Here is a 72,089-nt window from a genome sequence, read left to right as displayed (position 1 = left end):
CCTATTAGTGCTGTGTTACTTCCGTGTTGCTGCGGTATTACTGCTGCGTCACAGGCAGTGTTTGGAAAGAAATGTTAAGGTATGTTATTAAAACTTTAAAAAAGCTTTCTGTGTCCAGTATTTCTTTGTTGATAACTCAGGTGCACACTTCCGTGTTGCTGCGATACTGCTGCTGCGTCACAGGCAATGTTTAGAAAGACATGTTAAAGCATGTTATTGAAACTTCAAAAAGGATTTCTGTGTACTGTCTTTCTTTGTAAAAAACTCGTGTGCACGTGCGGCTTATGTAAGAAAAAAAATAAATTTTCCCCGAATTTTAGCTGGTGCGGCTTATTCACCGGTGCAGCTTATACACCGGAAATTACGGTATTCAATATCGGCTTGGCAAATCGGGCTTCATCTCCCCGACGCGGAGTTTATTTCTTTGTATGAAAAAATAGTTTTTGCTGGCACACTTTTGAAAAGCAAATCAAAAAGTTCACAAGTGCCTGCTTTTTTCTTCACTCACTTTTGTTGAACTTTTGCCGGGCTTCTCAAAATGCTTTGGACGTCACAGCAGTTTCCATAGCGTAGTAGTCATCGTGTTCTTCTCAGCTGGAAACACCCCCTCTTTGAGACTGAGTGGAAACAACATTTTCTAAATATATTTGTCAGTGCTGTCTGCTTTGCAAAGTGTGCCAGGGACACTTCGGCAAACAGGAGCCAGAAGGTCTCTGAGTCAGCAACAGCCAGGTGTGCGACACTCCGCTACAATGGTCACCTGACCACATGTCGGACGAACCAGCCTCTAATCTGTGTTTGCATTTTTTTTTTTCCTTCAACTGTCAAGCCAACTCTTTACTTCTTGGCTTGGCTAGCTGATTGCAGACCCACTCCAGAGCTGCCTCCAGTTAATCCAACCAAGAAGACATTCAGTGAGTGCATCTTATCAGAGCCTCATGCAGCGCTTTAGCACAATCCTAGCTGCTACCTGGAGCTTTTGCAAAAATGCATGAAAATGGAAAAATATGTTTTTTTTTTTGTTTTTTGTGTTTTTTAAATATGGTTTTTAGATGGTAATCATGACACAAACATTCTTATTCTGTAGAAAATGTATGTAGTTGTGAATATATTAAAAATACTGAATATCAGAATGGCGCAAAATTGCGTCATACCAAGCGACACAGCACAGGCGAGTTGTAAACAAACAGGTGTTTGAGTGACGGGCCATGGATTCTAAAGGCAAAAAGAGAAAGATTGCTGATAAGAACAGAGGGTTTAAGAAAGAATGGACTCAACCATTTGCTTTCATTGCCAATGCTGAAGGATTGCCTGAATATTTGATTTGCAATGAGAAGTTGTCAAATATGACAAAAAGAGCAATTTGGAGTGACATTTTCAGCTAAAGCATGCTAAATTTGCTTCTGATCACCCAGTTGGAACTGAGAGGAAAGGTGCAATTTGAGGAACGAAAAAACTGTTTCAAGAAAAGGATTGCATCTCCAAACTCTACTACTGCTGCAAGTTTTGTTGCAGCCCGGTAGATAATAAAGCGCGGAATGTCATGCGGTCACGTTTATTTTCCGGATTTCTGTCTTGTCGGTGTCGTAACTTCACTTCCTGTTTTATTTTGTCATCCCTTCAGTTTCAGTTCGTGGTCCCTTCCTCTGTTTCTGTTGTCTTGTATTCCCTGATCCCAATTGTGTGCACCTGTGTGGTTGACGCTAATTGTCAGCACCTGTTTCCCAGCCCTTTTGTGTGTATTTAGTCCGTGTCTTCCCCTTGTCTTGTGCCAGTGTGTCTTGCCTCGTCCCGACCACCAGCGATTCCTTGCCGTCCTAAGTCCTAGTAAGATTCCTCTTTTCTGTCTCGCCACAGAGCGACGCTTTTTGTTAGTGCCTTGTTCTCCCTAGCTCTTTTTGTCTCGCCCGAGTGCGACGCCTACACTGCCATCATCCAGTCTGTCCTCTGCACCTCCATCACTGTCTGGTTTGGATCGGCCTACAAACAAGACAAGCACAGACTGCAACGGACAATAAGGACTGCAGAAAAGATAATTGGAATCAACCTCCCATCTATCCGAGACTTGTACCTGTCCAGGACCAGGAAACGTGCAAGTAACATCTCAACAGACCCTTCGCACCCAGGTTGCAGCCTGTTTGAACTACTCCCCTCCGGATGCCGTTATAGAGCTCTGTACACTAAAACCAGCAGACACAGAGACAGCTTCTTCCCCCAGGCTGTCGCTCTGATGAACTCACACCACTCTTAGAGTCTCAGAGTCATTACTGTGCAATAACATCCCGCTTTCCACACCTTTTTGTCTACACTGTTTGTACTATGTGTCCTCTCTGCATCCATTGCAGCCTGGTCATCCTAGAAGAGGGACCCTCCCATCTGTGGTCTCTTCTCAAGGTTTCTCATTTCCCCTAGCTGGAGTTTTGAGTTTTTCCTTGCCCTCTTGGGAGTTTAAGATCAGTTTAGGATCAGGGGATGTTTGAGAATATCTTTCATTTTTCACATGTCCTGAGTGTTGTTGTTAGTCACCTAAATGTTGAACAGAGGCTGTGATTTACCGAAGTCAAATTCCTTGTTTGGCACGCTCAAACATGGCGAATAAAAAACTCTTGAATCTTGAATCTTGAAGAAGAAATTGATACCACTAAAAGGCCAAACACGGGGGGAGGACATCTGCGAGGCTGTGCTGCAGTGTTTAAATGACAGCGATACACACTGGCCATCTGATTTCAGACCCTACAGACGGCACACCAAGTTTGAGAGGGTCGCAAAAGTTTGTGACCTTACGACAGAAAGCATTGGATCGAAATTTGTTTGCATTCCATTGCATAGGGCACCAAGAGGCGCTGTGTGCGTAAACATTCCCACCAGATTGTATGGAGGTAATGAACCTTGTCATCCAAATTGTGAAGAAAACAATCGCAAAAGCATTAAACCACCACCAGTTCCGTGAATTGCTAGATGAAGTTGAGAGCGAATATGCCGATCTCCTGCTGCTCAACAAAGTCTGCTGGGTATCCAGAGGCAACGTCTTGCGTCGCTTTGTTGCTTTGTATTTGTAGCCTACTTAATTATTTTAATAGTAGGCATACAGGTCATGTATTGACAGTCTATATTGCCTTATAAAAAGTTTTTAGATTTTTGCCGCTCTAGACAGGTATGTTTTTTTGGGGGGGGGTGGGTCAACATGGCTTTTTGAACATTTTGGGTTGCCGACCACTGGCCTAACACGTGAACGATCCCCAGTTTGAGACTGGGTGGAAAAAGCTTCTTCTACTATTTCTTGTCATTGTTGGTTCCTATGCAAAGTCCATGACACATTAAAACGATTTTGTGCTGCAATTATGTTGTGGTACCTGATTTGAGACTGGGTGAAAATTGGCTTCTTTCACTAATTCAGATGGAATCATGCTGAGTCTGATACATTCCATTTGGTAGTTCTTAGCCATGTCTAAATTCAAAGTCAAAAGTCAAAGTCTGCTTTATTGTCAATTTCTTCATATGTCAAGACACACAAAGAGATCGAAATTACGTTCCCACTATCCCACGGTGACAAGACATAGTACACAATATACATACAAGTAAACAATGAATAAATAAGAGTGATGATGTCATGCTGTCATGTGTCGTCCTGGTCACTTCCTGTTTTATTGTGTAATTTTCCTCTCGTTCCAGTCGGTGTGTCCTTCCCCTGTGCGTCCGGTCACGTGACTCCCTGATTCCAAGTGTGTGCACCTGCGCCAATGACCAACTGTCTTCACTTGTGTTCCCCTCCTGTGTCCATATAACCCGCGCCTTTCCCTGTGTCCAGTGCCAGTGCGTCTTGCCTTGCTCAGAACACTAGTGATCACGAAACCCTCGAGTTCCACGTAGAAGCCTTCTTTGAACGACTTTGATCACCTATGTTAACTTGGTTACATAGTTATCTTCGTTATAGTCTTTCCCTCGGTTCGAGGCGCTTTGATTTCCCCTTTTTCTCTCTCGGTTCGAGGCGCCTTAGTTTCCCCCTTTTTTCCCTCATATTGAGGCGCTTTTTGTTACTACTGCCATTGGAGAAAATAAACACATCTTTGGACTTTGGAAACTCTGCATTCGAGTCCTCTCCCTGCTCCGCGCCTGACAGATAAATAAATGATAAATAAGCAAATAATATAATAAATACGAGGAGCAAAAATGGAGCAAGTGTGCATACAGCAGACAGTCAGAATATAGCGCAAAAATACAGGACGCTACGCAGAAGGGGGGAGAGAGTTCAGGATCCTAACGGCCTGAAGTATGAAGCTGTTGGTGAGTCTGGTGGTGCGGGAGCGCAGGCTCCTGTACCTCTTCCCAGAGGGCAGAAGATCAAACAATGAGTGAACGGGGTGACTCACACCACTCACAATCGTGGTTGCCTTGCGGGTGAGATGGGAGGTGTAAATGTCCTTCAGGGAGGGGAATGAAGCACCATTAATCTTACCAGCCGTGTTCACTATGTGCTGCACGGCCTTCATGTTGTATTCAGTGTAGCTACCACCCGAAACATCACGTGTCACACAAATGCAGCCTGTAAATGATGCGCATGTGACATTGGCCTGTCGAAAATGGCAGAGAACGGGAGACAGCTGTGTTTCAAAGTAGGCCTCATTCGATAGTTGAATCCGAGACCTCTCCTACCCTAAGCGAGAATCATGCCCCTCGACCAACGAGCCCTGTATCAAATTAGCTGACGCCGTTACATTCCGATTGGTAGCGAATATGACATTGACCTGAGGACTGCATTTCGGTGATTAACGAATTTTGATAAATATCATGGCGTGGGTTTTCTCCGGGCACTCCGGTTTCCTCCCACATTCCAAAAACATGCTTGGTAGGCCGATTGAAGACTCCAAATTGTCCCTAGGTGTGAGTGTGAGTGCGATTGGTTGTCTGTCTCTGTGTGCCCTGCGATTGGCTGGCAACCAGTTCAGGGTGTCCCCCGCCTACTGCCTGATGACGGCTGGGATAGGCTCCAGCACGCCCGCGACCCCCGTGGGGACTAAGCGGTTCAGAAAATGGATGGATGGATCATGGCCAGTTTGCGCGTATTCTTTCAGGGTCATAATTGTATGTCTACCGCTGCCTCGTGGCAGCCAGGCCTAAAAAAAGATGAAATAAAGTGGATATTAAAACATAGGTGGACGTAATGTCTGGAAGCTTGTGTTTAACAGAAGACTGTTTGGCAACAATGAACAATGGACAAATTCAGCAAGGTAATTTAATTAGGCCGTGACCCAGATTTGTTCCGGGGATGCTGCGGCCACAACGCTACACGATCATGCAATAGCATACAATGAGTTTAGGGTCTTTTTTTAGGATCTGCAGCCAGGACACCCAGGCATAAAATGAAAGAATGTTGATGTTAAAATGTTGGTGGAACTATCAGACTTCCAAAGACTTGAGATGAGACAACATTGGAAAAACTTGACAGTGTCCTTAAGTCACTTCAATGCATAAGTTTCAAGTGCACATAGCTAATGTTGACCAAAATGTGCCATATAAGGTAGCGAGGAATTGAAACTAGAATCTTCTGTTCCGTAGTCAGATGCATTATCCATTGTGTCCATTGCCCAGGAATAGGTTGTACCTTCCAAGCTTGTGTGTAATACTTTTGCAAACATGATTCAACCGGAGTTGCTGGGGCCGCAACGCAGAGTACTTATCACTATACGATCATGGCTTATATGCGGAAGCATAAAATGAGTTCAAAACCTTTAGGATCTTCAACCAGGACACCTAGGCAGACCATGAAAGAATGTTGATGTCAAAATGTTGGTGGAATTATCCAACTGCGCAGATCCGATAATCCCAAAGATTTGGGGTGAGACAACATTGAAAAAACGTTTTTCTTTGTTGACAGTGTCACTTCTTTTGTGGCTTACCTCTTCATCATTTCACATCTAAAGTATCGTATCATATTACCTTGCGGGTTATACCACACCGTACATACCATATCATGTCGCCCATACAACTCATGCATGAGATGCAGTGGCTGAGATATTCAGGCGATGTGTTGCTACCCGATTGTGGTCTCCACTCATCATTTCATATCACATCCTCGCCGGATTTTCAATATCTTCACATCGAAAGTATCTTGGCACAACGTACATAATGTGATGTGTCAACACAAATTGTCCAAGAAGAGGCGGCCGAGAGTTTAAGGTGATGGATTGATAATCCGCTGTGCTCTGCACGCATGGATTCCCATCCTCGTCGAAGGGTGGTTTTGAATCTGGAATCTGGCTTGTATTTGACTCTACATAATAATATTTATATGCTCTTTGGCGGCTTGGTGGTACACTGGTTAGCACGTCCACTTCACAGTTAGGAAAGTGCGGGTTCGATTCCACCAACAGCTGTTGCATGTTGTTGATGATGTCTGTTGCTGGGTCAGGAAAACTAAGATGTGGAGTAACGGTTTGTTCTTTATTGGCAAGATCTTGGGATTGTTTAATGGCGGTCAATGCACACGGCACTTCAGCAGATGTAACAACATCCCCCATCTCCAGGTCAAGCTATTATACTGTCCGGAAAAGGCGGGAAAGCGTCACCTGACTATTTTGTATCTATGTTTATGAGAGTCACTGTCCTGTGTGTGTGTGTGTGTGTGTGTGTGTGTGTGTGTGCGTGCGTGCGTGCGTGTGTGTGTGTGTGTGCGCGCGCGCGCGTGCGTGCGTGCGTGCGTGCGTGCGCGCGCGTGCGTGCACGCGTGTGTGTAAGTGTGAGTACGTGTGTGTGTGTCTATTCCATGGTGTAATGGTTAGCACTCTGGACTCTGAATCCAGTGATCCGAGTTTTAAGTTTCAGTGGTACCTCAAATAATTGGTCAAATAGTATTTGATAAAGTAATCACATGTTCTCCGAGTTACAATGTCAACTGGTGGAACTTACTTTAGATCTTGGATGGTTCGAAAGCTAATGCTCTTCTAGATTACCGTATAATGTTGGCATGGTGTGATTGTGAGCACTCTGAATCTAGCAATACAAGCTCAGGTCTTGGTGGAACTTACAATTTGTAGTCATTTGTCTGGAACAAAAATTTGGAAATTCCAATCCAGTACATTGTGTACAGCACTATGAGTGTGTAATCACTGCTTCCACTAATTTTGTCAGTTTAGTAAAATGAGCGCCTTAGAGAGTGCATTGTGCTTAGAAAAATGATGCCCCTCCTTCTGTCACTGCCAGGGTTCCATAGTGTAATGGTAAGTACTCTGGACACTGAATCCAGCATTCTGAGTTCAAGTCTTGGTGGGACCTCAAATATATTGTCATATAGCTGGGTAGAAATTGTGAAATGGTTGCTTGTGTGCTGCCCCATGAAAGCCTATGCTTCTATACACCTGAGGGTTCCTTGAACACTCAACTCTGAAACCAGTGATCCCAGCTCAAGTCTCGGTTGGACCTCAACCCTTTGGTCATATACGGTCATATGCAAAAGTTTCATTCGTATGCAAAATCAATTTCAAGATTTTCCTTTATAAATCATTGGCTGTTCAGATCAGCAATATCAGTTAAATATATCATATAACGGACAGAGACAAAGATATTTGAAAAGTGAAATGAAGTTCATGGGAGTTACAGATTTGTCAAGAAGAATGGTCCAATATACCTTCAACCAGAATCCACACTCACATTAGAAGCAGCTATAGAAGCTTTAGGAAGTATCTAGAGCAGTGGTTCTTAACCTTGTTGGCGGTACCAAACCCCAGCAGTTTCATATGCGCATTCACCAAACCCCTCTTTAGTGATTTTTTTTTTTTTTTTTCAAGACAGAGATGTTTTTACTGGTGCACAAAATGAGCCGTGCATAAACATCACCTTGTTCAAAGAATAAAACAAACACAATGCATGAATTCACAACAAATGACATACCAGCAAATCAGTGTGACTTCTGCTTTTGCCTTTGCGAGACCAGTTCAGATATGTGGATATATAAATCAAGTGTGTTCGGACCTCTGCAGTGGAGGCTCTGTCGAACCCCTGAAAACCACTCACCGAACCCCCAGGGTTTGACCGAACCCAGGTTAAGAACCACTGGTCTAGAGGCTGTTATTTCTGCAAAAGGAGGATCTACTAAATTTATGTACCTGCCTACCTTTGTTGAAATAATGATTGCACACTGTCTGCAAATCCAATAAACTTCTTTTCACTTCTCAAATATCACTGTCGCCATCCACCGTGTATGGATTCGGGCTAGCCCCCAAGATTAAATTGGGCTAGTTGATCAACAGCAATGTTTTAAAGAAGGGTTCGTCTGGGAGTTGAACCCAGGACCTCCCACACCCAAAGCGAGAATCATACCCTTAGACCAACGAACAAGAATGAGGGCTTGCGGACCATGTTACATTCCGTGTAACGTTGGCCTGTCAAACGCTCCACATAATGATAGACAACAGTGTTTGCAAGAGGAGCTTGTCCGGGAGCTAAACCCAGGCAATCATGCACCCAAAGCAAGAATCATGCAAGAATCATTCCCCTGTACCAATGAGCCCCATAGTCGACCAGCTGACCCCGTTACATTCCGATTGGTAGCCCATGTGACATGGACCTGAAGACTGAATGTCAGTGATTAATGGAATAAATGGAATCTGGTTGGCCTAATGCTCCTAATTCCCTAACTTCAAGCCCTAACGCTAACTCTAAAACCCTAATAATAACCAAACCCTAATAATTAACCCCTAACCTGCTAACTCGCTAACGGTAACCCCCTCACATTTAACCCTAACCTTCAATGCTCCCCCTAAAGGTAGTGCCCTCTAAACTTGAAGGCAGGCATATATGAACCAGACCAGCAGATTGTCCCATTTCAGTACTGTTTTAGAAACCTTTACAGATGGTTAAAATCCACATAATAGGTATATGCGCATGTGTTCCGTGAGCGTTCTCCTTTCTGTCCCCTCCCTTTCCTTTCTTCCGCCAAGCAGTGCATCTTGCCCCAACACAGGGCATGTTCCTCGTTAGTATCGTGAATAGTATCTCTGCTTGTTGCGTGAAAGACCGGGGTTCGCTTTTCAACCCAAGTGCGTTAACCTATGTTTGCAGCAGAGTTATTATATAGCTGCATTGGTTGTGCGTGCGTCTGAACTTGAGTGACCTTTAAGTTTTTCAAATTGAACTGAAACGTTCATCTGTAGCCACCTTCTACTAAATCAGTGGTCCCCAACCTCTTTTGTGCCACGGACCGGTTACGTGTCAGAAATATTTTCGTGGACTGGCCTTTATATAAATAAATAACACATTTATACACCGTATGTTTCGGACTATAAGTCGAGGTTTTTTTTCATACTTTGGGTGGGGGGGCGACTTTTACTCAGGAGCGACTTATATGTGAATTTTTTCACAAATTTTTACTTTATCATTAACACTTTACTTATTTACTAGTATAGTTGATCACTTCACATGTTATTTTCACTTTTTAACCGCATGAGGGGGCACTATGGCTGTGGAATAATTGGAGCCTCACTGACAATGAGTTCCATTTACTGACTTCCGAAGTCGGGAGATTTAGTGATTTGGAGTTATACAGATTATTCGATAAACTTGTTATTTATTTTATAGTTATTTGATATGTAGTTTATTTAGAGTAGCAACGTGTATGTTGTTAGACTTCAGTAGTTTCCGATTTTTTAGGGAGGCCGTGAAGGCAGCAGGGCGTGGGGGGGGCGGAAAGAGCGATCCTGGGCGCTTGCGTGTGTTGGCTCACATGTTGCGCTCTTGATTTGTGAAATAAAGAGCCGGCCTGTTACCAAACCCACGTCTTGCCTGGTACTTCTGTAACGCTACGATATAGTTATATATGTAGATCTGTGGAATAATTGGAGCCGCCAACTGAAAATGAGGCTGACATCAGCGCCGCACGTAGGTCCGGAATCGACAGCTGTTTATTTTGGGGGTTTTTTTACACATAGGATGAATATTCCGGTGGATTTAATGATTTGGAGTGACACGGATGGTTTGTTAAAATTGATGTTTATATTACATTTATTTGATATATCTAGTCTGACGTCCGTGGCACACGTATTCTTTCCGGCGTCAATTTTTTTTCTTTTTTTTTTTCTCAAGTGACACGGAAGACGAAGATTCTGATGGATTTATTGATTTGGAGTGACATGCATGGTTCGATAAAATAGTTGTTTATATTTTTGTTATTTCATACATAGTTTATATATTGTTATATGGGCCTGTAGCAAAATTTGAACTGCAACGCGCCGCTGACATCGGACTTGTTGACTTGACTTAAATCACTGACATTCAGTCTTCAGGTCCATGTCACATGGGCTACCAATCGGAATATAATGGGGTCAGCTGGTCTAGTATGGGGCTCATTGGTGCAGGGGAATGATTCTTGCCTAGGGTTCTTTGATTACCCGGGTAAAACTCCCGGACGGACTCTTCTTTGAAACACTGTTGTCTATCGTTGTATGGAGTGTTTGACAGGCCAATGTTACACAGAATGTAACATGGTCTGCAAGCTTTCTTTGAGGCTCGTTGGTCTAGGGCATGGGTGTCAAACTCATTTTTGTCGCGGGCCACATTGTAGTCAAAGTTTCCCTCGACGGGCCATTATGACTGTCAACCCAAATAAATAAACGCCTCATATTATATACAGTATAAGCTACAAAACAAACTGACAAATAATTGCTTTTTCAAATCAGACTCGTGGAAACTTTTCACATATTTCAAAAATAATTTTAAGAAGATTCTTAAAAGTTCCGACAATTTGCAATGTTAGTATGACATAGATTTAATGCACAATTTGTCGTTGCGGGCCACAGAAAATGATACGGTGGGCCATAACTGGCCCCCGGGCCTCGAGTTTGACACCAGTGGTCTAGGGGTATGAATCTTGCTTTGGGTGTGAGAGGTCTGGGGTTTAACTCCCAGATGATCCCTTCGTTAAAACATTGCTGTTGATCAACTAGCCCCATTTCATCTGAGGTGCATGTCACATGGGCTGTCAATTGAAACGAAACGGGTTGTGTTCATTTACCTTGGGTCTCTTGAATCTGTTGTTTCGATTCTCATCACTTGAATCTGCTGTTAGGGTTTTCCAGGTTATCTTTATCATAGGATTATGTTGGAATGTAGACTGTAATGATTAAATCAATCCTGTCTGGCCCTCACAATGTAATAATTAAATCAATCACGTCTGGCCCTCACAATGCAGAGTCTGTTTCCCACAATAGTGTAAAACACCCCCTGCTCTGATCTTCAGGGGTTCACCAAACCTGTCCACTCCCACCCCCACTCTGTTCCTCCTAATAAATATGCCCTTGCAGGGAGGAGACTTTTAGACTTCATTCCTGTAGCGAGTGAACTCTCCACCTGCAGGTGTCTAAAAGAACTTGCCTGTCTCCTTGTGGTTCTTGCAAAATAAGTTGGAGTAAGCAAATCTCTAACATTTTGGTGCCGAAACCCGGGACCCTCATACCCATCATCTGGCTGACGGAGGACGACGCGCTGTACACCGTCGACGGGCCAGCGTCCACTAGCCGGACCTGGTAAAGAAAGACCTGGGAAGCAAATTTTTCGCTGGGCCAGCATCTTAGGTCTGCCTTCGTCTGACAGAGGTGGATTGACGGGACCCGGCAGTGCAACGAACCAGGGGACAAGTAAGTTAAAGGCTTGAAATTGTGTTGTGTTGTTAAACGCGTAACACATAGAGGTGCACGGGAGATAGCTTGGGTTCAAGTCCCAGTGGAAGAAACAGGCTAAGAAAGGCAGAGCTTCTTTTTCGTTCATCGAAGAAGTGTGTAGACTCTTCTTTGTCTGTTTTTCCGAGCTGAGGGATCTGGCTTGGGTTAAAGTCCCAGTGGAAGGAACGTGCTAAGAAACACGGAGCTTCTTTTTTGTTAATCAAAGAAGGGCGTAGATTTTTCTTTGTATGTTTTTCCAAGCCAAAGAATAGCTTGGGTTCAAGTCCCAGTGGAAGAAACGGGCTAAGAAAAACAGAGCTTCTTTTTCTTAATTGAAGAAGGGCGTAGATTTTTTCTTTTGTCCGTTTTTCCAAAGCTGTTTGGGAGGGTTTTACACCCATCCCTGGATAGGCCTAAAAAAGCGCTGGAGTTTGTGTGATTGAGTGTGTGACTGGTAGGATAAATTGACTAAGAAGCAGTTCTAGCGTTGATCCATGGCAATAAAACAGGCTAGTAATTTGTTGAAAGGTCAATTTAAACCTGCATTGAGGATCCTCAAAGAAAAAAAAATTGAAAAAAAAAAAAATTGTAAAACCTTAAGCTACTAAAATTAAGATGGGAAATAAAAACGGTAAATCTCTACCTCTTGACGGAGATGAGAAGTACATGGCGAGTAGATTTCTTAATTGCATGCAATATATGCCGAAGTGGAAGAAAAAGTATGGAGTAGAAGGGAAGTTGAGAGTTGAAGTGTGGAAGATAGTAGTTGATGTTTTAGAAGAGAGTGTGGATAAAAAGAAAAATGGACTGAAAAAGAAAACAAAAGAAAGATAATTGGATTGTGCTAAAGTGTGGTTGAAAGCTTCACAAGAGAGAAAAGAACAAATCCAAAAGACAAAAGATAGAAAGATGAAAGGTGATGAGGCTGAGACTATGTTTGTCAGGCCGGAAGACAATGAGGCCGGAGTGCGCAGGCGCACTGCCGCGGCCACGGCTCCCGCCGACGCTGAAGGCGCAGCTCGAGCAGAGGAGCAAGAGGGGCCTTCCGCTCGTACACAAAACTTGTATCCAAGCTTAACAAACCTGCAGCCCCCCCCATATAACAACAAAAGAAGTCAGGGTCACATTACTAGAAGTCCTGTACAAACAAGAAGTTTGACCACTGCTGCTAGATTTTCTCAAAATTTGGACAAGGTTGATGTGTGCCCAATGATACAGGTGCCAAACCCTAATGTAGGGGAAGGCCAACTCCCACATACATATGTTTTCCGGCCATGGACTTTGGAAGAGGCAAGAAAAGCTGTTGAAGGGGTTACCCCTGTTGCTGAAGACCCAGCTATATGGGCAGAGGACATGGCTGGAATTATACATTCCTATAGACTGAATGGACATGAGGCAGGAGAAGCTGCAATGTCCTCCTTGGGAAAAGACTGGGCAAAGGTTAGGGGAAATTATACAGGTAGAAATAATCAAGGGCCTTTTCCCTATCCCGTTGAGGGAAATCAATTGGGAGGGGAGTATGCAGCACAATGGAATGGTCTTGTGCAAAGAGTGCGAACTATATTTCAAAGACGAGCGAATTATGGTCATTTGGCAGGAATAAAACAGAAGCTTGGCGAAGATACTGATGATTTTCGTTTGAGATTTGAAAAAGAATTCAGGGTGCATAGTGGCATCCCATTCAATGATACAGCTGAGAGTGCTTATCAACAACAGCTTAAAAATGCGCTCCTCACTAATTTCCGCCCTGAAATAGGCAACTGGGTGAGGAAACATTTGGTGGAAGTGGATGTTGCAAGTGTGACAACAACTATGCAATGGGCCAGACATGCTGAAAAAGTGATCAAAAAAGGCAAAAGTTCTGATGTATTTCATCTAGATAATGATGATGATGAACTAGATGAAGATACAACAGTCTTCTTCCAAGGGTCCCAGGAGGTTAGAGGGAGAGGTAGAGGCCAACAAGGTCGCAGGCCGCCATATAATTCAAAACCCCCACGAGATTCTGACAACTGTTGGAACTGTGGGAGACGAGGACACTTCGCACGAGAGTGTCGTTTTGCAAAACAATATCAATCAAAGGGTAGAGGAAATAGCAGAGGAGAAGCCAAATTTTTAGCATGACAAGCTTCCTCCTCTTTGACCGCTTATGCTCATACAGAGAAAGAAAGAATAGATGCCCATATGACAGCAAAACATGTCATTGTCAGATTATTAGAATTTTTTTTAGATTTTTAGAAGTCCTGTCCATCCAAGAAGTATGACAATGCTGTTTGTATGCCCAAATTACAAATGACTAGAGCTCAAATTGTGTTACACTGAAGTTAAAATATGCAAATCAAGTGGTAAAGAAATGCAACTTGCTTCTAGAAGATAAATAAATAAAATTAGAATGTGCTGTCCTCGTGTGCATGGGAGGGACCAGCTCATGATCGACCACAGGAAATGGCCAGCCTGTGACGAATCATTGTTGCTGGGAACTACCTTTTGCATGCGAGAGCTGTGCATGTGTGTGCGTATATGTTAAAATGATGAACATTGGCTAAAGTTTTAGTATAAAAAAAAAATTGCTAGACTGTGGTCTATCCAATTTGCACCGCAGAACAGAAATGATTTTGAAAGATAAAAATGAGAGGAAAAAGAAATCTGTTTGCAAGCAGAAACTAATCCACACTAGTCGAGCCCACATGAGAAATTCGAAAAAAAAAAAAAATGACAGAACATGCTTTCAGGAATTGGAAGAAGCTAAATTGTGAATTTAAGATTTTGCAATGCTACATTTAATAGGAATAATTGATTGGTTGTGTTATAAGATTATACAAAATTCTAAATGCAAGCTAAATCTGAGAGATTGGGTTCTTCAAATTTAAAAACAAAGAAAAAATTCAGATTAATTTGCCAGTTGGTTGTTATAGTTAAGTTTTTTTGAATTGGTGGATTGTTCTACCAGGAAACCTGAGTTGAAAATGATATATGAATGTTGTGTGGTGAGCTTGGATGAATTGGGACCAATGTAATAGAAAGACTCCTTTTTGGAGACTGCGTGTGAGATGCAAATGAACATTGATGAATGATAGCCTGAATGAAAAGAAATTACAGGTTGAATGTTAGAAAGAAACACGTAGCTTTTGGATTGATAATTAACTAGAAAAAAACTGGAGAACCAGTAACACATGTAGAAGATGTGTGAACTGAGAAATTGAGAAGCGTTTTGGAAAGAAAGTCAAATTAAATGATGATGGAATCGTATGTAGTAAAGAACGCATTCTCCCAAAAAGTTTGTCAAGGTGTGAGGCATGGGCGTTGCCAAGCCTCAAAAGGGGGGGGAGCGAGTAGGACAGATAGTGGAAGATAGTAATAAGACAACACTTTATGATGAATTTTCGAATACATTTGGTGTTATATTGTGGTAATTTTTTTGTTCTGGTGTAGATAGTTTAGCAACACGAGAGATTTAGAGGTTCAAAAGAAAGACAGTTAAAAGAAAACATTTTTGATTTGGACAATTGCAGGCTAACAGGAACATGAGAAAGATAAGAACTACGAGGTGGGATCCAATTTCATTGGGGAGATTGAGAATTCACAGCACCATACTCTAAGTCACATTTTTGAGCAAGCATGACAATAACATGTGAGAGGTCAAGACATACAGATCAGGGCTTGATGTGGAAAGCAGACCTCGATGAGTTGATTTTCAATAATGATACAGAAGACAACATACTGTCTGATTAAATTGGAACTATAGATAAAATGTAGCTCAAAAAAATAGGATGAGTTGCAGGATTTACGATATAAAAACGAGACCTCTGTTATTAGAAGAATTTGAAGTTTGGTAAACAAACATTACCAGCAAATTGATGGAAGCAGCTACATTTGGAGATAGTCTTACAAGTGTTCAAACCAGCCTGTCATTCTCAGTGTCAGGGCCCCTGAAACCCAATCCGAGTCTTCGCCTGCAGCCGTGAACAACTACAAAATGGTGCCTGGCTCTGAAGCACCTTTGACCTTTGGCGAAGGACAAGAAAAGACTGCTGTTGTGCTTGGAGGAGGACAAGTACACTCTGGAGGAAATACAACATCCTCGGGGACGAGAAAAGACAGTGAAAAGCGGAGGAACTCACAATGATGAAAATTGACTCATTTGAACAATGGACTCATTCAAGAGTGATGGATGGGGTCGCTCTGAAGCAACAACAAAAGAACACCAACTTGATAGGGTGAAGTGCGGCAAAAAGATATGGACTTGGAGTGTCCGACAACCAAATCGCACTCCTTGCTACGGCGTTCCCAAATTTGGTGGAGCTTGGTTCAAAGTGGAAGGGAGGTTCATTGTGCACTGAGTTTGACAGAACTGAGGAGATTTGATAAATAAATAAATAAATAGAAATTTGAAAAATACGTAGGGCTACAGATTATAATCAGAGATTGAACGGATTTGGATAAAACAAATAGGCTAAAACGGTAGGAAACAAGAGCAAGATCTTATATTTTGGCTCATCAAGCTTAAGACGTAGAGGTCGAGTTATATAAATTTTAGAACAGGACATTTGGCAGTCAGGAGGAAGCTAGGTTGCTCAATGTACCTACTCAATACAATAGTAAGGGTTTTTATACCACAGTGGAGGTTGGATGGTCAGAAAGTTAGGTACGTTCAATTTTTGACATTCACACAGTCATGCATAGGAGTCACAAGGCGACAGTTAACAAGACAATGACTGCAATAGGGGCCACCTACGACTGCACCGACATGAAAAAGTAGAAGTGAGAGAGCAGAGTATGGGATTATATGCTAAAACGTCTGCTATACAGTTACCAACAGGAGATTCTATCAAGAGAAGCTACATGAGAGATGGATTAGAATCTCTTTGTCTGCGTGGGTGCGTGTGTGTGTGTGTGTGTGTGTGTGTGTGTGTGTGTGTGTGTGTGTGTGTGTGTGTGTGTGTGTGTGTGTGTGTGTTCACACCCTGTGTGGGTGCGAGCGTGTGAGGACAAAGAAGGCATGGATAAGACAATCTCTTTTAAACCAGGAGGCAATAAATGGGAACGCCCCTGTCATAAATAGTTTTTGGTTAAAGGGAATCATTAGGAAGTGTTCAAACTCTTCCCGCAAACATTCCTATTTGCCAGTTAAATGGGCACTACAATTGACTACGAGAGTTGCAAACAACAGATGAAGAGCAGTCCTTGGCAGATTATATGATCAGGACGCTCAAACTGTGTCAAAGACAAATTTACTGCCGCTTGATCTTTCCTCCTCACAGGTCGACAACCCCATAAATCCAGTAGACTGGGTCTACATCGAGGTCATCAAAGGAAGGAACTGGGCCAGCCACGACGGGAGGGACCATTCCAAGTCTTGCTGACTACACATGTTGCACCCAAGGTTGCAGGACCCACAAATGCATTAACGACGACTGCTCTCCAGGAGGAAACTGGATGGGAGCTTTGGACATCACCGCTGTGTGCCAGGATGAGAGAGCTGTTTTCAAGGTGTAAGGGCTCTACTACCAACATGGCTGCACCATCGGACGGGACCTACTTCAGCCAGAAGTTCAGAGGCACTGCCCCACCTGCATCCTATGAGTGCACGTGCCTGTTCAGTACGGATCATGGTTTTGTGGTCACAGGAGTTGTCCGATGCTGCCTGCCAACTGGACAAGAGTGTGTGCGCCAGTGTGTGTGACAGACCTCACCTACAGACTAGAACATCATCAGCTGACGAAAACACGAGCACATATACAACTTCTTAGACGTGACAGACGTGATAATGATAATGAGACGTGGATTGCGTAGATGCTGTTCTGTTGAGCATGTTTTACAGAAACTTGATGATTTGACCATCGAAAATGCTTCGCAAGTGATGGATACAATGATGTACTGTTTCTGTGTTTTTGTTTTTTATTGATAGCATTCTGGTCGTCTTAGGCAAAGGGACCGTGTAAGAATTTTCCTGCTAATAACATCTGGCCAGCAGGTTTTTCGCTTACACAATAAGTTTGATCTGGGGTATTAAGGTAATGCCTCATCTTCACTGGAAAGTGTTGCTATCATTGTTTGTTGTTTTTATTTTTCCTATTCTTCTTTCTTCATTATACATATATATGTGTTTTTTTCTTACTTGTCTTTGTTGTTTGGGGTAGCATAATCATATGATAAAACAGGAGGGAGATGTTAGGGTTTTCCAGGTTATCTTTATCATAGGATTATGTTGGAATGTAGACTGTAATGATTAAATCAATCCTGTCTGGCCCTCACAATGTAATAATTAAATCAATCACGTCTGGCCCTCACAATGCAGAGTCTGTTTCCCACAATAGTGTAAAACACCCCCTGCTCTGATCTTATCAGAGGCCGGGGGTTCACCAAACCTGTCCACTCCCACCCCCACTCTGTTCCTCCTAATAAATATGCCCTTGCAGGGAGGAGACTTTTAGACTTCATTCCTGTAGCGAGTGAACTCTCCACCTGCAGGTGTCTAAAAGAACTTGCCTGTCTCCTTGTGGTTCTTGCAAAATAAGTTGGAGTAAGCAAATCTCTAACATCTGCCGTCATGTGTCATCCATTGCGCCACTCACCCTACAAGACTGTATCGACTGTAAACTTGTGTGGAAAACTGTCATTGTCCAAAGGAAGGCTGTTTAGCAACAGTGACCAGCAGACAAATTCAACAAGGTCATTTGATTATACCATAACCCGGATTCGAATCGAACATTAACCACTACACGATCATGGCCTGTACGCAGTAGCGTTAATAAGATGCACATGTTGGCCATGATCGTATAGTGGTTAGTACTCTGCGTTGTGGCCGCAGCAACCCCGGTTCGAATCCGAGTCATGGCACACTCCAATTACTGTGTGGAATTTGTCCCTTTCTTACTATTGCTAAACAGCCATCTTTTGGACAATGACGATTTTCCACACGTTTGCGGTCGATAGCCTTAACTTGTAGGGCGAGTGGCGCAATGGATAAAGCATCATGGCGTATTCAAATAATGTCACCCATTTTTTATTTTTATTTTCATTTTTTGCAAAAGCTTACAAGCCACATATTCCCGTGGGGCTCGTGGAGCAATGGATAACGAACGCATCTGTCTACAGATCAGAAGATTCCAGGACTCCTGGCCAGCTCACATGCCATTTTGTGGTCAACATTAGCTATGTGTAATTTCTGTGAACTATTGGGTTGAAGTAACTCACAGACACTGTCAACCAATAGTCTTTCCAATTTTGTCTCATCTCGAGACTTAGGGATCTTCGGATCTGCGTAGTTATTGGATAGTTCCACCAACATTTTAACATCAACAATCTTTCATGGTCTGCTTGAGTGTCGTGGCTGAAGATCCTAGAGAAAAGACCCTAAACATGCAACTGCATGTTGGCCATAATATAGCATTGAGGCGGCTGCAACCCCAGTTTGAATCTGGTTAATAGCCGAATGAACTTGTTGCAGTTATTTTTTATTCACCCTCAACAGTCTTACGTTGGACCATGACAAATTTACATACACGCAAGCTTACAGAAAATGACAACTTCCCGTGGGGCTAGTGGCTCGTTCCTTGCTCTGAACGGACAGCCAAAACGATTCCTAACACTTACTAATTAAGTCCTAACCAATTCCTGTGTGTGTATGGGGGAGGGGGGGGGGGGGGGGGGGGCAAAGGAACCAATCAGATGGCCCGAATCCATGCATGGCCGATGACGGCAGTGATCAACACAGTGATATTTGAGAATTGAAATGAAGTTTATAGGATTTGCAGACAGTGTACAATCATTATTTAAACAAAAGTAGGCAGGCGCATACATTTGGAAACCCCAACAGAAAAATGACATCAATATTTAGTAGTTCCTCCTTTTGCAGAAATAACAGCCTCTGAACCAGTGGTTCTTAACCTGGATTCGGTCAAACTCTAGGGGTTCGGTGAGTCGGTCTCAGGGGTTTAGCAGAGCCTCCCTCCACTGCGGAGGTCCGAACACACCTGATTTATAAATTCGTGATAACGCATATCTGAACTGGTCTCGCAAAGGCAACAGCAGAAGTACTACTGATTTGCTGGTATATCATTTGTCGTGAATTCATGCATTGTGTTGGTTTTATTCTTTCAACAAGGTGGTGTCCATGCACTTCTGCATAAGTTCCGCTCTAGTCTTCTGGCCCAACTCTTTCGTACATATGATGACCATGGAAAGTTCTTTGCGAATGATCAATCTTTGCCTTTCATGTTCATCGGGACTACCCTTTTAATAGGTACCTACACTGTGTATTTGGATAGAGACTGCTGAAAGGGGACACATATATGCCTCGTGAACTACATGCATTACTGCGGGTGAAGAAGAGTGAACAAATAAGTCAGCAGACAAGCTTGCCGATTTATTAGTGCCCAGAAGAGCAGCACTCTGTTCCGTACTGTAACCTGCTAGGTTTGTTCCCGGTTCTTTATCTTTAATGCTCGATATGCTAACAGCAATTACCAAGAGGCAGCCTTCACAGTTTAACTCTTTAATGTATGCCAGAATGATCGATGCACAGCTGTGGAGCCCTTTCTGCCAGATGCGAAAGAAGGTCCCTCTCTCAGCGCCAAGGTTCCTGCTCTTATACTACTCTGGGCCGCCTTCCTGCAAGGAGGCGACTCTGCCTAATCTGTATGATAACGTGTGACCTTGTCGTCTTAACTGAGAGCGAATTCTACATATGTGCAAAGGGTGTCATAGAGAAGAGAAAGCTAATAAAGCAAGAGAAGGGTTGCAGCGATATAACGGCATAGCTCAAGCTACCCAGCTAAACACATGTGCCAAAGAGGCCTATTCTAACAAACCGTTGGTGAGAATGGCTAGAGATAGACTCTTATTGTTCCTCCCCACGGAAATCTTTAGTAAAAGGCGAACGATTTATTCGATCTGAAGAGAAAAAAGAATGAGCTGATAATCTGGGTGAAAACGGGCCACCCCACTGCTGGTCTCACCAAATTCACAGGCGGTCTCACACTCAAATTGCAGCAACCATTCCTTCTAATATAAACAATAGACGTTCATAGATTTACTATACTTAGAAGGCCTCAACCTAAATAGAAGGTTTAAACGAACGAGTATTTTGTGTTCATTAATGTCTTTTTTACTTAAAACATTGTTGGCGCACAGGATTGTAGGTACCTGATCGAACACATTCTTTCAAACAGCGATTGGGCGTCTATTTTGAGTATTGAAGGTAAAAACAGTTGTATGTCTTGGTACGTGTACTTTTGATATCAGAGAATGGGAAATGATCCCATATCTGTGTTTTATTTGAAAACATGTGATTTCATAACGACACAAATCGGGAAAGAAAATACGATCGTAATTTCTCAAATGATTTCTCAAATTTCAGAAGTGCTCTATATCTCTCGTGTCGCAAATAATTGAGGCTTTTGTCGTTGCAGTGGAGGTGAATTTGGAGTGTAATTCACCTCCACTGCGACGGTGGCGTTCGAGATTTGACATTTGAATATAAATCTGTCCGTTACATTCCGATTGGTAGCGAATATGACATGGACCTGAGGACTGCATTTTAGTGATGAACGAATTCTGATTAATATCATAGCCGGTTTGGGCGTGCCCTTTCAGGGTCATATTTTGTTTCTACCGCTGCCTCGTGGCAGCCAGGCCTAAAAAAAGATGGGAACACCTGAGGGAGGGAGTTTCACCAAGATGAATTTGGAAGAACTTTATGAAATAAAGTTGATGTTAAAACATAGGTGGACGTAATGTCTGGAAGCCTGCGTTCAACAGAAGGCTGTTTGGCAACAGTGAACAACGGACAAATTCAGCAAGGTAATTTACTGACGCCATGACCCAGATTCGTTCCGGTGATGCTACGGCCACAACACTATACGATCATGACCAATATGCAATCGCATACAATAAGTTTAGGGTCTTTTCTTTAGGATCTTCAGCCAAGACACCCATGAAAGAATGTTGATGTTAAAATGTCGGTGGAACTATCCAACTGTGCAGATCCGATGATCCCAAAGATTTGGGGTGAGACAACATTGAAAAAACGTTTTGCTTTGTTTACAGTGTCACTTATTTTGTGGCTTACCTTTTCTTCGTTACACATCTAAAGTATCGTATCATTTTACCTTGCGGCTTATACTACACCGTACATACCATATCACGTCGCCTATTCAACTCATGCATGAGATGCGATCGCTGAAATATTTAGGCGATGGGTTGCTACTCCATTGTGCTCTCCACTCATCATTTCATATCACATCCTCGTCGGTTTCACATTCACATCCAAAGTATCTTGGCACAACATACGTAACATGACTTATCAACACAAGACGAGGTGGCCGAGAGGTTAAGGCGATGGATTGCTAATTCGTTGTGCTCTGCACGCATGGGTTCAAATCCCATCCTTGTCGAAGGCTTGCTTTGAGAGAATATTTGCCACAAACTAAACAGGAAAGAGGGTTCTTACCTGTGTATGTGTTTTGAACTGTCGCTTCTCTGAGAATCTTTGACCACAAACTGAGCAGGCAAAAGGTTTTTCTCACCAGTGTGGGTTCTTGTGTGTCTTTTGAAGTTTCCCATCTCTGACAATCTTTGGCCACAAACTGAGTAAGAAAAAGGCTTTTCACCTGTGTGTGTTCTTACATGTGTTTCTAAATTTACCTTCTGAGAGAATCTTTGGCCACAAACTGAGCAGGAAAAAGGGTTCTTACCAGTGTGGGTTGTTGTGTGTCTTTTCAAGCTTCCTTTCTCTGAGAATCTTTGGCCACAAGCTGAGCAGGAAACATTTTTTTCACCTGTGTGTGTTCTTCCATGTGTTTTTAAGTTTACCTTCTGGGAGAATCTTTGAAATTCTGCTGGAATGTAATGGGGTCAGCTGGTCTACTATGGGGCTCATTGGTGCAGGGGAATGATTCTCGCCTAGGGTTCTTTGATTGCCCGGGTTAAACTCCCGGACGAGCTCTTCTTTGAAACACTGTTGTCTATCGTTGTGTGGAGTCAAAGTCAAAGTCAAAGTCAGCTTTATTGTCAATTTCTCCACATGCCAAAGACACACAAAGAAACCGAAATTTCGTTCCCCCCTATCCCACGGTGACAAGACATGGCTCACAACAGACAAACAAGTAAACAAGTATAACAAAAGCGTGCTGAATAAATAATGAATAAATAACACAACAATAATAAATAAATAAATAAATAAATAAATAAATAAATAAATAAATAAATAAATAAATAAATAAGAGGAGCAGAAAAAAAAGGAGCAAGTGCGCGTACAGCAGACATTCCCGAAAATAGCGCAACAGTGCCGCACGCTACGCAGAAGGGGGTAGCGAGTTCAGGGCCCTAACAGCCTGGAGAAAGAAGCTGTTGGCGAGTCTGGTGGTGCGGGAGCGCAGGCTCCTGTACCTCTTCCCAGAGGGCAGAAGGTCAAACAAAGAGTGAGCCGGGTGACTCACATCTCTGGCAATCGAGGTTGCCTTGCGGGCGAGATGGGAGGTGTAAATGTCCTTCAGGGAGGGGAGCGAAGCACCAATAGTCTTACCAGCCGTATTCACTATGCGCTGCAGGGCCTTCAAGTTCTGTTCAGTGCAGTTACCACCCCAGACAGCGATGCAACTGGTGAGGACGCTCTCAATGGTGCCATGGTAGAATGTAGACAGGACTGCCTGAGGAGCACATGCACGCCTGAGCTTCCGCAGGAAGTACAGGCGGCGCTGAGCTTTCTTTGCCAGTGACGAGGTGTTTGCGGACCAGGAGAGGTCCTCACTGATGTGCACCCCCAGGAACTTGGTGCAGCTCACCCTCTCCACCACAGCACCGTCGATGATCAGCGGCAGGTGTGTTGTGTGACCCTTCCGGAAGTCAACAATGATTTCCTTGGTCTTATTGACGTTCAGCAGGAGGTTGTTGTCCCTGCACCACGTGGTCAGAAGGTCAACTTCCGACCTGTACCGAGTCTCGTCGCCTTTCGTGATGAGACCCACCAGAGTCGTGTCGTCAGCAAACTTCACTATGTGGTTGTCGCTGTAGGTCGCAGTGCAGTCATGCGTCAGCAGGGTGAAGAGCAATGGACTGAGCACGCAGCCCTGGGGGGCCCCCGTGCTCAGCGTGATGCTGGCGGAGATTTTGTCGCCAACACGCACCACCTGAGGCCTCTGACAGAGGAAGTCCAGTATCCAGTTGCAGAGGGAGGTACTGAGGCCCAGCTCATCGAGTTTGCAGATGAGTCGCTGCGGCACAATGGTGTTGAAGGCAGAGCTGAAGTCCACAAACAGCAACCTCACATATGAGTCCTTTCTCATATGACAGGCCAATGTTACACAGAATGTACCATGGTCTGCAAGCTTTCTTTGAGGCTCGTTGGTCTAGGGCAGGGGTGTCAAACTCATTTTTGTCGCGGGCCACATTGTAGTCAAAGTTTCCCTCGATGGGCCATTATGACTGTCAACCCAAATAAATAAACGCCTCATATTATATACAGTATAAGCTACAAAACAAACTGACAAATAATTGCTTTTTCAAATCAGACTCGTGGAAACTTTTCACATATTTCAAAAATAATTTTAAGAAGATTCTTAAAAGTTCCGACAATTTGCAATGTTAGTATGACATAGATTTAATGCACAATTTGTCGTTGCGGGCCACAGAAAATGATACGGTGGGCCATAACTGGCCCCGGGCCTCGAGTTTGACACCAGTGGTCTAGGGGTATGAATCTTGCTTTGGGTGTGAGAGGTCTGGGGTTTAACTCCCAGATGATCCCTTTGTTAAAACATTGCTGTTGATCAACTAGCCCCATTTCATCTGAGGTGCATGTCACATGGGCTGTCAATTGAAACGAAACGGGTTGTGTTCATTTACCTTGGGTCTCTTGAATCTGTTGTTTCGATTCTCATCACTTGAATCTGCCGTCATGTGTCATCCTTTGCGCCACTCACCCTACAAGACTGTATCGACTGTAAACTTGTGTGGAAAACTGTCATTGTCCAAAGGAAGGCTGCTTAGCAACAGTGACCAGCAGACAAATTCATCAAAGTAATTTGATTATACCATAACCCGGATTCGAATGGAACACAACCATTAACCACTACACGATCATGGCCTGTATGCAGTAGCGTTAAATAAGTTGCGCATATTGGCCATGATCATATAGTGGTTAGTACTCGGTGTTGTGGCTGCAGCAACCCTGGTTCGAATCAGGGTCATGGCATACTCAAATAACTATGTGGAATTTGTCCCTTGCTCACTATTGCTGAACAGCCATCTTTTGGACAATGACGATTTTCCTCACGTTTGCGGTCGATAGCCTTAACTTGTAGGGCGAATGGCGCAATGGATAAAGCATGGCATATTCAAATAATGTCACCCATTTTTTTTTTGTTTTTCATTTTTGCAAAAGTGTTACACACAAGTTTATAAGCCACATATTCCTGTGGGGCTCGTGGAGCAATGGATAACGCATCTGTCTACAAATCAAAAGATTCCAGGACTCCTGGCCAGCTCACATACCATTTTGTGGTCAACATTAGCTATGTGTAATTTATGTGAACTTTTGGGTTGAAGTAACTCACAGACACCATCAAAAAATAGTCTTTCCAATTTTGTCTGATCTCAAGTCTTAGGAATCATCGGATCTGCGTAGTTATTGGATAGTTCAACCAACATTTTAACATCGACATTCTTTCATGGTCTGCCTGGGTGTCGTGGCTGAAGTTCCTAGAGAAAAGACCCTAAACATGCAACTGCATATTGGCCATAATATAGCAATGAGGCGGCTGCAACCCCAGTTTGAATCTGGTTAATAGCAGAATAAACTTGTTGCAGTTATTTTTTATTCACCCTAAACAGTCTTACGTTGGACCATGACAAATTTACATACACACAAGCTTACAAAAAATGACAACTTCCCGTGGGGCTAGTGGCTTGTTTCTTGCTCTGAACAGACAGGCAAAACGATTCCTAGCATTTACTAATCAAGTCCTAACCAATTCCTGTGTGTATGGGGGGGCAAAGGAACCAATCAGATGGCCCGAATCCATGCATGGCGGATGATGGCAGTGATCAACACAGATATTTGAGAAGTGAAATGAAGTTTATAGGATTTGCAGACAGGGTGCAATCATTATTTAAACAAAAGTAGGCAGGTGCATACATTTGGAAACTCCAACAGAAAAATGACAGCAATATTTAGTAGATCCTCCTTTTGCAGAAATTGTTAAGGATCGGACAGTACAGCCAAGTGCGTAACGACGGACTTTATTTGAAGGGGATGATGGGAACAGCTGGCGCTGGAGCGGCGATCGGGCTGGAGAGGACAACGATTCTGCGAGGGTTTCGAGTAGTCAAGTGAGTCAATTCTCTCCGGGAATGATGAGCGAAGCAGCATCAAGGGACAGACTGGCACTCGGGTCTGCGCTGGCAGCGCTGATATAGCGCTGTCCAAGAACCCGTGGCAGGTGACGGTGATCCCACTGACAGGGGGGCGTGGTCCCGTCGCAGGTGGCACCAGCACGTGACAGAAATAACTGCCTCTAAACCAGTGGTTCTTAACCTGGATTTGGTCAAACTCTAGGGGTTCGGTGAGTCGGTCTCAGGGGTTCAGCAGAGCCTCCACTGCGGAGGTCCGAACACACCAGATTTATAAATTCGTGATAAAGCATATCTGAACTGGTCTCGCAAAGGCAATAGCAGAAGTCACACCGATTTGGTGGTATGTCATTTGTCGTGAATTCATGCATTGTGTTGGTTTTATTCTTTCAGCAAGGTGGTGTTCATGCACTTCTGCATGAGTTCCGCTCTATTCTGGCCCAACTCTTTCGGTGCAGCCGTTGTACATATGATGACCCTGGAAAGTTCTTGGCGAATTATCCATCTTTGCCTTTCATGTTCATCGGGTCTACCATTTTAATAGGTATCTACACTGTGTATTTGGATAGAGACTGCTGAAAGGGGAAGCATATATGCCTCGTGAACTATATTTATTACTGCGGGTGAAGAAGAGTGAACAAATAAGTCATCAGACAAGTTTGCCGATTTATTAGTGCCCAGAAGAGCAGCACTCTGTTCCGTACTGTAACCTGTTAGGTTTGATCCCAGTTCTTTATCTTTAATGCTCGATATGCTAACAGCAATTACCAAGAGGCAGCCTTCACAGTTTAACTATTTGATGTATGCCAGAATGATCGATGCACAGCTGTGGAGCCCTTTCTGCGAGATGCGAAAGAAGGTCCCTCTCCCAGCGCCAAGGTTCCTGCTCTTATACTACTCTGGGCCGCCTTTCTGCAAGGAGGCGACTCTGCCTAGCCTGTGTGATGACGTGTGACCTTGTAGTCTTAACTGAGAGCGACTTCTACATATGTGCAAAGGGTGTCATAGAGAAGAGAAAGCTAATAAAGCAAGAGAAGGGTTGCAGCGATATAACGGCATAGCTCAAGCTACCCAGCTAATCACATGTGCCAAAGAGGCCTATTCTAACAAACCGTTGCTGAGAATGGGTAGACGGGGAAGCCTGTAAGTGAGTCCGTCACTCGCATACTCCATCGCTTCTCGGCCTTTTGGCTAAAATCAAGTGTAGTCTCGGTTCTTGGGTTTGAGGGATTAAGAGAGCTGATCATAGAAGAGAGAATTTTAACCATAAAAGTGGTGCCAAAGAGGCCTATTCTAACAAACCGTTGGTGAGAATGGGTAGAGATAGACTCTTATTGTTCCTCCCCACGGAAATCTTTAGTAAAAGGCGAAAGATTTATTCCATCTGAAAAGAAAGAGAGATCTGATAATCTGGGTCAAAACGGGCCACGTCACTGCTGGTCTCACCAAATTCACAGGCGGTCTCACACTCAAATTGTAGCAACCAGTCCTTCTAATACAAACAATAGACGTTGATAGATTTACTATACTTACAAGGACTCAACCTAAATAGAAGGTTTAAACAAGTATTTTGTTTTCATTAATGTCTTTTTTACTTTAAACATCTTTGGCGCACAGGATTGTAGGTACCTGATCAAACCTTCTTTCAAACAGCGTCACCTATCGATTGGGCGTCTATTATGAGTATTGAAGGTAAAAACAGTTGTATGTCTTGGTACGTGTACTTTTGGTATGAGAGAATGGGAAATGATCCCATCTCTGTGTTTTATTTGAAAACGTGTGATTTCATAACTTTATTCAAATCGGGAAACAAAATACGATCGTAATTTCTCAAATGATTTCTCAAATTTCAGAAGTGCTCTATATCTCTCGTGTCGCAAATAATTGAGGCTTTTCTCGTTGCTGGCATGGTTTGGAGTGTAATTTACCTCCACTGTGATGGTGGCGTTCGATATTTGACATTTGAATATAAATCTGTCAATTTACTTTAGAAAGTAAATGTTGTTTTCTAGAAATCTATACTGAGATGTATGAGGAACAACAATCGGGCGTATTCTTAAAAAGACAGACCTACAGCCGACAAAAAGGTTTTGATACGTTCATATCATATGACGAGTCAGGAACGTGGTAATTCCATATTATTTTGCATTGACTAATTTGGTTAATACAGTTTAGCAAGCAAATGCACAGTTCCATAGTACAGTTAATAACATGCTCAAAAGCATTCAGTGTGTCACAGCACCGCAGACCTAAACTCCATGTACGTACGACTGCGTGTGATTTTTGTTTTAATCAGAAAGACCAGGGGAGAGCGCGAACGCAGTCCACGACTGTTGTGTTTATACGGAGTAGAGATGAACACGAATGCAACTTCTTTATTCAGCAACTTTTTATTTTCTCCCCACTCATGTCTTACATAGCAGTACAATGCCCCTGGCGCACCACAGAGCCCCCAACTGTCAACATTATTTGAGACCTCCAATAACAAACTATAGAATATTATAGTTTCAACATACGATAATACCACATCTCCCTTTTTCCAGGGATCATAGGGTAGACTGCCTTTGTCTCGTCAGACCTTAGAGCAGTGGTTCTTAACCTGGGTTCGATCGAACCCTAGGGGTTAGGTGAGTCGGCTTCAGGGGTTCGGCAGAGCTGGTATGTCATTGCCCCGCCCCCGCCCCGCTACCCCCCCCCCCCCCCCGCCCCCCCGCCCACGGATGGCTGAACACACCTGAATATCGTGTAAATTCGTGATAACGCATATCTGAACTGTTCTTGCAAAGGCAACAGCAGAAGTCACACTGATTTGCTGGTATGTCATCCCCCCCTATATAGAGGGGTTCGGTGAATGTGCACATGAAACTGATGGGGTTCGTTTAACTCGCCCCCCAAAGAGGGGTTTGTTGAATGCACATATGGACCTGATGGGGTTCGGTACCTCCAAAAAGGTTAAGAACCACTGCCTTAGAGGATTATTCTGCCTCTTGTGTAGAAAGGTCTGTTGCTAACTTTTGCCAAGGTCTTTCAGGGCACCCTGATGGCACGAGTGCCTCTTTTGGGTTGTGTCGCTCTTGTATGCATGTCCTGCAGTTCAGTACCATTTTGTTCACTTGCTGGCTGAGTCCCGGCCACCACACAGATTGACGTGCACGTGATTTACATTCCAGGACACCTAAGTGTCCTTCGTGTAATTTGAACAGCACGTCGTTCCTCATTGCGGAAGGTATTACCAGTCGTGTGTCCTTTAGCATCTTTCACTGTTAATGTGGCTCGCTCCGGCCAGTCATTTTTTAGCGCTGGTTCCTGTTTTGCATGTGCTGGCCATCCTTCCATGCACATGGTCATGACACGCGAGCAGACACTGTCGGCTTTCAACTGCTCTTTCAGGTTTTCTGTATATGATGAGCTGACAGGTAGACTCTCAGTGACACAGTCCACAAATATGTTTGTGCTCTCCATCAGCTCCTGGTCATCAGTGGACATGCGTCATTTTACAGGTTGCACGTGAAAGTGTGTCTGCTGTCCAAAGCGACTTTCCTGGTACGTGCACGATGGAGTATGAGTAGCGCATCACCCTCATCCTGAAACCCTGGATTCTCTGTGGCAAAAGATCCAGTGCTTGGGCTCCAAGCAGGATGAGAAGGGGTTTATGGTCGGTCTCCAGGCAAAACTCCTTTCCAATGAGGAAATCCCGAAACCGTTCACAGGCCCATGTGAGGCCCATGTGAGGCCCAGAGCTTCCTTCTCCACCTGTGTGTATCGTTGCTCAGTTGGAGTGAGTGACCGTGATGCGTAAGACACAGGCTTCCATCCTTCCCCTCATTTCTGAAGAATTACGCCCCCCAACCCATATGATGATGCATCAGCAGATACTTTGGTGTCTCTGCCCGGGTCATACATAGCCAGCACCGGAGGAGAGGACAGAGCTTTCTTTAGGTCTTCAAATGCTGCTTTTGTCCTTTTGGGGCACGACCACCATGCCGGCACACCAATCAGTTGGCTCCTTCACCCGACTAATGACGCCCAGAGCTTCCATGCGCTGGAGCTCTCTCTTGACTTCACCCACCAGTGGTAGTGGAATCCTCCTGGTTTTTTTTACTGAATATGGCACGGCACCTGGCTTGACCTTTATGGTGTATGTTTGTTGTAGCTAACCCAGACCGCTGCGCAACTTGGGGTAACTTGCCTTGAAAGTCTCCATGTCTATGCTGTCGACTCGGATAAGCAAGCCAAGAAATGTGCTCTGGTTTTGATCAATATATCAGTGTTTTTTTTCATTTGCCGTTCTCATCCCTGATGTTTAGCTCTGCTTCAAAATGAGGCTTGTCATCTTTCTGTGGCAACTGTGATTTTTTTCTGTGGCTCATCACCTGACACCTACCCACAGTTTGCGGTGTATTTGTCTCCCTAGACTCAATATATATATTTGTGTGTGTATATATAAACAGTGATCTCCAAGAACCACCATCATGTGTTTTTTTTTTTAACAACGATTACTTCTAGAACATTCCTTGAAAATAATACGTCCTCATCAGTGAGTTGTTTTAGAACAGGCCTGTCGGCTACTCATGTGGTAGTTGGGGGCTGCCTTTTGCCGATGGGCACAACTGTAGTGAATGCAAACTTCCTGTGTTGCAGAGAAGAACCAGCGGACACACATAGTCATTGCTTTTCTTTTTGTACCTTTAATCAGAAATCTGCTATTGGCTGTAATGAAGATTTGGCACACAAAACGTACCTATATTCCTGGACTTGGACTCTGACTCGGGGACTCGGACTCGGTCGGACTCTGTCATTTTTGCCGGACTCGGACTCAGACTCGGTGCTGATTTTGACCGAGTCCACCGAGTCCGACAATAAAAAAATCACGTTCAATTTTATTTTCATCATGCTGCTCAGAATGCGAGTAGGAATACTGTCCACAGCCCTGCTTACGATCAATGCGGCCACGTTGAGTTGCACTTAGGCTAATGTTTACATTATGTACCAATGTCAAGGACGATTATGTCACCCAGCTTATATCATTGATGTGTTTCGATAGTTGTGGGGTCGTCACTAATTATTTGTGTTTAGATAAATGTCTGAGCTATAATGGTGTAATTAATGATTAAAAAATATTATCTTACATGTCCCGTGTTTCAGAATGGTTATTTAATTGGGCAAGAGTGTTTTCAAGCGTTTTGCCTCATGCCAATGGCACTCAGGGCTAAGGGTGGGCTTCAATGACCATTTTTGTAAAGCCACGCATTTAATACCATGTCAAATAATATATTAGAGTGTAGGTTATGTTCCAATGTATCCACTTCTATCGGTTAAATTGTCAAACGTACATTTATGACTATGCCTCGAGTGATCTACGTTATGAACTAGCACAACTCCGGTGGGGCAGGGAAAATGTTATCGATCCGACGTCCGATTGGAACGTCGCCTCACTTTTACGTCCGCCCTCTCAGCAAGGGATCCTATATAAGCCGAACCAGCCAGTGTGAAAGCAGTTGCGTTCGTTCTGATAGATTTTGATCTAAATTAGCCTTGACTAAAGACGAAGCAGTCACATGAATTAACGGAAAAAATTGACAGCCGGACTGGGACCCGGACTCGGACTCGGTGGTCAAGAGGCCGGACTCGGTGCAAAAATCCGACCGAGTCCACAGCCCTGGCTCAAACCTCATTGAATAAAGTACATAAGCAGACAAGTATATTCACATATTAAATAAATAAAAGAAACATTTTAAACATATAATTATACCTACACACCAAATCAATAAAGAAGACATTGTCACGTGCTGGTGCCACCGGCGACAGGACCACGCCCCCCTGTCAATGGAATCGCCGTCACCTGCCACGGGCTCATGGACAGCACTATATCAGCGCCGCCAGCGCAGACCTGAGTGTCAGTCTGTCCCTTGATGCTGCCTTGCTCATCAGTCCCGAAGCTACGGACCCGCTTGACTACTTGGAACCCCCGCAGAATCGTTTGTCCTCTCCAGCCCGATCGCCGCTCCAGCGCCCGCTGTTCCCATCATCCCCTTCTCCAATAAAGTCCGTCGCTACGCACTTGGCTGTACTGTCCGTTCCCTTACAGTACAGACTGACCAACGCTATGCAGCCAGCGAACGACGAGACGGCATTGAGTCGACTGGAGCGAGCCGAGACCGCCGTCAGCAGCCTGTCTGCCGACATCCGGCACCTGATCAAGGTTGGTCAGCAGCAACAGCTACAGCAGCAGGAGATGGCCCAAGCCCTCCAGAGACTGTCGGTGGCTGCGTCCCCGGCTGTCACGGTACCCCCGCACCGCTCGTCTGCCGAGGCCAGGACGCTCGTGGACGTCCCGGAGCCCCGCCTTGGCAACATCGAGAAGTTTAACGGCGATCCCAAGCACGTGAGGGCATTCGTGACGAACTGCCGCATAATGTTCAGCCTCCAGCCAATCACGTTTTCGTCGGAATCAGCCAAGGTCGGGTTCGTCCTAACCCACCTCACGGGCGAGGCGCGGCTGTGGGGCCTGGCCGAATATGAAAGGATGGCCCCGGCTTGCGATTCCTTCGACGCCTTCGCGGAGGAATTGCTCCGCCTGTTCGACCTGGGATCCGCCGCCGAGGACGCCGCCGAGGAACTGGCGACGCTGCGTCAAGGTAGCCGATCGGTCGCAGAGTACGCCCTTAAGTTCCAGACGTTGGCCGGCAGCAGCGGATGGAACACGCCGGCGCTCGTTAGCACCTTCCTAAACGGACTCGCTGAGTACATGAAAGATGGACTGGTTGCGTACGATCGCCCGCGAACCCTGAGGGGCGCGATGGACTTGGCGGCCCGAGTAGACCGGCGGATCCAGACGCGGCGGCGCGATCGGGAGAGGAGGTCCCCGCGAAACCCGTGTGGTCACATTCCTCCGTCTGCTGGGGACCCGCCAACCACACCACCCGCCGAGCCCATGGATCTGGGAGGGGCTCGGGTTCCCTCGGAGGAGCACCGTCGACGCCCCTCACTGGGCTTGTGTTTTTACTGTGGGGAGGGGGGCCATCGGGTGGCGGGGTGCCCGTTAAAGAGGCCGGAGCTCACGCGGCGTCGGGGGATCCGCGTGAGCTCGACCAGCACCGGCTCTCCCAGCCCCAGCACGCTCACGCTACAGGCACGCGTCCAGCTCGCGGCGGGCGACCAGAACGTGGCGGCCTTGGTGGATTCTGGCGCGGAGGGGAACATCATGGACATTAGCCTGGCACGCAAGTGGGGTGTCGGCTTCCTCCCTCTGAGCCCGTCTATTCCCGCACGTGCCATTGATGGCCGTCTGATCGGCGAGGTGGCTTTCGTGACGGAACCAATTAAGTTATTGCTCTCGGGCAATCACCACGAGACCATCCAGTTTTTTCTTCTCTCCCTCCCAGGACAGCAGCTCATACTGGGGCACCCTTGGTTGCGGCAGCACAACCCGGTGCTGGACTGGGAGGTGGGGGTTGTTCGGCAGTGGAGCGAACGCTGCCATCAGGCGTGCCTGAAGGCGGCCACCAGCCCACTCAGCAGAGCCCCGCCGAGGTACAGTCCCGACATCCCCAATGTCCCAGCGTTTTATCACGAGCTCAAGGAGGTTTTTAGTAAAGCCAGGGCCACTTCTCTTCCTCCACACCGGTCCTACGACTGCGCTATCGAGCTGTTACCCGGCACCTTCCCTCCCAAAGGACGCGTCTACTCCCTGTCCGCTCCTGAGCGCCGGGCTATGGAGGAATACATCCGGGAGTCCCTGGCAGCCGGTATCATACGACCGTCCTCTTCACCTGCGGGAGAGGGGTTCTTCTTCGTGAAGAAGAAGGAGGGCACGCTACGCCCGTGTATCGACTACCGGGGACTAAACGAGATCACTGTGAAGAACCGATACCCTCTGCCTCTTCTGTCTTCCGCCTTCGAGAGCCTTCAGGGAGCCACCATTTTCACCAAGCTGGATCTTCGCAACGCCTACCACCTAATCCGCATCCGGGAGGGAGACGAGTGGAAGACGGCTTTCAACACCCCGAGCGGACACTACGAGTACTTGGTGGTTCCGTTTGGGCTCACCAACGCCCCAGCGGTTTTCCAGTCACTGATTAATGACGTGCTACGAGACATGCTGGACAAATTTGTGTTCGTTTATTTAGACGACATCCTCATTTTCTCACGCTCGCTCCCTGAGCACATCAAGCATGTACGGGCGGTGCTGCGCCGTCTCCTTGAGAATTCGCTCTACGTGAAGGCGGAGAAGTGCGAGTTCCACGCCTCCTCTGTCAGATTCCTCGGCTATGTGGTGCGTGAGGGATCCATCGAGATGGACCCTGGGAAGGTGCAAGGGGTCACGTCATGGCCTGTTCCCGAAACACGCAAGCGACTGCAACAATTCTTAGGGTTCGCGAACTTTTATCGCCGTTTTATCCGTGGATACAGCACAGTGGCCGCGCCCCTCACCTCCCTTACCAGCCCCGCCTCCCCGTACAAATGGACGGAACGGGCAGAACGGGCATTTCAGGAGCTTAAGAGGAGGTTCACATCCGCTCCCATCCTCAGGGTTCCCGATCCCGACAGACAGTTCGTGGTAGAGGTGGACGCCTCGAACGTGGGTGTCGGGGCGGTGCTGTCTCAACGTAGCCACCAAGACGATCGCCTCCACCCGTGCGCCTTCTTTTCTCGCCGTCTGTCGGCCTCGGAACGAAACTATGACATCGGGAATCGGGAGCTCCTCGCCGTCAAGTTGGCCTTGGAGGAGTGGCGGCATTGGCTGGAGGGCGCCACCACTCCGTTCATCGTCTGGACCGACCACCGCAACTTGGAGTATCTGCGATCGGCCAAGAGGCTGAACGCAAGACAAGCACGGTGGGCTCTGTTCTTTGACCGGTTTGAGTTCTCTCTTTCCTATAGACCGGGTTCCCGTAACGCGAAGGCGGACGCCCTGTCGCGTTTGTTTCCTGGGGGGGAGGAGGGACAGGGTCCGCCTCCCACTATCCTCCCGAGCTCAGTTCGGGTGGCGGCTCTTACATGGGAGATCGAACGCCAAGTGGAAGCCGCATCACGCGATCAACCCGGCCCCAGCAACTGCCCGGAGGGTCGCCTGTTCGTCCCTGAAGGTCTGCGGTCGTCCGTGCTGCAATGGGCGCACGACTCACGCCTGGCCTGTCATCCCGGCGCGGCACGCACGAGGTACGTGGTGGCACAGCGTTTCTGGTGGCCCACCTGGCAAGTGGACACCAGCGATTACGTCAGAGCCTGCTCAATTTGTAACCGCTACAAGACGTCTACTCGTCCTCCGGCCGGGCTGCTTCAACCCTTGCCGGTCCCCCAGCGTCCCTGGTCTCACCTGTCGATCGACTTTGTCACGGGCCTCCCCCCCTCTGAGGGAAACACGGTGGTGGACCGTTTTAGCAAAATGACGCATTTCATCCCTCTGCCTAAGCTCCCATCTGCGAAGCAGACGGCGTCCATCATGGTGCGGGAGGTGTTTCGCCACCACGGTCTCCCACAGGACATCGTGTCAGACCGAGGACCTCAATTCGCTTCCACCTTCTGGACGGAGTTCTGCCGACTCCTCGGCGCCACGGCCAGCCTCTCCTCGGGGTTTCACCCTCAGTCCAACGGTCAAGCGGAGCGCCTGAACCAGGAACTGGGCAGGTCTCTCCGATGCATGGCCGCCGGGGACCAGCGCGGGTGGGTCCAACAGCTTCCCTGGGTAGAGTACGCTCACAATTCCCTCCCCAGCTCGGCTACTGGACTTTCGCCTTTCCACTGCGTCTTCGGGTACCAGCCACCCTTGTTCGCCCACCAGGAGCGTGGTGCGGCGTGCCCGTCGGCCCAGGCTTGTGTCCGCCGTTGTCATCGCGCCTGGGCGAGGGCCCGGGTCACTCTTCTCCGCTCTGTTTCAGGCTACGCCCGCCAGGCGAACAAGCACCGGACACCGGCTCCGGAGTACAGAGTGGGGCAGCGTGTGTGGCTCTCGACGCGGGATTTGCCGCTGCGAGCAGGATCCCGCAAACTGGCGCCCCGCTTTGTTGGACCGTTCCCTATTCAGAAGGTGATTGGCCCGGCCGCAGTCCGTCTTCTCCTTCCAGAGTCCCTGAAGGTTCACCCCACGTTCCACGTGTCCCGTGTGCGGCCCATCCATGAGAGCGCGTTGGCGCCGGCGCCCGTTCCGCCGCCGCCGCCCCAGCTCGTTGAGGGGGGCCCGGCTTACGCTGTCCGCTCCCTGCTCCGATCGCGGCGGCGCGGTCGTTGTCTCCAATACCTCGTGGACTGGGAGGGTTATGACGACGCGCACCGCTCCTGGGTTCCGAGCCGCTGGATACTCGACCGTTCGCTCATCACGGAGTTCCATCGCTGCCATCCGGACCAACCGGGTCCTCGGCGCGGGCGCCCGAGGAGGGACGAGGGGAGGTCTTGCCCGCCGGTACCGGGGTCTTCTGCTCCCGTTTCGGCGGTGTGCTGACCCCCCCACCTGGTCGCCCGGGGAATTGCCTTCCTTTTTTGTTTTTTTTGTTTTGTTTTTGGTTCCTGGGGACGTCGGGAGCCGTCCCTTGTGGGGGGGGGTTCTGTCACGTGCTGGTGCCACCGGCGACAGGACCACGCCCCCCTGTCAATGGAATCGCCGTCACCTGCCACGGGCTCATGGACAGCACTATATCAGCGCCGCCAGCGCAGACCTGAGTGTCAGTCTGTCCCTTGATGCTGCCTTGCTCATCAGTCCCGAAGCTACGGACCCGCTTGACTACTTGGAACCCCCGCAGAATCGTTTGTCCTCTCCAGCCCGATCGCCGCTCCAGCGCCCGCTGTTCCCATCATCCCCTTCTCCAATAAAGTCCGTCGCTACGCACTTGGCTGTACTGTCCGTTCCCTTACAGACATAACTAGACATTTTTGATAAGTGGTAATGAGAAAGGTTTTTATAACTTTATGATCTGATATATATATATTTCTGAGCACTTTGAAATAACAAATGTTTTTTGATATATTGCCTGAATAGCTTAATGACCCTTAAGGAACTGTTCAATGCATGCCTGATGATTTTCTAAATCACGGACACTGCCAAAGTCGTCTAAAAATGTTCAGTACTTGATTGTATCTTATGTTTTGACTAATTCTAGACACCAGTTTTCGATTACTACTGAACGTTCTGGACAGAGGGAAATATTTTGCCTAACAAAGAAAAGATATGGTTGAAAGCATGATTAAACTAAGAATATGATGACGTAAGCAAGTACATGGAGATCAAAAGAACAAACAAACAAAAACATGGTAAGTGGTGAGTACAAACTTTGCATGGTCAGGGAACATTAATAAATAGGTAGATGATGTCACAGCCAAAAGCTCACATAATTCCGTACAAAATGACAAAATTGAAAGAATGATGAATGGATGAGGTGGAACAGTATATGTGCAAGAATGTTTACAGGAAGGTCACTTGGAGATAAAACCAGCAGGTGCCAGAGGGAGACAGCCAAGCCAAAGACGATCGTCAAGGCTGAAAGACGGAAAGGACAACAACAGCCCCCACAAATCGAATCTCCCATAATCAGCACCCAACCCCACGGAACCAGCTCTCACCGAACCAGCACCCACTCCCATGGAATCAAACTCTCCTGTGAACTTGCCCCACCCCAAAGACTCATCACCCATCAAACTCGGCCCACACTGGCCGACTGAATATAAGCTGACCAAAGAACCTTGAAGGTGGCCTTTTCTGAATGGAGACTTTGCGCTCTTGAAAGGCCCAGCGCTGTATTGTACTTTCCTGAAGACAGAGCTTTCTGAACAAGAATTGTGATTGAACTCAACCAACCTGTGTAAGTCTAATTTCTGCTTCAGTGTCTTAGCATTTTCCTAAATCTGAAGAAATCAAACGAGCACACAGTGAGTAAATTGGATAACTGGTGATTGGCAATGACTTTTGCCGTGAGGCGCAGATAGTGCACTCCCTAAATTGTGGACAAAATCCAACAGGTGCATGAACTCAATCTGTTCTTCAACAGATTTGATTCCGCCTCCCCCCCACCCCTTCACCTCGCTCCGCATCTTTTTCTACCACCTTCGACACTCCAGCCCCCCCGCCAGCTCACCAACCCCCTCCCCCGGAGTCACTCTTCTGTCTCCTGTCTCCACTCCATCACCCCGGTCTTCCGACATCCCCCTCTTCTTTACAGATCTTCAGGTTCACTTCAGAAAGATCAAAGCAGGGAAGACCCCGGGCCCAGACGGCATCTGGCCGAGACTGCTCAGGGATTGTGCGGACCAGCTGAGTGGTGTGGTCAGGTACCTGTTCAACCTAAGCCTGAGCCTGAACAAGGTCCCAGTACTGTGGAAGACCTCCTGCGTGGTCCCTGTACCAAAGGTGCCATGCCCCAAGGAGCCTAACCACTTCAGGCCTATTGCCTTGACTTCCCACCTGATGAAGACTATGAAGAGGATCATCCTGGGTCACCTGCGTTCACGAGTGGGAGCGCAGCTGGACCCCCTGCAGTTTGCTTACCTGCCTGGTGTTGGGGTGGACAATGCATTGATTTATTTACTGCACAGAACACTGCTTCACCTGGAGGACAACAGGAGCACTGGGAAGATCATGTTCTTTGTTTTCTTCAGCGCTTTTAACACCATCCAGCCGTCACTGCTTAGGGTGAAGATGGAGAAGGCGGGTGTGGACCAGTGCCTGACTGCATGGACAACGGACTTCCTCACCGACCGGCCGCAGTTTGTGAGGTTACATCGCAGTGAGTCCGACGTGGTGCACTGCAGCACTGGTGTCCCCCAGGGTAGGGTGCTCCTTTCCTTTTCACCCTGTTCACGTCAGACTTTACCCACGACACCGCACACTGCCAAATCCAGAAGTTCTCCGACGACATGGCCATTGTTTGAAATGTCGCAGAGGGGAACGATCTGGAATATAGGTTGGTCATCAAGGACTTTGTCAGCTGGTGTGAGCTCAACCAGCATCAGGTGAACAACACCAGCAAGACGAAGGGGTTGATTGTGAGCTTCGGGAGGACAGCACCCATCTTCACTCCAATGAACATCCAGGGATCGGACAGTGAGGTAGTGGAGAACTACAAATTCCTGGGTGTTCGCCTTAACAACAAACTGGACTGGACTGGACTGATCACACCCATATCCTGTACAAAAAGGGCCAGAGTCGCCTCCATCTGCTGAGGAGACTGAGGTCCTTCGGTGTGTGCAGGGCTCTCCTCCGGACCTTCTATGACTCTATGGTGGCCTCGGCCATCATCTACGCTGTGGTCTGCTGGGGTGGGGGCAGTAGTGACCGGGACAGGGGGGGACTGAATAAGATGCTCAGAAGAGCGAGCTCTGTTCTGGGCTGTCCCCTGGACTCCATTGAGGTTGTGGGTGAGAGGAGGACGTTGATTAAGCTTAAATCCATCATGGACAACACCTCTCACCACCTCCATGAGAGTGTGCGGTTCCTGAGCAGCTCCTTTAGCGGCAGACTTTTGCACCCTCGGTGTAGGAAGGAACGGTTCCTCAGGTCCTTCATTCCCTCTGCTGTCAGACTTTACAACATGCATGCCGCCTGATAAAATGAATGTGTTTCGTCTCTACTAGCAGCACTTGTGTTTATCCTTGTCTGTTATTTACCCTTTTTTGTAATTCTGGCACTTGTTTTATTCTTGCACTCGTATTATTATTGCACTGATATGCGCTGCTGTGACAAGTGAATTTCCCTGCTGTGGGATGAATAAAGTTCAATCAATCAGTCAAGAGTTGGTTCAGACTGAAGTCAAGTTTTTGATTTCAAAGCATGACACGTTAAATTGACTATGAAAGGGATCGTCTGATCCGAAGTCAGGTGCCTTATCCATTAGGCCACATCGCCATGTGAAATACTCCATGTTTTCAGTGTGGCCTTGATAAGACTGTTTAACGGTTCCCAACAAGCAAGGATGCCCAATGTGGGAACCGAACCCACGGCCCTGAGTTTAAGAGTCGCATGTTCTCCCCACTGAGCTAACCAGGCTTTTCGACCTTGGAATTGTTTCATTTTTTCATTTTTTTTGAATGGGTTAGGGGAAATAGAGAAATGTTTTAAGTGTGGCCTCTGAAACACATCTATTGATAAGACTAAAGAATCAAAGGTTCCCGACAAGTGTGGGCTGCCCAATATGGGGATAGAACCCACAACCCTGAGATTAAGACTTGCATGCTCTACCACCTGAGCTAACCAGGCTTCTCCTATTAAGAACTGTTTCATTCTTTCACTTTTTTTAATGGGTTTGGTTCACGAAAACCAGAAGCCACGTTTTAAATCTGGCCTCTGAAACACATTCGTTGATAAGACTAAACATTTAAAGGTTCCCAACAAGTGGCAGCTGTCCAATGTTGTCTCTAGTTGGAAACCCCAGCCCGAGTTGGAAACCCTAATTGGAAACCCTTGCCCCAGTTGGAATTCCTAGTTTGAAACCCTACCCGGAGTTGGAACCCTAGTTGGAAACCCTAGCCCTAGTTGGAAATGCTGGCTCTAGTGTGCAATAGAGAAAGCATTTTTTCTTTTGGTTTTTGTCACTTTGTTGCACTGAAAATGGAGATTGGGGGGGAGTCAGCACAACAAAAAAGAAATCAGAAACCAAAACCTTTCTGACAGTATAGAAAAGAATAATAAATAATACATAGAATAAGGTTTACTGTCTGTGAAGTTGAGTTTAATTGAAATGGCCAGTGGTTGAATCAATTTTACAGTAAAATAGCTCTGTAAAACCAACTATTCATGGCCTCGGTAGCGCAGGCGGTAGCGCGTCAGTCTAGTAAACTGAAAGTCGTGAGTTCAACCCTCACATGGGGCTATGTCTTATTTAGTCCTAACCCTAACTCGAGCCCTTGTTGGAAACCCTAGCCCCAGTTGGAAACCCAACTTTGAGAATGGTCAGACAAAAGTACCTTTTTCTTTTGATGAAGTTCAGTTTGATGGAAATGGCCGGTGGTTGAATCAATTTTACAGTAAAATAGAATTTTAAGACAGGTGCCACAAATTCTCGTTGGCGCAGGCGGTAGCGCGTCAGTGTCGTAATCTGAAAGTCGAGAGTTTGATCCTCACACGGTGCATGATTTATATATATTCCAACCCTAAATCTAGCCCTACCTGTAAACCCTAGTCCTAGTTGGAAATCCTAGCCCTAGCCTAGTTAAGTTTGATCAAAATGGGCGGTGGTTGAATCAATTTTACAGTAAAAAACAATTGCACAAATTGCAAATGCATAGCCTCGTTCGCGGAAGTGGTAGTGTGTCAGTCTCATAATCTGGAGGTCGTAAATTCGACCCTCACACAGGGCACACTTTTATATAGTCCTAACTCTAGCCCGAATTGGAAACCCTCATCCTCGTTGGAAGCCCCAGTTGGAAACCCTGGCCACAATTTGAAACCTTAGTTGGCTTCCCTAACCCGAGTTGGAAACCCTAGTTTCAGAATGCTCAGACTAAAAGTCACTTTATCTTTCTGTGAAGTTCAGTTTGATTGAAATGGCCGGTGGTTGGATCAATTTTACAGTAAAAAAGAATTGTAAAACTGTAAATGCACAGCCTCATTAATGCAGGTGCTAGCATGCCAGTCTCACAATCTAAAGGTCAAGAGTTCGGTCCTCAGGTGGGGCAGACTTTTTATATACCTAGTCCAAACTAGCCCTAACCCTAACTCTAGCCCTAGTTGGAAACCCTAGTCCTAGTTGGAAACCTTAGTTGAAAACCCTATTTTCAGTAGGGAGCAGGTTGCTCAGACTAAAATAACTTTTTCTTCTTTTAAGGGGTAGGGCAGCAAAGTAAGCAGGGATTGTGAATATCAGCAAGCACAGGTTGCTCAACTGGAGTCAAGAGAAACAAATTAAAAATTGTACATCAGATGAAAAATGTGCCTCTTTCTTTTGGCTTTTGTCACTGACATTTGGGGTCACCACAACAAAGATCAAAACAGCACAAAAACAGTTTACCTATATTTTGTCACGTCTCGCCCCCAACTGCTCCACTATGTGTCTGTCTTGGTTTCTGTCTGTGTGCTCGCCCCTCCCCTCCTGTGTGCCCATGATCAGTGTGATTGTTCCCACCTGCCTCTCGTTACCTGTCGTGTATAAAAGTCCTGTCTGCCCCTCTCTCCCTGTCGGATCATTGGTTTTGGTTTTGGTTGCTGTCGTTCGGTGTTGGCGTGCTGTCTTGGTGCCGTCGTGTCCTGCTGTCTTCTTGTTTCACGTCCCGGTCAGTCAAGTTATTGTTTAGGTCATGTCAGTTTACCGAGTCTGTATTTTGAGTTGCTTCGGTGGACCCTGGTCCGGGCTGCACTTGGTCGTCCTGCTCCATGCTCCACACCCGACCGTGACAGAATGATCCGACCATCACAGCGGCCAGCGCTTGGACCACCCTTCACCACCAGCTCCCGCTGCGACGCCCGATCCACATCCGAGCATGTTCCAGCGCCATGGGCTTGCAGCCGCCATCGGATCTTGCTCCAGCGACGCCGGGCTCACGGCCGCCATCGGAATTCCCCCCCGGCGCCATCAGCTCTGCGACCGTCGTCGGACTTCGCTGCCGCGACGCCGGACCCGCGGCCGCTATCGGAGTGCCCCCCCGGCGTCATCAGACTCACGGCCGCCATCGGGCTCCACCCCAGCGTCGCAGGACCCGCGAACGTCGCCAGACATCCAAGCCAGCTGCGTCGGACCCGCGATCGTCCCTGGCTCCGCTCCCTCTGCTGCGGCGCGTGATGGCTCTTGCCGCCGCGCACAGCCCCGCCTTCCGAATGTCGCCGATCACTGTACGGACTTTGTGAGTGGCCGCCGATCGCGGTACAGACTTCCCAAGGCGCCGCCCCAGTGCGGTTGTGTTTCCCCGAGTTTCCGCGGAGTGCGGTTCTGTTTCCCCAAGTCGCCGCCCGTGTGCTGTTGTGTTCCCCAAGTCGCCGCCCGAGCGCGGTTCTGTTCCCGAAGTCACCGCCAGAGTGCGGCTCTGTCCCCTAGGTCACCGCCAGAGTGCGGCTCTGTCCCCTAGGTCACCGCCAGAGTGCGGATCTGTCCCCGCAGTCACCGCCCGAGTGCGGATCTGTCCCCGCAGTCACCGCCCGAGTGCGGATCTGTCCCCGCAGTCGCCGCCCGAGTGCGGTTCTGTCCCCGCAGTCGCCGCCAGAGTGCGGATCTGTCCCCGCAGTCGCCGCCAGAGTGCGGATCTGTCCCCGCAGTCGCCGCCAGAGTGCGGATCTGTCCCCGCAGTCGCCGCCAGAGTGCGGATCTGTCCCCGCAGTCGCCGCCAGAGTGCGGATCTGTCCCCGCAGTCACCGCCAGAGTGCGGATCTGTCCCCGCAGTCGCCGCCAGAGTGCGGATCTGTCCCCGCAGTCGCCGCCAGAGTGCGGATCTGTTCCCCGAAGTCGCCGCCAGAGTGCGGTTCGGTTCCCCCAAGTCGCCGCTCGAGTGCGGTTCGGTTCCCCAAGTCGCCGCCCGAGTGCGGTGCGGTTCGGTTCCCCAAGTCGCCGCCCGAGTGCGGTGCGGTTCGGTTCCCCAAGTCGCCGCCCGAGTGCGGTGCGGTTCGGTTCCCCAAGTCGCCGCCCGAGTGCGGCGCGGTTCGGTTCCCCAAGTCGCCGCCCGAGTGCGGCGCGGTTCGGTTCCCCAAGTCGCCGCCCGAGTGCGGCGCGGTTCGGTTCCCCAAGTCGCCGCCCGAGTGCGGCGCGGTTCGGTTCCCCTAGTTTTTTTTTTTTTTGGGACGTCGGGAGACGTCCCTTGTGGGGGGGGTTCTGTCACGTCTCGCCCCCAACTGCTCCACTATGTGTCTGTCTTGGTTTCTGTCTGTGTGCTCGCCCCTCCCCTCCTGTGTGCCCATGATCAGTGTGATTGTTCCCACCTGCCTCTCGTTACCTGTCGTGTATAAAAGTCCTGTCTGCCCCTCTCTCCCTGTCGGATCATTGGTTTTGGTTTTGGTTGCTGTCGTTCGGTGTTGGCGTGCTGTCTTGGTGCCGTCGTGTCCTGCTGTCTTCTTGTTTCACGTCCTGGTCAGTCAAGTTATTGTTTAGGTCATGTCAGTTTACCGAGTCTGTATTTTGAGTTGCTTCGGTGGACCCTGGTCCGGGCTGCACTTGGTCGTCCTGCTCCATGCTCCACACCCGACCGTGACATATTTTCCTCTTTCAATTTGATGATACACTAGACATGAATACCTGTTTAGATTTGAAATCTTATCCATTAGGCCAGATAGCCATACAGGAAATTCTGACAAGTGATAGCAGTGCAATGATTTTTGAGCATATACAGTAAATCTACAGCCTAGATTCAAGTGGAGTTAACTGACTGGATCAGAAGATTAAGGGGTTCAAGTCCCTTCGTTGTCAATTTAATGAATGTCAAGAGGAAAGTAGCCTAGTGGATAATGTGTCTAACATTAAATAATAGTTTTTATTTTGTTTCTGCATTACCCAATACATCTCCTTCACATTGTGACACATTCTCCCATTATCTGTCTGTGTTAGGTAGAGAAAAAGATTTTAAAGGAAAGGTAAGTATTGTTGTGTTGTGTTTTGTTGTATTGTGTGTTGTCATTACCGTATTTTCTGGACTATAAGTCACGTTTCTTTTCATAGTTTGGGTGGGGGGGCGACCTATACTGAGGAGCAACTTATACGTGATTTTTTGTCACAAATTTTCAAAATAAAAAAAAAACGAAAAATGGATAAACGAACCGTGATGTAGCAAGGGATTACTGTAGTTTGAACTGCAAGTGACATCAGCGGCGCGGCGGTTGTTTACTTAAAGGACAAAGGATTCGATCACGGGATGACGAAGATGACGAAGGGCCCCATGTACTACCGGCATCTTTAGTGGCTTTGCTTGTAAGTGACACAGAGGACGGAGAGTTTTTTTTTCCCAATGATCATCACACACACATCTGGGTGTGGTGAGATTTGTCCTCTGCATTCAACCCATCCCCGTGTGATTTTGATCCATCCCCTGGGGGAGAGGGGAGCAGTGAGCAGCAGCGGTGCCGCGCTCGGGAATCATTTGGTGATCTAACACCCAATTCCACCCCTTAATGTTGAGTGCCAAGCAGGGAGGCAATGGGTCCCATTTTTATAGGTATGACCCGGCCGGGGTTTGAACCCACAACCTTCCAGTCTCAGGGCGGACACTCTACCACTAGTTTGAAGGATTTAATGATTTGGAGTGACACAGAAGGTTTGAAAAACTATTATATGTTTCACGCACACCCGGTCCTATTCTATGGAGCTCTCTTCGACCTCTGTGGCTGGAAGTGCCACCTCCAGGGATGGAAGTCCACGCTGCCACACGCCTGGAAGTCGATGCCGGTGCTTGGGGCTGTGTGGCGGTGAACTGTTTATGTTATTGTTATTTGATATATTTGTCATTTTCAAAACTTGTTCAGGAAAAAAAATATTATTCAGTGGTAATGTTGGACGTTTTCAATAAATACAAATTCATACAGTTTTAGGGTTCTCAGGTTAAAAAAGGCAATGCATGCACGGGGGCCCCCAGGGCTGCGTGCTTAGTCCATTGCTCTTCACCCTGCTGACGCATGACTGCACTGCGACCTACAGCGACAACCGCATAGTGAAGTTTGCTGACGACACGACTCTGGTGGGTCTCATCACGAAGGGCGACGAGACTCGGTACAGGTCGGAAGTTGACCTTCTGACCATGTGGTGCAGGGACAACAACCTCCTGCTGAACGTCAATAAGACCAAGGAAATCGTTGTTGACTTCCGGAAGGGTCACACAACACACCTGCCGCTGATCATCGACGGTGCTGTGGTGGAGTGGGTGAGCTGCACCAAGTTCCTGGGGGTGCACATCAGTGAGGACCTCTCCTGGTCCGCAAACACCTCGTCACTGGCAAAGAAAGCTCAGCGCCGCCTGTACTTCCTGCGGAAGCTCAGGCGTGCATGTGCTCCTCAGGCAGTCCTGTCTACATTCTACCGTGGCACCATTGAGAGCGTCCTCACCAGTTGCATCGCTGTCTGGGGTGGTAACTGCACTGAACAGAACTTGAAGGCCCTGCAGCGCATAGTGAATACGGCTGGTAAGATTATTGGTGCTTCGCTCCCCTCCCTGAAGGACATTTACACCTCCCATCTCGCCCGCAAGGCAACCTCGATTGCCAGAGATGTGAGTCACCCGGCTCACTCTTTGTTTGACCTTCTGCCCTCTGGGAAGAGGTATAGGAGCCTGCGCTCCCGCACCACCAGACTCGCCAACAGCTTCTTTCTCCAGGCTGTTAGGGCCCTGAACTCGCTACCCCCTTCTGCGTAGCGTGTGGCACTGTTGCGCTATTTTCTGGAATGTCTGCTGTACGCACACTTGCTCCTTTTTTTGCTCCTCTTATTTATTTATTTATTTGTTGTGTTATTTATTCATTATTTATTCAGCACGTTTGTTATACTTGTTTACTTGTTTGTCTGTTGTGGGCCATGTCTTGTCACCATGGGATAGGGGGGAACGAAATTTCGGTTTCTTTGTATGTCTTCGGCATGTGGACAAATTGACAATAAAGCTGACTTTGACTTTGACTTAAACAGTTCTACGAATCCTGTTTCATCCACTGAGTGTGTATGTGTGCCACACGTTTTTAGCAATTAAGCCCGTGACTGAAAATGGCGTGTGCGGTAAAGACGTCGGCCCATGATCAAGAAGGTGGTTCACCCCATGTGAGGCTCAGCCATTGCACTACGGTTGTGCTGACCTCTGCAAATTCCCCTACTGTGTGAATCTTGACTGCATTATTTCTGGTAGTGGGGGACTGTGTTCGCGCTCTCCTCTGGTCTTTCTGATAAAAACAAAAATTAAGCGCAGTAGTATGCACATGGAGTTTAAGTCTGCGATGCTGTGACACACTGAACGCTTTTGATTATGTAATTAACTGTACTCTGGAACTGTGTGTCAGGGTTCTCCAGATTATTCTTATCGTATGATTATGTTGGAATGCAGCCTGTAATAAATAACCTAGCTAGATTAGTTTTATGCTTATGTTGGAATGCAACCTGTGATAAATCACCTAGCGTGTCCCATCCTACACAAAGTCGTAAAACACCCCTTGCTATGTTTTGACTAGAGGTCAAGGGCTTTCTCTATTCAGTCCACTCTTACCCCCACCCTGTTTCTCTTAATAAAAATGCTCTTGCAGGAGGCGAGAGTCAGACCTCCATTCGAACATCGCTGTACGCACAGCGACGAATGGACTCTCCACCTGCAGGTGTCTAAAGGGACTTACTCGTCTCCCGTGTGGTTCTTGCAAAATAAGTTGGACTGAGCGAATCTCTAACACTGTGCATTTGCTCGTTAAACTGTATTCACCAAATTAGCAAATGCAAAATAATATGTAATTACCACGTTCCTGACTCGTCATATGATATGAACGTATCAAAACCTTTTTGTCGGCTGTAGGTCTGTCTTTTTAAGAATGCGCCCGATTGTTGTTCCTCATACATCACAAGTATGGATTTCTAGAAAACAACTTTTACTTTCTAAAGTAAAATGACAGAAATATTTTCTAATGTCAAATATCAAACGCCACCAACGCAGTGGAGGTGAATTACACTCCAAACCATGCCAGCAACGTCAAAAGCCTCAATTATTTGCGACACAAGGGAGACATAGAGCATTTCCGAAGTTTGAAAAATCATTTGAGAAATTACGATCGTATTTTGTTTCCCGATTTGTGTTGAATAAAGTTATGAAATTACAAATTTTCAAATAAAACACAGGGATGGGATCATTTCCCGTTCTCTCAGACCAAAAGTACACGTACCAAGACATACAACTGTTTTTACCATCAATAATCAAAATAGACGCCCAATATAATTGAAAGAACGAGCGCCATCAGTGTTCGATCAGATACCTACAATCCTGTGCGCCAACAATGTTTAAAGTAAGTGAGACATTAATGAACACAAAATACTCGTTTAAACATTCTATTTTGCTTGAGTCCTTGTAAGTATAGTAAATCCATCAACTTCTATTGTTTGTATTAGAAGGAATGGTTGCTGCAATTTGAGTGTGAGACCGCCTGTGAATTTAGTGAGACCAGCAGTGGGGTGGCCCGTTTTGACTCAGATTTTCAGATCACTCGTTTCTCTTCAGATCGAATAAATCTTTCGCCTTTTACTAAAGATTTCTGTGGAGAGGAACAATAAAGAGTATACCATTTCCGTGGAGAGGAACAATAAGAGTATATCTCAATTTGTTGATGCTCTGCGAAAGAATATCAATATTGCAACGGATAGCCGCCTATATCATACTCCGTGCAACAATCATACGTTCACATAATTTATACCGGCACGTGTGAACATGTTCACATAAACAGAGAAATTATGCCGAGTGCAGACAGACAATCACGTTTAAAACCTCGTTTATCATCCATCCATTTATCCATCCTATTCCGCTTATCCGGGTTGGGTCGAGGGGGAGACAGCTTTAGGAGGGACTCCCAGGCTTCCCTCTCCCCAGCCACTTCATCCAACTCAACCCGGGGAATCCCAAGGCGTTCCCAGGCCAGCCGAGAGACATAGTCTTTCCAGCACGTCCTGGATCGCCCGCGAGGTCTCCTACCGGTGGGACATGTCCGGAACACTTCCAAAGGGAGGCGTCCAGGAGGCATCCTGATGAGATGCCTGAGCCACCTCATCTGGCTCCTCTCACCGTAGAAGAGCAGCGGCTCTACTCCGAGTCCCTCCCGGATGACCAAGCTTCTCAAGGGAGAGCCCGGACACCCTGCAGAGGAAACTCATTTCGGCCGCTTGTATTCTGGATCTCGTTCTTTCGGTCACGACCCAAAGCTCGTGACCATAGTTGAGGGTAGGAGCGTAGATCGACCGGTAAATTGAGAGCTTTGCCTTTTGTCTCAGCTCTCTCTTCACCACGACGGATTAGTACAGAGTTCGCATTACTGCCGACGCTGCACCAAACCGCCTGTCGATCTCGCGCTCCATCCTGCTCTCACTCGTGAACAAGACCCAAAGATACTTGAACTCCTCCACTTGGGGCAGGATCTCATCCCCGATCCGGAGAGGGCATCCCACCATTTTCCGACCGAGGACCATGGCCTCGGATTTGGAGGTGCTGACCCTCATCCCGACCACTTCACACTCGGCTGCGAACCACCCCAGTGAGAGCTGGAGATCACGGCTTGAAGAAGCCAACAGCACCACGTCATCTGCAAAAAGCAGAGACGCAATGCTGAGGTCCCAGAACTGGACCCCCTCAACGCCTTGGCTGCGTGTAGAAATTCTGTCCATAACCATTATGAACAGAATCGGTGACAAAGGGCAGCCTTGGCAGAGTCCAGCCCTCACTGGGAAAGAATCTGACTTACTGCCAGAAATGCGGACCAAACTCTGGTATTGGTGATACAGGGACCAAACCGCCCTTATCAGTTGGCTCAGCACCCCGTACTCCCGAAGCACCCTCCACAAAACTTCCCGAAGGACACGATTGAACCCCTTCTCCAAGTCCACAAAACACATGTGGACAGGTTGGGCGAACTCCCATGCCCCCTCGAGGATCCTGCCCAGGGTGTAGAGCTGGTCCACTGTTCCATGGCCAGGACAAAAGCCACACTGCTCCTCCTTAATCCGAGGTTCGACCTCCCGACAGACCATCATCTCCAGCACCCCTGAATAGACCTTACCAGGGAGGCTGAGGAGTGTGATTCCCCTATAGTTGGAACACAACCTCCGGTCTCCCGTCTTAAAGAGGGGAACCACCACCCCAGTCTGCCAATCCAGAGGCACCGTCCCCGATGTCCACGCAATGCTGTAGAGGCGTGTCAGCCATGATAGTCCCACAACATCCAGAGCCTTTAAAAACTCTGGGCGGATCTCATCCACCCCCGGGGCCATGCCCCAGAGGACTTTTTTGATTACCTCAGTGAGTTCGACCCCAGAGATTGGAGAGTCCACCTCAGAGTCTCCAGGCCCTGTTTCCACAATGGAAGGCGTGTCGGTGGAATTGAGGAGGTCTTCAAAGTACTCTCCCCACCGACTCACGACGTCCCGTGTCGAGGTCAGCAGCACGTCATCTCCAGTGTAAACAGTGTTGACGGTGCACTGGTTCCCCCTCCTGAGACGCCGGATGGTGGACCAGAATTTCCTCGAAGCCATCCGGAAGTCATTCTCCATGGCCTCGCCAAACTCCTCCCACGCCCAGCTCGGGCTCCTTTTCAGTCAGAGAGGCGATATTCCATGTCCCAAGAGTCAGCTTCTGCAGCCAGGGATCGGTCCGCCAAGGTCCCTGCCTTTTTCCGCCGCCCATTTTGCACTGCACCCGACCCCTTTGGCCCCTCCGGCAGGTGGTGAGCCCATGGGAAGGGGGACCCATGTTTCCTTTTCGGGCTGTGCCCAGCCGGGCCCCGTGGGCGAAGGCCTGGCCACCAGACGCTCGCCTTCGAGCCCCACCTCCACGCCTGGCTCCAGATGTGGGGCCCGGTGACCCGCGTCCGGGCGAGGGAAAACAAAATCCATTTATGTTTTTCTTCATAAGGGGCTTGTGAGAGCCGTGCTTTGTCTGGCCCTTCACCTAGGATCCGTTTGCCATGGATGACCCTACCAGGGGCATGAAGCCCCAGACAAGATGGCTGCTAGGATCATTGGGGCGTGCAAACCCCTCCTCCACGGTAAAGTGATGACTAACGAAGGGGCTTCGTTTGTCAATGCAGTTTAACTTCTGGTGGGACCCATTTGAATTGGCACATGCCAGTCTATTGTAATTTGGCAAAAAATATTGTTTTTAAATAAAAAACAATAACCAACCCTGTCAATTGCACAAGCACTCCTCTTTACTGTTCACAAGCACAATCACAAGTACAAGTCGTCTTCATCCATAAGCACATGAGTCTTTCCTTGTTAAAACACAGCAGCCCTACAAAAAATGTTCCATCAACTTTTAGTGTCTTAATAGACAATGATGGTATTTATTTAAATATTGAAACAAAATATCTACCTCCTTCAATGTTACACGTGAATGCACATACAGAGAGAAGTTTTATTCATTTTGATAAGGCTACATGAAGCAAAATATAAAGGTGAATACACACTGTTTTCGTGCACCATTTTAGCCCAATTCCATCATTTCCTTGTCTGTCTGTGCCTCCTTACCAGCAAATTTCTGGAAGTCCACATGGCGTCTTTGATGGCAGCAAAAGTGAGCCACTGCTTTGTAAAGTCTTCTTGCTTGATTTTCAACGGGCTCACCCCATAGAGTACAAGGTTCAAGATTCAAGATTCAAGAGTTTTTTATTCGCCATGTTTGAGCGTGCCAAACAAGGAATTTGACTTCGGTAAATCACAGCCTCTGTTCAACATTTAGGTGACTAACAACAACATGTGAAAAATGAAAGATATTCTCAAACATCCCCTGATCTTAAACTGATCTTAAACTCCCAAGAGGGCAAGGAAAAACTCATAACTCCAGCTAGGGGAAATGAGAAACCTTGAGAAGAGACCACAGATGGGAGGGTCCCTCTTCGAGGATGACCAGGCTGCAATGGATGCAGAGAGGACACATAGTACAAACAGTGTAAACAAAAAAGGTGTGGAAAGTGGGATGTTATTGCACAGTAATGACTCTGAGACTCTAAGAGTGGTGTGAGTTCATCAGAGCGACAGCCTGGGGGAAGAAGCTGTCTCTGTGTCTGCTGGTTTTAGTGTACAGAGCTCTATAACGGCGTCCGGAGGGGAGTAGTTCAAACAGGCTGCAACCTGGGTGCGAAGGGTCTGTTGAGATGTTGATGTCTGCATTCAACACTTCCCTTGCCGGGAACTGCAGGTCGCCCACAGGTATACGGCAGCCATGAACTACCTGAGCAGGTGCCACACTGACTCCTGGGCGCCACAGCCAGGTCGGGGGCACGTTGAGAGCGCTGATATGCCCCGGGAGTGCATAACGGACCTGACTGGGAGGCCATCATGGGCCACCATCCACGACAGGTCCCAACAAGTTTGTTTCGAGAGGGCGGGGTGGTTGACGTTGTGCCAAACTGTTGTGGGCTCGCCGAATGCGGGTCCGAGCACTGGACAAACCACTTCCCGCTGTACGACAGAGATCATAGATCTGTGACTTGTTAAAATGTCACTATTTTCTTGCTCTAATTTAAAGTTCTTCAAAAACTTTTTGGTGAAGAAATAAGAAGGTGGCGCGTTAAAAGACACAGGAATTCATTGGTCGATGGGTATTAGCTTTAGTTTCCGGAGGTATGTGTCACGTCTCGCCCTGCTCCACTATGTGTCTGTCTTGGTTTCTGTCTGTGTGCTCGCCCCTCCCCTCCTGTGTGCCCATGATCAGTGTGATTGTTCCCACCTGCCTCTCGTTACCTGTCGTGTATAAAAGTCCTGTCTGCCCCTCTCTCCCTGTCGGATCATTGGTTTTGGTCATTGGTTTTGGTCATTGGTTTTGGTTCCTGTCGTTCGGTGTGTCGTCCTGTCTTGGTGCCGTCATGTCCTGCTGTCTTCTTGTTCCACGTCCCGGTCAGTCAGTCAAGTTATTGTTTAAGTCATGTCAGTTTACCGAGTCTGTATTTTGAGTTGCTTCAATAAACCCTGGTCCGAGCTGCACTTGGTCGTCCTGCTCCATGCTCCACCACCCAACCGTGACAGTATGAGCCCATCCAGAATCGTGTCATTGCTTGGCTTTTCGATGCATTTGGTGTAACGAGCGCGCTTCGCAGGTGCAGGGCAACATATCTGCTTCCGAGGAAGAGTTTTAAGTTCGGGACTCCTTCTCCTCTATTTTTTTTTCTTTTTCTTCATGGTGTCCCTCTTCAGTCCCTCTGACTTGGATTTCCAGGTGAAGTAAAAAATGGCTCGGTCCAATTCTAAAAGCAACTTACTTGCTGGGATGAAAACAGAACTGATTAGTAAAAGCAAGGGTAAAATCACCACTTTTATGGTTAAAATTCTCTCTTCTACGGTCAGCTCTCTTAATCCCCCAAACCCAAGAACAGATACTACACTTTATCTTAGCCAAAAGGCAGAGAAGCGATGGAGTATGCGAGTGAGGGACTCGCTTACAGGCTTCCCCGTCTACCCATTCTCACCAACGGTTTGTTAGAATAGGCCTCTTTGGCACATGTGATTAGCTAGGGAGCTTGAGCTATGCCATTATATCGCTGTAACACTTCTCTTGCTTTATTAGCTTTCTCTACTCTATGAAACCCTTTGCACATATGTAGAAGTCGCTCTCGGTTAAGATGACAAGGTCACACATTATCACACAGGCTAGGCAGTCGCCTCCTTGCAGGAAGGCGGCCAGAGTAGTATAAGAGCAGGAACCTTGGCGCTGGGAGAGGAACCTTCTTCTGCATCTCGCAGAAAGGGCTCCACAGCTGTGCATCAATCATTTTGGCATACATTAAATAGTTAAACTGTGAAGGCTTTCTCTTGGTAATTACTGTTAGCATATCGAGCATTAAAGATAAAGAACTGGGAACAAACCTAACAGGTTACAGTACGGAACAGAGTGCTGCTCTAATGGGCACTAAAAAATCGGCAAACTTGTCTGATGACTTATTTGTTAACTCTTCTTCATCCGCAGTAATGCATGTAGTAGTTCACGAGGCATATATGTGTCCCCTTTGACCAGTCTCTATCCAAATACACAGTGTAGATACCTATTAAAATGGTAGACCCGATGAACATGAAAGGCAAATGAGAATTTGCCAAGAACTTTCCAGGGTCATCATATGTACAACGGCTGCGCCAAAAGGAGTCAGGCCAGAAGAATACAGCGGAACTAACACAAGATTTGAACGCACGCCTTAGTAGAGACTGAGAGCCTAAATCCAGCGCTTCAGCGACACTACCTACCAACTGCAGTTTCAACATTGAATTTTGTTGACATTTCTAATAAAATGTGAAAGTGGATAAAAAGTTGGTTTCTCCACCAGCATCCAGGTTAGTGCTGCCCGACTGAGCTTTGTTCATAATGTAATGAGTGACAGTCAGAATCCAGTTACGAGTTGGAACCGAATGCTTGTTAGCCGATTAGAGGACTTGATGAATTGCTAGCACTGAGCAGCAGAGTGGCGCAGCGGGAGCGTGCTGGGCCCATAACCCAGAGGTGGATAGATCAAAACCATCCTCTGCTGTTTGTCTGGTTTGGACCTTCTTTCAAGTCATGCTTTTGAGAAAAAATGTCGTGCGCATTATCTTTTCCACACGTTGGTTGTGCTGCACCTGGAGGCAGGGCTCGAAGGCGAGCGTCTGGTGGCCGGGCCTTCGCCCATGGGGCCCGGCCGGGCACAACCCGAAAAGGAAACGTTGGTCCCCCTTCCCATGGGCTCACCACCTGTGCGAGGGGCCAAAGGGGTCGAGTGCAGTGTGAGCTGGGCGGTGGCCAAAGGCAGGGACCTTGGCGGTCTGATCCCCGGCTGCAGAAGCTAGCTCTTGGGACATGGAATATCACCTCTCTGGCTGGAAAGGAGCCCGAGCTGGTGTGCGAGGCAGAAAAATTCTGACTAGATATAGTCGGACTAGCCTCCACGCACAGTTTGGGTTCCGGTAGAAGCCCTCTCGAGAGGGGCTAGACTCTCTTCCACTCTGGAGTTGCCCACGGTGAGATGTGTCGAGCAGATGTGGTGGGTATACTTATTGCCCCCCCGGCTGGGCGTCTGCACATTGGGGTTCACCCCGGTGAACGAGAGGGTAGCTTCCCTCCGCCTTCAGGTGGGGGGACGGGTCCTGACTGTTGTTTGTGTCTATGCCCACCCTTCTTGGAGTCCCTGGAGGAAGTGCTGGAGAGCGCTCCTTCTGGGGACTCCATCGTTCTACTGGGTGACTTCAATGCTCACGTGGGCAATGGCACCAGGACTTTGTAGTTGTGTCATCAGATTTGCGGCCGCATGTTTTGGACACTCGGGAGAAAAGAGGGGCGGAGCTGTCAACTGATCACCACCTGTTGGTGGGTTGGCTCCGATGGTGGGGGAAGATGCTGGTCCGACCTGGAAGACCCAAACACTCTGTGAGGGTCTGCTGGGAACGTCTGGCAGAATCTCCTGTCAGGAAGAGCTTCAACTCCCACCTCCGGCAGAGCTTTTCCCACGTCCCGGGGGAGGCGGGGGTCATTGAATTTATATAACTCGACCTCTACGTTTTAAGCTTGATGAGCCAAAATATCAGATCTTGCTCTTGTTTCCTACCGTTTTAGCCTATTTGTTTTATCCAAATCTGTTCAATCTCTGATTATAATCTGTAGCCCTACGTATTTTTCAAATTTTTATTTATTTATTTATCAAATCTCCTCAGTTCTGTCAAACTCAGTGCACAATGAACCTCCCTTCCACTTTGAACCAAGCTTCACCAAATTTGGGAACGCCGTAGCAAGGAGTGCGATTTGGTTGTCGGACACTCCAAGTCCATATCTTTTTGCCGCACTTCACCCTCTCAAGTTGGTGTTCTTTTGTTGTTGCTTCAGAGCGACCCCATCCATCACTCTTGAATGAGTCCATTGTTCAAATGAGTCAATTTTCATCATTGTGAGTTCCTCCGCTTTTCACTGTCTTTTCTCGTCCCCGAGGATGTTGTCTGTCCTCCGGAGTGTACTTGTCCTCCTCCAAGCACAACAGCAGTCTTTTCTTGTCCTTCGCCAAAGGTCAAAGGTGCTTCAGAGCCAGGCACCATTTTGTAGTTGTTCACGGCTGCAGGCGAAGTCTCGGATTGGGTTTCAGGGACTCTGACACTGAGAATGACAGGCTGGGACATCAAACTTGTAAGACTATTTCCAAATGTAGCTGCTTCCATCAATTTGCTGGTAACGTTTATTTACCAAACTTCAAATTCTCCTAATAACAGCGGTCTCGGTTTTATATCGTAAATCCTGCAACTCATCCTATTTTTGAGCTACATTTTATCTATAGTTCCAATTTAATCGGACAGTATGTTGTCTTCAGTATCATTATTGAAAATCAACTCATCGAGGTCTGCTTTCCACATCAAGCCCTGATCTGTATGTCTTGACCTCTCACATGTTATTGTCATGCTTGCTCAAAAATGTGACTTAGAGTATGGTGCTGTGAATTCTCAATCTCCCCAATGAAATTGGATCCCACCTCGTAGTTCTTATCGTTCTCATGTTCCTGTTAGCCTGCAATTGTCCAAATCAAAAATGTTTTCTTTTAACTGTCTTTCTTTTGAACCTCTAAATCTCTCGTGTTGCTAACCTATCTACACCAGAACAAAAAAATTACCACAATATAACACCAAATGTATTTGAAAATTCATTGTCATAACGTGTTGTATTATTACTATCTTCCACTATCTGTCCTACTCACTCCCCCCTTTTTGAGGCTTGGCAACGCCCATGCCTCACACCTTGACAAACTTTTTGGGAGAATGCGTTCTTTACTACATACGATTCCATCATCATTTAAGTTGACTTTCTTTCCAAAACGCTTCTCAATTTCTCAGTTCACACATCTTCTGCATGTGTTACTGGTTCTCCAGTTTTTTTTCTTCTAGTTAATTATCAATCCAAAAGCTATGTGTTTCTTTCTAACATTCAACCTGCTCAAAATCACTCTTTCATCGAAGTCGCTCTACTAATTTTCTATAGTAGTCGCCAACGACTTCAACCATTCAACCTGTAATTTCTTTTCATTCAGGCTATCATTCATCAATGTTCATTTGCATCTCACACGCAGTCTCCAAAAAGGAGTCTTTCTATCACATTGGTCCCAATTCATCCAAGCTCACCACACAACATTCATATATCATTTTCAACTCAGGTTTCCTGGTAGAACAATCCACCAATTAAAAAAAACTTAACTAAAACAAACAATTGGCAAATTAATCTGAATTTCTTTTCTTTGTTTTTAAATTTGAAGAACTCAATCTCTCAGATTTAGCTTGCATTTAAAAGTTTGCATAATCTTATAACACAACCAATCAATTATTCCTATTAAATGTAGCATTGCAAAATCTTAAATTCACAATTTAGCTTCTCCCAATTCCTGAAAGCATGTTCTGTTGTTTTGTTAACTCAGAATTTCTCATGAGGGCTTGACACTAACATGCACTAGTGTGGATTAGTTTCTGTTCGCAAACAGATTTCTCTCTTTTTCTTTCATTTTTATCTGTCAAAATTGTTTCTGTTCTGCGGTGTAAATTGAATAGACCACAGTCTAGCAAATTTTTTTATACTAAAACTTTAGCCAATGTTCATCATTTTAACATATACGCACACACATGCACAGCTCTCGCATGCAAAAGGTAGTTCCCAGCACCAATGATTCGTCACAGGCTGGCCATTTCCTGTGGTCGATCATGAGCTGGTCCCTCCCATGCACACGAGGACAGCACATTCTACTTTTATTTATTTATCTTCTAGAAGCAAGTTGCATTTCTTTACCACTTGATTTGCATATTTTAACTTCAGTGTAACACAATTTGATCCCTATTCATTTGTAATTGGGCCTACAAACAGCATTGTCATACTTCTTGTGTGGACAGGGGCTCTAACAATCTAAAACGATTTTTGATAACCTGACAATGACATGTTTTGCTGTCATATGGGAGAGGTTTCAGATCTTTTAAATTTCGATACATGATTTGCATAGGACCGGAAACTCCTCTTGCCCCTTGCTTGAGCCGCGGCTTGAGCTGCGGCCTTGCACCTGCTCACAGGGGCCTTATTGTCTCCTGGTCTGACAAACACTTGTGACCGCATCAGTTTTCATCTTTCTAGCTTTTGTCTCTTGAATTCGTTCTCATCTCTTTGTGAAGATTTCAACCACACTCTAGCACTTCTACCACTTCAGCATGTATTCCATACAATTAAGAAATCTACTTGCCATGAACTTCTCGTTTTAAAGAAGAGCAGAGCAAGAGATTTACCGTTCTTTTTTCCCATCTTAATTTCAGTAGTTTAAGGTTTTACATTTTTTTTCCAATTTTTTTTCTTTGAGGATCCTCAATGCAGGTTTAAATTGACCTTTCGACAGATTACTAGCCTGTTTTATTGCCGTGGATCAACGCTAGAACTGCTTCTTAGTCAATTTATCCTACCAGTCACACACTCAATCACGCAAGTTATCCCTGCCTACGCGAAGTCCTCCTTTTAAAAAAAAAAGGAGCTGCTTCATCCAGTGAGGGGACTCTACAACACCCCCCACCTTCCCTGGGAACTAAAGACAAAAGTCCTTGTCCCCAGCCCTGCCAACGCGAAGTCCTCCTTTTTTTTTAAAAAAAGGAGCTGCTTCATCCAGTGAGGGGACTCTACAACACCCCCCACCTTCCCTGGGAACTAAAGACAAAAGTCCTTGTCCCCAGCCCTGCCAACGCGAGGTTGTACTCCCTAGAACAGTGGTCGTCAAATAATGATTCACGGAGGTACTGAGATTTTAAAACAGTTTGAGAACCACTGCTCCAAAAGAGACACCTCATCCAGAGGGGGACTCTACAACACCCCCTCCTTCCACAAAACTTATTCCTGTGCACTTCTTCCTTTTTACGCGTTTCACAAGCAACAACACAATCACACAACTTCAGGCCTTTAACTTACTTGTCCCCTGGTTCGTTGCACTGCCGGGTCCCGTCAATCCACCTCTGTCAGACGAAGGCAGACCTAAGATGCTGGCCCAGCGAAGAATTCTCTTCCCAGGACTTTCTCTTCCAGGTCCTCCTAATGGACGCTGGCTTGTCGACAATGCAGCACGTCCTCCTTCGCCGGTCAGATGGTGGGTATGAGGATCCCGGGTTTCGGCACCAAAATGTTAGAGATTTGCTCACTCCAACTTATTTTGCAAGAACCACACAGGAGACAAGGCAAGTTCTTTTAGACACCTGCAGGTGGAGAGATCACTCGCTTCAGGAATGAAATCTGCCCTCCTTCCTGCACGTGGATATTTATTAAGAGAAACAGAGTGGGGGTATGGGTAGGCTGGCTAAAGCCCTTGTCCTCTAGTCTAAACATGTCAGGGGATGTTTTACGACCTTGAGATAAGGAGGACAAGGTAAGGTATTTATTACCTGTTGCGTTCCAACATAATCCTACGATAAAGATAACCTGGAAAACCCTAACACTAGTGCTGTGTTGCATTGGTGTGTGCATGAGGAGGCGGAGCTTCGCTACCGCCAGCTGACGCAAGAATATCAAGCGCTGCAACGAGCCTACGCGCTTCTCGCCCAGACCAGCGGAGGGGACTACGACGCCGAGAAGGAGATCAAGGTGGCGCCCCTTCCCGCAACCCCCGGCCGGGTCGCAGCCTCCCCGTTCTCACCCAGCCTCGGGTGTTCTCTGGTCTGAAAGGAGGAGGAGGAGCCTCCCTCCTCCTCCTTTCAGACCAGAGAAAAGCTGATGGTAGAAATGGGTCACTATCAAAGCAGAGTAGCAGATCTGGAGTCAGCGCTGAAGCAACAAGGACAGGTAAGCTCATCAATGAGCACACCTTTTTCTCAGACAAAATAGCTACATTCTTCAGTCATTCATTCGTCTGGCATTACTGGACCAACCCCTCCCTGAACGTGGCTGGGAAAATGCGGAGAAAAGCAAATGTCATTTTCCAGTCAAACAAAGAATTTGTGGATGAAAATGACACAACATTCCAAAGCTGTCCACGCGTTTGTCTCTTCTAGAATGTCAAGTGGGTGGAGGAGAAGCAGCTGCTGCGTCAGAGCAATCAGCAGTTGGCCGAAAAGGTGACGGAAAGAAAGGCGCTGGGCGGAGTCGCTTGGCGTCACACCCGTCGGGAAGCCCCGCAGATGAGGTCTGACTGTCTTTTCAGGTCAGGCGGATGGAGGCGGAAGAAGCGCGTCTGAAAGAGCACATCCAGGATATCCGAGACCAAAACGAACTGCTTGAGTTCCGCATCCTGGAGCTGGAGGTGGGAAGACTCGCACAAGCGTGTTGAGGCCAGAGATGTGACAGACGGACGGACGGACGGATGCATGCCTCTGCCTTTCAGGAGAGGGAATGGCGCTCCCCCGTCTTGAAGTTTCTGCAAGTCCGTTTCCCAGACAGCCTCAGCCCTTTGCAGATCTACTGCGAGGCCGAGGGCGTGAGCGTACGTAAGGCGTCCCTCGCAACCCTAACCTTAACCCGAGGTCCCAGAACACCTTACATTGCTCCTTGCGCCTTTCCCCCGGACATCGTCATCAGTGATCTGATGAAGAAGCTGGACATCCTGGGCGATAACGCCGTAAGTGTATGTCGAACTCCTTATGTTCGCACTCCACGAGACTCGGCGGCTCAAATGTGACTTTTGGAAGGCTTTGCGCTGAAAGAAGCTTGTTGACGCTGTGCCTTTGGGCTCTTGCAGAATCTCACCAACGAGGAGCAGGTGGTCGTGATTCACGCCAGGACCCTTCTCACCCTAGCCGAGAAGGTAACGGGCACGTCCAGGCACGCTCTCGCATTCTGCTTATGTGACAGCAGCCTTTCCTCAGTGGTTAGAATACATCAAAGTGACCAAGTCAGCACTTCAACAGTAGATGTTGGACATTGAAAGTGAGAAGGTAGACAGACACGCGACATCAGCCAAGGGGAACTCCGGCAATGTGCCCCAACAATTCTGACCTTGAGCTGTGCTAGGATATGTTCTGTAAGCAGAAGGGCTACCTGGATGAAGAGTTGGACTTCAGGAAGCGTTCCATGGACCAGGCTCATAAGGTAAGCCGCCCTCAAATCTCCCGCCGGACCACTGATGGACGAGGATTGCGGCCCAGAGGATCCTGGAGCTGGAGGCCATATTGTACGAGGCGCTACCGCAGCGGGACTGGCCCGCCACGGACGGCGAAAAAGCCAGCCACGCTGGCGTGAATGACGTGCTGACGCCGGATCAGAGAGAAGAGCTTAGGAGCGCCGTGGACCAATGGAAGCGAGCCCTGATGTGCGAGTTAAGGGAGCGCGACGCTTGCATCCTCCAAGAGAGAATGGATCTGCTGCACAGCGCGCAACAGGTAAGGGCCCAAAGCCAGCCCGGCACTTACTTGCACGCTTACTGGCTTTTGAAGGCCGCTTTCCATTTCTCCGTCCTAGAGGAACAAAGAGCTGAAAGAATTCATCGAAGCTCAGAAGAGACAAATCAAACAATTGGAGGAGAAGTTTCTGTTTCTCTTTCTATTCTTCTCCTTGGCCTTCATTCTGTGGCCCTAACACCAGCTGGTGAGTGAGCTCCAGCGGCACCGCACTCGACACTTCCGATACACCGCCAGCCGGTCTCAGACGTTGGCAGACGCTCCGATGCCGACGTATACCCCCCGCCACAGTGACAGAGGCACCGCGTCACACCGGCGCTCATCCAATCAGAAGGCAGGAAAGGCAAATTCACATGCAGGGCACTCTTGAACCAGAAGAGAGCGCCACAAAAAACGGTTGTTGCCCCAAACGCGCACTAAAAAGGGTCAGAATAACAAGAGTCCCACCGGCCAGCCGGGGCCACCCGTCCATCCATTTCTTCAGGGGGGAAAAAAATTGGAGTCACCGGTGAGTACATTTTGCATTTAGCTCTGCTTTTCTGCTTCTGTCTTCAAGTGTGTGGCATCCTGCGACCAAAGATTCAGCCAACCCCAAAGCGGTTGACCTCAACGTCCCACCACCATGCCGACCAGAGCAGGTGACGTGATGCTTTGGACATCCTTCCGTCTCAGATGCCCAAAAGTACTCTTTGCCACATCTGCGGCAATACGGTGTCTTTTCAAAGGTGCAAATAAATCCAGCGTGGGCGGAACACGCACTGTTAGAGATTTGCTCACTCCAACTTATTTTGCAAGAACCAAACAGAAGACAAGCAAGTTCTTTTAGACACCTGCAGGTGGAGAGTCCATTCGTCGCTGTCTGAACAGCGATTGTCGAATGAAGTCTAAAAATCTCCTCCCTGCAAGGGCATATTTATTAGGAGGAACAGAGTGGGGGTGAGTGGACAGGTTTGGTGAACCCCCGGGCTCTGATAAGATCAGAGCAGGGGGTGTTTTACACTGTTGTGGGAAACAGAACAACTTTGATTGCTTCCCCTGCAGCTGGTCAATCAAGCAGAGGAAGCAACCACTTCATCTTACTCTGCATTGTGAGGGCAAGACGTGATTGATTTAATCATTACATTGTGAGGGCAAGACAAGATTGATTTAATCATTACAGTCTACATTCCAACATAATCCTACGATAAAGATAACCTGGAAAACCCTAACATCTCCCTCCTGTTTTATCATATGATTATGCCACCCCAAACAACAACGATAAGCAAGAAGAAAAAAAAAAAACACATATATATATATATATATATATATATATATATATATACACGTATAATGAAGAAAGTAGAATGGTAAAAATAAAAACAACAAACAATGATAGCAACACTTTCCAGTGAAGATGAGGCATTACCTCAATACCCCAGATCAAACTTATTGTGTAAGCGAAAAACCTGCTGGCCAGATGTCATTAGCAGGAAAATTCTTACACGGCCCCGTTGCCACAGGCGACCAGAATGCTATCAATAAAAAAGAAAAAGAAAAACACAGAAACAGTACATCTGAGGGAAGAGCGCAAGGACAACTTTGTCTCCGACGGACCATACTTTATGGTCATCTGGAACGTTCGCACCCCAGACAGGGTCATGAGGGTCAAAGGTTGCAACTGCTCTGCGTCGAGTCCAGAAGAGTTGTGTGCTCCTGTCAGCTGATGATGCCATATCCTGTAGGTGTGGTCTGTCACCCACACTGGTGCACACACTCCTGTCCAGTTGGCGGGCAGCATCGGATAAACCTTGTGACCACAAAGCCACCAGCCATTCTGTATGAAGTATGTTCCGTTTGATGGTGTAGCCATGTTGGTTGGAGAGCCCTGACCACCTGAAATGGCTCTCTTATCTTGACACTCATCGGTGATGTCCAGAGCTCCCATCCAGTTTCCTCCTGGAGAGCAGTCGTCGTTAATGCAGACGTGGGTCTTGTTACCTTGGATGTAACATGTGTAATTCACTCCAGCTGGTCTCTCTGTGTAGGCCACTTGTGGTATTGTTCGTCCTTTAACAGTCACATTGAGATTTGCCCAGAAGTGTTCATCATAGGCACCGTCTGCAAGTCCAGAGTGGGATGGGTCGGCATCACTGATTGTGACTGCTCGGCGTTGATATCCAACTCCTCCCATGGATGCCATACGTTTCGCTTCAGTGACATTCATTGCTCTGGCCTCCAAGCGAACTTGCGTGGAGGAAGGGGGGAGTTTCGAACACGCATAGCACGCCTCCTGTGTGTGAGCTCTCACAGTGAACCTGAGGGTTGTCCACCTGTGAGGGGGAGAGATCAGGCGGCAGTAAATTTGCATTGGACACATCTTTCAGTTTGAGCGTCCTGATTAGATAATCTGCCCAGGACTGCTCTTCATCTGTTGCTTGCAACTCTCGTAGTCAATTGTAGTGCCCATTTAACTGGCAAACAGGAGTTTTTTTTGTTTTTTTTGTTTTTTTTTTGTTTGTTTTTTGTTTTGTTTTGTTTTTTTTTTTAAACAAGCTCTACAAAAAAAAATGTTTGTTTTGTTTTGAAAATATTTTGAATATGAATCAAATCCATATGTTGTATAAAGCTGACTGACCTGCCCCACTATCCCTCCTCTTGAGCCATGTGACGCGCACCATGGCTCAATATTGCAGCCCATTTGCATAGGTTCTTTGGTAGGGTAGGTCATTTATAGATGCCCTTCTCTAATCTTGCCCCTGTTTTGACAACTAGCTTAGCAAGTAAATGGATGGCCTCCCCGAATGGGGAGCGACTCAGCTAGCAAATGATTAGACATTTTCACTTTGTTGTAGTTTCTTTAGTTACTTTTCAATCGTTTTCTCATTGTTTATCACAAGAATCTTAGAAATTTGAATACAAATCAAAACGTATGTTTTATTTTACTCAATTGTATGATTTAGAGAATCCATATGTAGTAAAGTTTTGTAGTACTACATATGATTTCATCATCATTTAGTTTGACTTTCTTTCCAAAACGCTTCTTAATTTCTCAGTTCACACATCTTCTACATGTGTTACTGGTTCTCCATTTTTTTTCTAGTTAATTATCAATCCAAAAGTTACGTGTTTCTTTCTAACATTCAACCTGCTCAAAATCATTCTTTCATCAAAGTCGTTCTACTAATTTTCCATAGTAGTCGCCAACGACTTCAACCATTCAACCTTTCATTCAGGCAATCATTCATCAATGCTCATCATATGTATCTCACACAGTCTCCAAAAAGGAGTCTTCCTATCACATTGGTCCCAATTCATCCAAGCTCACCACACAACATTCATATATCATTTTCAACTCAGGTTTCCTGGTAGAACAATCCACCAATTCAAAAAAACTTAACTAAAACAAACAATTGGCAAATTAATCTGAATTTTTTCTTTGTTTTTAAATTTGAAGAACTCAATCTCTCAGATTTAGCTTGCAATTAGAATTTTGCATAATCTTATAACACAACCAATCAATTATTCCTATTAAATGTAGCGTTGCAAAATCTTAAATTCACAATTTAGCTTCTTCCAATTCCTGAAAGCATGTTCTGTCATTTTTTTTTTTTTTTTTTTTTTTTCTTCGAATTTCTCATGTGGGCTCGACACTTAACATGCACTAATGTGGATTAGTTTCTGCTTGCAAACAGATTTCTCTCTTTTTCCTCTCATTTTTATCTTTCAAAATCATTTCTGTTCTGCGGTGCAAATTGGATAGACCACAGTCTAGCAAAAATTTTTTTTTTTTTTTTTTTTTTTTATACTAAAACTTTAGCCAATGTTCATCATTTTAACATACGCACACACATGCACAGCTCTCGCACGCAAAAGGTAGTTCCCAGCACCAATGATTCGTCACAGGCTGGCCATTTCCTGTGGTCGATCATGAGCTGGTCCCTCCCATGCACACGAGGACAGCACATTCTAATTTTATTTATTTATCTTCTAGAAGCAAGTTGCATTTCTTTACCACTTGAACTCTCAACTTCCTTTCTACTCCATACTTTCTCTTCCACTTCGGCATATATTGCATACAATTAAGAAATCTACTTGCCATGAACTTCTCGTTTTAAAGAAGAGCAGAGCAAGAGATTTACCGTTTTTATTTCCCATATTAATTCTAGTAGTTTTAGGTTATACAATCTCTTTGTCTCAAAAATATTATTATTATTATTATTACTATTATTACTTATTTATTTCTTTAACTATTGCTTTGAGGATCCTCAATGCAGGTTTAAATTGACCTTTCAACAAATTACTAGCCTGTTTTTTTGCCATGGATCAACGCTAGAACTGCTTCTTAGTCAATTTATCCTACCAGTCACACACTCAATCACACTAACTCCAGCGCTTTTTTAGGCCTCATGGCTCGGACAAACCAAAGCCGTATCTCATAGCTCGGATAAACCAAAGCCGAATCTCATAGCTCGGACAAACCAAAGCCGAATCTCATAGCTCGGACAAACCAAAGCCGAATCTCATAGCTCGGACAAACCAAAGCCGAATCTCATAGCTCGGACAAACCAAAGCCGAATCTCATAGCTCGGACAAACCAAAGCCGTATCTTTAGCGCTTTAACTTACTTGTCCCCTGGTTCATTGCACCGCCGGATCCCGTCAATCCACCTCTGTCAGACGAAGGCAGACCTAAGATGCTGGCCCAGCGAAGAATTCTCTTCCCAGGACTTTCTTTTCCAGGTCCTCCTAATGGACGCTGGCTTGTCGACAATGCAGCACGTCCTCCTTCGCCGGTCAGATGGTGGGTATGAGGATCCCGGGTCACGGCACCAAAATGTTAGAGATTTGCTCACTCCAACTTATTTTGCAAGAACCAAACAGAAGACAAGCAAGTTCTTTTAGACACCTGCAGGTGGAGAGTCCATTCGTCGCTGTCTGAACAGCGATTATCGAATGAAGTCTAAAAATCTCCTCCCTGCAAGGGCATATTTATTAGGAGGAACAGAGTGGGGGTGAGTGGACAGGTTTGGTGAACCCCCGGGCTCTGATAAGATCAGAGCAGGGGGTGTTTTACACTGTTGTGGGAAACAGAACAACTTTGATTGCTTCCCCTGCAGCTGGTCAATCAAGCAGAGGAAGCAACCACTTCATCTTACTCACATCTTTCATTGTGAGGGCAAGACGTGATTGATTTAATCATTACATTGTGAGGGCAAGACAAGATTGATTTAATCATTACAGTCTACATTCCAACATAATCCTACGATAAAGATAACCTGGAAAACCCTAACACGCACGTCTTCGTTTTTTCCCGCTTTGTTTGTGTGTGTGTGTGTGGGGGGGGGGGGGGGTTGTGCGTGTTGGCTTCACTTGAGTTCAATTTGGTATTTTGGTCAAAAGCGCATGTGGTGAAATTCCACAAAGTAGGATGGGCAAACACATTCCAGTAAACTATTAGTGTCAATTGGGCTCTCGAAATGGCAGGGAAAAGATGCACAGCAAAACGGAAATATGTAGATGAACACAGGACGTTTTTATCAGAGTGGGAAAGTTTCTATTTTTTGTTGAACGTGATGGCAAACCATTCTGCCTGATATGTCAGACCTCAGCGCATTTCAAAGATTCAAATCTTCAGCGCCATGCACTTCAGCTCACTCCATGGCTAACATTGATCAGGCGTCGAACCCGCAACATCATGCTTAAGAGGTGGACATGCTAACCAGTGCGCCATTATGTCAACGCATAATAACTAAGTCTACTGATCAAAACAGCGGTTACTATATGACGTCGCTACGTCGTGGTCAAGTGACGCAGACAAGACATCAATGGACGGACCTTCCTCCGAAATTAGAATCCGTGGGCAGAGTTAACTTGTTTAAAAGGGAGTGGGCAGAAGAAATATTTAATTTATTTAAATCTATTTTGAGTGCACACCATTATGCCAATGCATAACAACTGTAAATCTACTAAATGGAATGTCTGCTGTACGCGCACTTGCTCCTTTTTTTTCTGCTCCTCTTACTTATTTATTTATTGTTGTGTTATTTATTCATTATTTATTCAGCACGCTTTTGTTATACTTGTTTACTTGTTTGTCTGTTCATTGTTCTTCATGTCTTGTCACCGTGGGATAGGGGGGAACGAAATTTCGGTTTCTTTGTGTCTTTGGCATGTGGAGAAATTGACAATAAAGCTGACTTTGACTTTGACTTTGAAAACAAAACAGCGGTTGCTATATGACATCTGCCACGTTGTGGTCACGTGACAGACGTGACGTCGATGGGCGAAACTTCCGCCGGAATTCAAATCCGCGGGGAGAGTTAACTTGTTTAAAAGGGAGTGGGCAGAAGAATTATTTAATTTATTCAAATCCATTTGGAGTGTGCGCCATTATGTCAATGCATAACAACTGTAAGTCTACTAAACAAAACAGCGGTTGCTATATGACGTCTGCCACGTCGTGGTCACGTGACGCGGATGTGACGTCGACGCCTACTTTAAATCCCACCGATCACAGGACCCCTCGGCTGCATAACCGCGCCCCCTTCCCAACCAATCGGATTTGCTATACGCGAAAACGACGCCAATGGGCGGGCTCTTCCGCCAGAATTTAAATCCGTGGGCGTGGCTCGCAACAGGAAGTAGGAAAATGTTGACAAAGACACAGCGGATGGTAACATACGACTAACGAGAGAAATATTTTTATTTTCTGCTTGCAACTGGACCGTCCAGAGTGTACACGGTAAGTACAACTCATCGTTTTTAAAAAGAAGTACTTTTGTTGCCCTGAAAAGCGAGTGAGTGTGGCGTTTGGGGGGAACGTCGAATTTCGACGATTATTTCGACTGGTCAACGGTTGTAAATGATTGCGTTGATTAAAAACTTTATTTAACTCTACTCTTAACTTTGCCGTTTCAGATATGCGGGTATTACACCGCGGAAATGACGTCAATAGGCTGAACTGTCACCAAAATTCAAATCTGTGGGCGCAATGGCCTTGAGCGAGACAACGGATACAAACACGACGACTATCAACAGAAATATCTTTATTTTCTGCTTGCAAGTGGACCGTCTAGAGCACATATGTCAGAGTCAAGGCCCGCGGGCCACATCCGGCCCGCGAGAAGGTTTTGTACGGCCCCTGGGATGATCTTGATTTATTATTAGAACCGGCCCGCAGACCGCAGCAAGCCGGCAGCCCGCAGATCTTTCACACGCACCAATACTATATTTTCCCACAATGCAACGCTGAAGCACCGAGCAGTAGGCTGCTTGATTTCAGTGTTTATTAGCAAAGCAGTCGTCAGCATAACTGTAAAATTAACCCTCAGATACCCATCATAAATGGCAAAAAGGAAGGTGGACACTGAGAACCGGGGGTTTCAAACAAGGTGGGAGTCGGAGTATATGTTCGCGGAGGTAGCTGGAAAATCTGTGTGTCTTCTGTGTGGAGAAAGTGTGGCGGTACTGAAAGAGTATTATCTGAGACATTATGAAACGGAACACGCGGACAAAAACAAGAATATAGACATGGAACAAAGGCTACAGAAGGCCGAGGAATTAAAACGAGGCCTCAAATCTCGACAGGCTCTGTTCTAAAAAGCCAAAACACAAGGCTAGGCTGCTGTCAAGGCCAGTTTTATTTTGGCAGAAGAGATCGCTAAATTAGCCCGGCCATTTAAGGAGGGGGATTTCATCAAAAACTGTCTGATTAAAGTTTGTGTTTTTACTCAGTTCAAGTTTAAAAGTTAAAGTTTAATATTTTTTTCACTGCATGTTACTTATCCTTGAGGAAAGTGTTGTTTTTGATTAACAGATTTCTGCACTTTATTTTATTGTATTTCAATCCAATTATATTTTTAAAATATTTCAGTTGAGTGGATAATAGAAAATTGCTATTATTTTTTTCTTTGAAGTAAATTTAGCTCACTTTTGCTAAAATAGAAAATATAGGTTACTGGTGGTGCCTTGAATAATACAGGTTTCTTTCATTTAATGTTCATGTTATGGGGATTTTTATATAAAGGAAATTTGTCTTTTCTGTCTGTTGAAAATTAAAGATTATTGACAAAGCCATAAGAAAATATTGCTTTATTTATCTGATCATATTGGAATATATTTGTTAGGTTTTCAGTAGGTTCAATTAGGTTCACTAGACTACATGCGTCATTTAAAAAAAAAATTCAATGAACATTCGATCAGTCCGGCCCTCGGCTTGTAGCTAAATTTTTTATTGGGCCCTCCGTCCATTTGACTTTGACACCCCTGGTCTAGAGCGTACACGGTAAGTACAACTCATTGTGTTTAAAAATATTTACGTTTGTGTAGTTTGCGTTGCGTTACATCTGTGAATGTTGGTTGAGGCTAAATGTTAATGTTCAATTTCCTTCCTTTAGGTTCCACGGTGTTTGTTGGCTGTAAGTTTTCCACTGCAAGAAGAGGCTCGTATCATTGACCAGGAGCGAGCTACAAGTATCATTGACCAGGAGCGAGCTACAATGGTGAGTAGCCATAACATTCATGTTAAACACTTCCTATTTCATGTCTAACAGTACTTGATTTAACAAATAACCATAAATAAATACAGTGTGGGCACTGAAGTTAACATATGTGATTATACTGCCTAATCCGTCACCGAGTATATTGTTGCAAAGTAATAAAAGATCCAAAGTTGTAATTCAGAATAGTTTTCAAAAGAAGGCCATTAGAATTATATACAAGTCTGATTACCCTGAACATAATAACAAGCTATTAATTAAATCACAAATTCTTCAACTCAAAGATTTGGTAGATTATCAGACAAATAATGTCTAACAGTAATTGATTTAACACATCACGATAAGTAGATTGAGTGTGGGCACTCTCAAGTTAACATATGTGATTATACTGCCTAATCTGTTACAGAGTATGTTGTTGCCAAGTAATGTAGAATAGATCCAAAGTAGTAATCCAGAATAGTTTTGAAAAGGCTATTAGAATAATAAACAAATCTGATTACCTTGAACATAGTAACAAGCTAAGTGTTTAATATGTCCTATGAAGTCAAAATTGGGCACCATCATGTGGTGAAATTTGGAATTGCATCACATCCAATTTTGCCTGGGAACAAACAGATTAAATAAATCTTAGTTTTGAATAAGCCACTCCTTCTCAAACAAGTAAACTCTGCCCATTTTGCGCAGTAGATGTTCTGTTAATATCTAGTATTTATACAAAGTCATAATTTAAATTGCTTTCAACCTTCATTCATCGGTTCAACCAACATTACTCGCTCTTATTACCAATTTGTATCGATTTAACTAAGCGTTTAATACTTCCTATCAGGTCTCAAGTCAAGATTTGGCAAAATACAATTTCAGCAAATCCAATTTTGCCAGGGAACAAAAATAGATTAAATAAACTAAATAAGTCTTCTTCCCATTAAATACATCAGAAAAGTTTGTCTTGTAACCAGTCCTCTTCAAACAAGTAAAGTCTGCCCATTTTGTGCCGTAGATTTTGTGTCTATGCCTAGTATTTATAAAAAATCATAATTTAAACGACTTCTTTCCTTCATTCACTTTGGAAATTTGGAATTGCAGCAAATCGAATTTTGCCAGGGAACAAAAATAGATCAATTAAACTAAATAAGTCTTCTTCCCATTGAATAAATTAAAGAAGTCTGTCTTGTAACCAGTCATTTTCAAACAAGTAAAGTCTGCCCATTTTGTGCCGTAGATTTTGTGTTTATGCCTAGTATTTATACAAAATCATAATTTAAAGGATTTCATTCCTTCATTCACTTTGGAAATTTGGAATTGCAGCACATCAAATTTTGCCTGGGAAGAAAAGTAGATTAAATAAATTTAATAAGTCTTACTACTTCCCATTAAATAAATTAAATACGTCGTACTTGTTCCCACTCCTTTTCAAAAAAGTAGTTTAAAACGAGGGCCCTTCACTCAACCTTTAACCCTATTTATTCACCTTCTAGGCTAAGTGTTAAAGGCTAAATGTTAAAGGCTAAGTGTTAGAGGCTAAGTGCCAGAGGCTAGGCGCCAGAGGCGAGTTTTTGTGGGCTGAAGTTTTAGTAGGGTTAGTGTGAATACAATCCAAAAGAATACAACAGAATACAATACAATAGAATATAATACATAGATTAAATTCAATAGCTCTTACTACTTCCCATTAAATAAATTAAATACGTCTTACTTGTTCCCAATCCTTTTCAAAAAAGTTGTTTAAAACGAGGGCCCTTCACTCAACCTTTAACCTCAACCCCGCACGTCACATTGTGTTGTATCTGTGAATGTTGGTTGTGGCCAAATGATAGTTTTCTTTCATTCGTTTAGGTTCCACGGTGTTTGTTGGCTATATGTTTTCCACTGTCAGAAGGATGAAAATACAAAGTACAACGCTTGGACGTGGGCAAAGACGTCACCGGTGAGTCCTTCCTGTTAAGGATCGGACAGTACAGCCAAGTGCGGGACGACGGACTTTATTGGAAGGGGATGAGGGGAACAGCCGGCGCTGGAGCGGCGATCGGGCTGGAGAGGACAAACGGTTCTGCGGGGGTTTCGAATAGTCAAGCGAGTCAAGTTTCTCCGGGACTGATGAGCGAAGCAGCATCAAGGGACAGACTGGCACTCGGTTCTGCGCTTGCAGCGCTGATATAGCGCTGTCCATGAATCCGTGGCAGGTGACGGTGATTCCACTGACAGGGGGGGCGTGGTCCCGTCGCAGGTGGCACCAGCACGTGACAGAACCCCCCCCACAAGGGACGGCTCCCGACGTCCCCAGGAACCGAAAACAACAAAACAACAACAAAAAAAATGGAAGGCAATACCCCGGGCGGCCAGGTGGAGGGGTCAGCACACCGCTGAAACGTCCGACACCTCGCCAGACGCAGGCTCGACGGGCGCGGGGGCAGAAGAACCCGGTACCGGTGGGCAAGACCTCCCCGGACCCTCACCCCTGGTCCCCTTGTCCCTCCTCGGGCGCCCGCGCCGAGGACCCGGTTGGTCCGGATGACAGCGATGGAACTCCGTGATGAGCGAACGGTCGAGTATCCAGCGGCTCGGAACCCAGGAGCGGTGCGCATCGTCATAACCCTCCCAGTCCACGAGATATTGTAGGCCCCGACCACGCCGCCGCGATCGGAGCAGGGAGCGGACAGCGTAAGCCGGGCCCCCATCGACGAGCTGGGGCGGCGGCGGCGGAACGGGCGCCGGCGC

At 46.3% G+C, this 72,089-nt stretch overlaps 4 non-coding genes and 2 pseudogenes across 4 annotated transcripts; 3 read left to right on the top strand and 3 right to left on the bottom strand.

The window, feature by feature from the left end:
- Positions 1-20,454: 20,454 nt before the first annotated feature.
- Positions 20,455-20,566, bottom strand: LOC125993385 (U5 spliceosomal RNA). The gene has a single exon (XR_007490180.1). It is a non-coding gene; the product is annotated as a U5 spliceosomal RNA (small nuclear RNA).
- A 1,400-nt stretch (positions 20,567-21,966) lies between these two features.
- On the top strand, positions 21,967-22,048 carry trnas-gcu (transfer RNA serine (anticodon GCU)). Its single transcript has one exon. It is a non-coding gene; the product is annotated as a tRNA-Ser (tRNA).
- Positions 22,049-27,295: 5,247 nt separating this feature from the next.
- On the bottom strand, positions 27,296-27,405 carry LOC125993379 (U5 spliceosomal RNA). Its single transcript, XR_007490173.1, has one exon. It is a non-coding gene; the product is annotated as a U5 spliceosomal RNA (small nuclear RNA).
- Positions 27,406-46,592: 19,187 nt separating this feature from the next.
- LOC125993355 (U1 spliceosomal RNA) lies at positions 46,593-46,758 on the top strand. The gene has a single exon (XR_007490163.1). It is a non-coding gene; the product is annotated as a U1 spliceosomal RNA (small nuclear RNA).
- Positions 46,759-48,059: 1,301 nt separating this feature from the next.
- LOC125993371 (U5 spliceosomal RNA) lies at positions 48,060-48,144 on the top strand (annotated as a pseudogene).
- Positions 48,145-52,763: 4,619 nt separating this feature from the next.
- On the bottom strand, positions 52,764-52,971 carry LOC125993362 (U2 spliceosomal RNA; annotated as a pseudogene).
- Between the last annotated feature and the right edge of the window lie 19,118 nt (positions 52,972-72,089).

This window comes from Syngnathus scovelli, unplaced genomic scaffold, assembly GCF_024217435.2.
Source record: "Syngnathus scovelli strain Florida unplaced genomic scaffold, RoL_Ssco_1.2 HiC_scaffold_28, whole genome shotgun sequence".
Lineage (NCBI taxonomy): Eukaryota > Metazoa > Chordata > Actinopteri > Syngnathiformes > Syngnathidae > Syngnathus > Syngnathus scovelli.
This window is presented reverse-complemented; position numbering and strand designations above follow the sequence as displayed.